Here is a 72,089-nt window from a genome sequence, read left to right on the forward strand (position 1 = left end):
TCTCTGATGCTTAAAGCAAGATCCCTTTGGGCTCCTATGGTGAAACTATTTTTAAATAATAATGTTATTAGGAAATATTTAGTCTGCCAAATAATAAAAAGAGAGGAAAGGAAAGTGGAAATGAGAACAACGTCTTCCAAGTTACAAAAAAAAAGAAAGAAAAGAAAAGATGATGAGATGAGATGAGAGATGAGATGCTTTATTTGTATGCCGCCCTTTTTCCCTGGGGGGGACTCAGGGCGGCTCACAACTCAAGGGAAGGGAGGACAAACAAGTCATAACATAACAAAAACCTGCTTATAGACAGATTTTGAAGTTTTGATGGCCACATACCAGAGGTGGGTTCCTACCAGTTCGCACCTATTCGGTAGAACCGGTTCGTCAAATCTACCAAACCGGTTAGAGGAGGTTCCACCAGTGGACCCAGAAAGCAGACCACACCTACAGAAGTAGTTCCAAAATTTTTTGAAACCCACCACTGACACACACACACACACACACACACACACACACACACACACACACACAGACTGACACAGAGAGAGAGAGAAAGAGAAAGAAAGGAAGAAATAAATAAATAAATAAATAAATAATAAAAGAAAGAAAGAAAAAGAGTAAGAAAAAGATGAAAGAAAAAAAGAAAAAAGGGACAGAGAGACAAAAGGAGGGAGAGAGAGAGAGAGAGAGAGAGAGAGAGAGAGAGAGAGAGAGAACACATGGTCGGCAAGCCACTCCCACCAGGTCACATGGCCAGCAAGCCACTCCCACAAAGGAGGCCACACCCACAGAGTAGGTTCCAAAAATTTTTGAAACCCACCACTTCCACATACACACACCAGAGGTGGGCTTCTACCTATTCGGTCTGGTTTGGCCGAATAGGTAGTAATTCTGGTAGACATGTGACCATGCCAGTTCTATCCTCGGTGGCACCAGAAGTTCAGTTCTCTGAGCTGATTGATTGATCTGATCTGATTGGGACAAGATCTTTCTAAAGAAATATGTTTTGGCACTCAACACCACCAAAGTTTAGAAAAATGAAAAGGATGTTGTATCAGAAGCTTGAAAGATCTCCCGAATGTATAAAGGGGGGGGAAGGGTACTTGACCTACAATATCCTACGCACATCTGTTCAGAAGTATTTTCCATTAAATTCAATGGCACTTATTCCCAAGTAAATCCCTGCTGGATTGCAACCTTCTTGAGAGGATTGATTGAGCGTAAGATTTCACTTTTTTTTGAAAGCCAGCCTTGAAAGATACTGCCTGGTTTTAATGGGTTCTGTTTGGATTTGCTTACAAACCTAGCTACGTAGTATGGCTTGATGCAGTTTTCCATAATCTGGCGATCTCCCAACACCTCCATTGCACCATAGAAGAGAATAGAGAATAGAGAATAGAGAATAGAGAATAGAGAATAGAGAATAGAGAATAGAGAATAGAGAATAGAGAATAGAGAATAGAGAATAGAGAATAGAATAAGAATAGAGATAGAGAATAGAGAATAGAATAAGAATAGAGAATAGAATAAGAATAGAGAATAGAATAAGAATAAGAATAGAGATAGAGAATAGAGAATAGAGAATAGAGAATAGAGAATAGAGAATAGAGAATAGAGAATAGAGAATAAGAATAAGAATAAGAATAAGAATAAGAATAAGAATAAGAATAAGAATAAGAATAGAGAATAGAATAAGAATAGAATAGAGAATAGAATAGAGAAATAAAGAATAGAATAGAGAAATAGAGAATAAAGAATAGAGAATAGTATAAGAATAAGAATAGGGAATAGAATAAGAATAGAGATAGAGAATAGAGAATAAGAATAGAATAGAGAATAGAATAGAGAAATAAAGAATAGAATAGAGAAATAGAGAATAAAGAATAGAGAATAGTATAAGAATAAGAATAGAGAATAGAATAAGAATAGAGATAGAGAATAGAGAATAAGAATAAGAATAAGAATAAGAATAGAGAATAGAATAGAGAATAGAATAGAGAATAGAAGAAGAATAGAATAGAGAATAGAACAGAGAAATAGGGAATGGAATAGAGAAATAGAGAATAGAGAATAGTATAAGAATAGAGAATAGAATAAGAATAGAGAATAGAATAAGAATAAGAATAGAGGTAGAGAATAGAGAATAGAGAATAGAGAATAGAGAATAGAGAATAGAGAATAGAGAATAGAGAATAGAGAATAGAGAATAAGAATAAGAATAAGAATAAGAATAAGAATAAGAATAAGAATAAGAATAAGAATAAGAATAAGAATAAGAATAAGAATAAGAATAGAGAAAAGAATAGAGAATAGAGAATAGAATAAGAATAGAATAGAGAATAGAATAGAGAAATAAAGAATAGAATAGAGAAATAGAGAATAAAGAATAGAGAATAGTATAAGAATAAGAATAGAGAATAGAATAAGAATAGAGAATAGAGAATAGGGAATAGAATAGAGAAATAGAGAATAGAATAGAGAAATAGAGAATAGAGAATAGAGAATAGAGAATAGAGAATAGAGAATAGAGAATAGAGAATAGAGAATAGAGAATAGAGAATAGAGAATAGAGAATAGAGAATAGAGAATAGAATAAGAATAGAGAATAGAATTAGAATAGAGAATAGAATTAGAATAGAGAATAGAATTAGAATAGAGAAAAGAATAGAGAATAGAATAGAGAATAGAATAAGAATAAGAAGAGAAGAGTTGGAAGGGATCTTGCAGGTCTTATAGTCCAACCCCCTCCTTAGGCAGGAAACCCTATACCATTTCAGACAAATGGTTGTCCAATCTCTTCTTAGAAACTTCCAGTGTTGGAGCATTCACAATTTCTAGAGGCAAGTTGTTCCACTGGTTAATTGTTCTCACTCTCAGGAAATTTCTCCTCAGTTCTAAGTTGCTTCTCTCCTTGATTAGTTTCTACTCCTTGCTTCTTGTCCTGCCCTCAGGTGCTTTGGGGAACAGCTTGACTCCCTCTTCTTTGTGGCAGCCCCTCCGATATTTCAAGGAGTTGAACTTTATTTCTTTTTGCAGAGAATGAGATTGACATGGCTGGTTTAACATGTTGTGGGAGTCCATCCAATCGTGATTGATTCAGCGAGGTTGCATTAAACAAACTATCGCTTACTGGTCCATCAACTGGGTTTATTGAACTTACAGAGGGGGGAAAAAAGGAATTAACTCCTTAAATGCATCTCTTAAGTAAAAGTACGCTAGGCTTTCTGATCCCCAGCTTCTCGAAAAAAGAGCAAACTCCTAGGAGTCTAAGCCTAGGATTCTCCCCCCTGCATCCCCTCCCCCAATCAAAACCTGAACAAATCCAATAAATGTGGAAATAAACTATCATACTGGGGTAACCGTTTCAACCCTCCTGAGAGAGGTGTTCTCAGCTTCCTCTCACTTCCCCCTGGCTCCAGCCCTCGCTTCTTCCCAGCTTCCAGTTTAACATGAATTGCAACTGTCTTGCTTAATGAATGCAATTTACCTGCTCCCTTCCTCCCCTTACTCAAGAGCAATACAGAGCTGGACTCCTGGGACCAATTTCCTTCCATTACCTTCAGCTGAGCTGAGAGCTGCTGCCAGGGCTAGATAAATACAAGCATTCCCTTTTCATACTGTTATTGGTCGAAAGGAAAGGGAAATTGAGTTCTAACCATGCCTAATGAACAGGCAGGCAATATTTGGATTATCGTAATATATAAATGTGCTTGCATTTTTCAAGGTAATGTATGAACTCGCTCCGCTGGCCTCCCCAGAACACAGGGATTTTCAAAGCTGGATCTGGGCTACAGGAGGCTCAGGCAGCCTTATCGGGCTGAAAAAGCAAACAGAAGCCATTCTTCTTTTCTTGGCTTCTCCGCATGGCCCGGCTTGTTTGGGTGAATAGGAGTTCTCGTCTAAAGCAGGACCTTCCTGCCAGCTTCACTAATTCATTACAAGAGCGAAAAAGGGAGAAAGAAAAATAATACCGAGGGAGAAATATAATACTGTGTCTAAACAGTTCTCCAGTTTATTTTTAAAAAGTGTTTTTAAAAAAGGTCTCTTTTTGAGAGAGAGAGAGAGAGAGAGGGAGGGAGGGAGGGAGGGAGGGAGGGAGGAGCAGGAAGAGGGAGAGGGAGAGATCTACAATTAATATACTACAGTGAGGAAGAACCTTTGCGACTTGGAATGTCACTCTTCAAAACATGCCCAACTTAACTCTGCTGGTATGTTACACAAACACCCACCCACACACACACAAACAAAAGAGAAACAATTCTTGTTAGAATACTCATGAGTGGGAGAGACATGGGAACAAGGTCAGCCAATGAATAGGCATAGCAACTAAGTCAGCCAATGGGAGCTTAAACAGATCTGAGCTTGGGCTGAGAATCGAAACTGAAACTACTCTGTCTGCTGTGAACTCTGAAGTGAAGCTAACTGTTCTCTCCTGCTTGTGTTCTGCTTGTAACTTCTACCACGTTGAAAGAATCTACTATTGGTATTGTACATTTATTCCAGGGGTGATATCCTCACGGTTCGGCACGGTTCGGTAGAACCAATAGGGACAATTGATCTTGGTTCTGCGAACCGTTAGTAAAAAAAAAAAAAACTTCCGAAGATTGCACAACTCAGCTGTGAGCCATGTGATCGTCAGAAGCTTTTTTTCTGCTTTTTAAAGCATTTTTTTCCTGCCGGTTTGGGTGAATAGGCAGGGAAAAAATGCTTTAAAAAGTGGTGGGAGGGTTTGCTGGGAGAGAGAGAGGGGGAGGGGGGAGGGAGGGAAAGAAAAAGAAGAGGGAGGGAGGACCACAAACCTGGCACTAGATGCATCTTCAGAGAATACCTTGAAAGAGCACAGCAATCCAGGGCTGGAAGTAACCTGGAGGTCATTTAGTCCAACCCTCTGCTCCAGCAGGGAATTGTTAAAGTGAGTGTCTATCTTTTGATACCCCCCAGTCACATGACTCAATAGCCACACCCACCCAGTAACATAATCCTCACCACTCATGCCCACAGAACTGCTAGGAAAAAATCTTTAGATTTCACCACTCATTTATTCATCTATTCTTATGTATATAAAGAAGTTAATGAATCCAGCTGAATCAGTTATCTGTGCGTGCTTTCTGGATATGATTTTTCTGCAACAAACTCTGATGATTCTCTACCCCTCTGCTTCCCATTTAAGCCAGGCTGAACAATGAGCACTATGTGGCTGTGCCCATTGTGTGACCCAGACATCAATTTCAGGTCAAAGTCTGGGTCACACAAGACCTTGGTTCTTCATAATCGCTTCAGACAATGCTCTTCTGCAGCCCCTAAAAGACATTTGAAAGGATCAGTGGTGGGATTCAAATAATTTAACAACCAATTCTCTGCCCTAATGGCCATCTGGGTAGGCGGGGCTCAATGGTCACGTGACAGGGTGGGTGTGGCTAACTCAATGTCACTCCCATTGATGGGTGCTTTGCCTTAGCTCTTAAAATGTAATCAGGGTTAACCGGAGAGACAGTTTCTGTAAGCAGGACAACAAAGATGAGGCTAGAAACAACACCAGAATGTTTCCTTCCTGCCTTCCTTCCTTACAGGATTATCCCTGTAAAGTGGGGAAAAACAAAAGGAGATTTCCTCCAACAACCGGTTCTCCGAACTGCCTGGAAAGTTACCAACCGGTTCTCCCGAATAGGTGTGAACCGGCTGAATCCCACCACTGGAAAGGATGCTCCGTTCTCTCGTGATTTTTGGAAGGCTCCGGGGACCACGCTAGAACACAGCCCGTCATGGTGCAGGAAACCAATTAGGCCACGCCCACCCAGCAACTGGGCAGAAAACCCTTTGCTGAAATTTTTGAAGCCCACCCCTGCCCTCATGCACCCCCTTAAGCCACTTCATAAGTAGAGAAGACCACTCTACTCCACTCGTGAGAATTTCTTTTGTCCTGAAAAAAAAAAGATTCAAATATTTCCCCTCCCCCCTTTAAACCAAGGAATGTTTAGTATAAATGCTCAGCATCCCACTAAATCTACCTCTATTAGCTATAAAAATAATAAAACCACTAAGAAGGCAAAACTGGGAGATGTATGAGATTTTTGTTGCTGGCATTAAATTCATCCAAGTATGTCCCTTATATTTTGAGAGTGGTTTATAGCTATTAGATGACCTTCCCTCTCCTCCTCCTCCTCTTCCCTTATTTTCAGTGGACAGGAGGCTACAGAGCTCTGCTGTTTGGAATCAGTCTCAAGCTGGAGACTGAAAGCTAAAGGCATTTTTTTCCTACTAATACAAGTTGCAGAGACTGGCTAGTATCACTCTGGGCAAAGAAAAAAAATCTTGGGTCATAGATTAACAGAGTTGGAAGGCACCTTGTAGGCCATCTATCCCACCCACCCCCCCAATTAGGAGACTATACCATCCCTGACAAATGGCAGCCTAATCAACCCTAGTCCAAGCCTCCAGTGATGAAGTTTCCACAACTTCTGAAGGCAACTTGTGTTCTCACTGTGAGAAAATTATTCTATATTTCCAGGTTGAATCTCTCCTTGTTCAGTGTCCATCCATTGTTCCTTGTCTGGCCTTTGGGTGCCTTGGAAAATAGCTTGACCCCCCCTCCTCTCTGTGGCAGCCCCTCAACTATTGGAACACTGCTATCATGTCTCCTCTGGTCCTTCTCTTCACTAGATAGCCATGCCCAGTTCCTGTAACTGTTCTTCATATGTTTTAGTCTCCAGTCCCCTAATCATCTTGGTTGATCCCCTCTGCACTCTTTCTAGAGTCTCAACATCTTTTTTATAGTGTGGTGACCAAAACTGGATGCAGTACTCTAGGTGTGAACTTACTAAGGCTTTATAGAGTGGTATTAATACCTCCCTTGATCTTGATTGTATCCCTCTGGGTATTCCACCCTTGGATTGACAGGAGCTCTGTACATATAGTCCTCAACATACAATCATTTTTAGTGACTGTTCAAAGTTCCAAAGCAAATGAAAATAAGTGACTTGTAACCGATTTTCAGACAACTATTGTAGCATCGCTACAGTCACATGATCAAAATCTAGATGCTTGGAAACTGGCATGTATTTATGACAGTTGCAGTGTCCCAGGGTCTTGTGATCACCTTTGGCAAGCTTCTGCTGAGCAAAATCAGTAAGGGAGACAGATTCATTTAACAACCACCACCATCGTCTTCTTTTAACGATCCCATAATCCCTTGCATTGAGGTGGAGTCTAAGCAACTGGAAGGAACTAGCAGAGTGTTTTAACGGCTCCCGTTACTTGTCCCAGCTTCTGCCAACCTAACAGTTCGAAAGCATGTAAAAAATGCAAGTAGAAAAATGGGAGCCACCTTTGGTGGGAAGGTAACAGCATTACAAGCGCCTTCGGTGTTTAATCATGCCGTCCACATGCTCACGGAGAAGTCTTTGGACAGCGCTGGCTCTTCGGCTTTGAAACAGAGATGAGCACCGCCCCCTAGAGTCGGGAATGACTAGGACATATGTGCAATGGGAACCTTTACCTTTACCTTTAACTAGAACAGAGGTGGGTTCCTACCAGTTCGCACCTATTCGGTAGAACCAGTTCGTCAAATCTACCGAACTGGTTAGAAGAGGTTCCACCAGTGGACCCGGAAAGCAGGCCACACCTACAGAAGAGGTTCCAAAATTTTTTGAAACCCACCCCTGGTCCTTGGATATGATTATTCTACACTATCATGCTCATATTTATAAAACTCAGTGCCTCTGTGAAAGATAAGGATGACTACTGCGTTTGTAGTGCAATCAGAACATTCTGTGTGTTGAAGTTGTTTTAACGCAAACCAAAGATGCCTTTAAAAAAAACAAGTTTACATCATATTCTTATGCATGCCAGTGCTGTGTGTGAGGTAATTTAAGGTGGTTCTGACAAGTGTCGTCGGCATCTTCATATCCGATCACATGGGCGTCAAGCCACTCCCATCTGGTCACATGGGTGGCAAGCCACTCCCACAAAGGAGGCCACACCCACAGAGTAGGTTCGAACAATTTTTGAAACCCACCACTGAACTAGAAGTTAGTCTAGAAGAACAAACAACAACAAGGGACCAGGCTAAACTTTTGGAGACCAGACCTGAAAACCCTTGCTTATAACACCATCCAGCCAGGCAATGATCAACCCAGGTGATAGCTTTCAACTATGTTTGTTCAGTTCTGGGTCAGTCCCATTTTGCCAGGAGATAAATCAATAGCCAACTGAATGGACAGGGTTGGGTTGCTCCACAGCCTGGCTCAGAAGGTCAAGGTAAGACTTCAGGCTTAGCTAGCAAAGCAATGAGATCTTTCATCAAAGCTCTGGGAAGGTGAAGAGGCCTTCGCTATAATTTGTAAGGAACGTGTGACTGGCATAACCTCCATTACCAAAAGTGCGGAATGGTAAATTTCATTCTCTGGGTTCATAGATCTTATTTTATGCTGTTTTGTTTTATTTCACTTAGATGAGGAAGGGAAGCAAGGAACTGGGTTTTTCTTCATGACACCAGAGGCCAATACAGGCAGAAGCAGAAATTTCAGCAAATTTAGGAAAACAGCCAATGTGTTCTTTTTTTTTTTTTAAGTCTCACTGTGGGGCCTAAGACATCCTGTTGAGCCATTCTGGAGTTTGTGGATGAAAAGAAATCTTATGAAATCCAAGTGATAATTCTATGATAAGAAAACTGAAAAGACTCAGTAGGGAAGAAGGATCAGAAATGCTAATTAGAGTAAGTTTAGGTTGTTCCTGATCTAAACAGGAATAGAACTTGTATGGCTGTTTCTTCGGGAAAGAGCAATTTTCATCCTTGAGACAACAAATATAGAAACCTAAGAGGCAAGCTCTAACGTAGGATGTTGCTATACACAGTTTCCAGTGTGCATTTAACAAGCTAAGCTCTAAAGCTTAGTTTCAGTTTTGGTCACCACCATGTAAAGAAGATGTGGAGACTCTAGAAAGAGTGCAGAGAAGAGCAACAAAGATGATTAGGGGATTGGAAGCTAAAACATATGAAGAACTGTTGCAGGAACTGGGTTTGGCTAGTCTGGTGAAGAGAAGGTCCAGGGGAGACACGATAGCAGTGTTCCAATATCTCAGGGGCTGCCACAAAAAAGAGGGAGTCAAGCTATTCTCCAAAGCACCTGAAGGCAGGACAAGAAGCAATGGGTGGAAACTGATCAAGGAGAGAAGCAACCTAGAACTAAGGAGAAATTTCCTGACAGTTAGAACAATTAATCAGTGGAACAACTTGCCTCCAGAAGTTGTGAATGTTCCAACACTGGAAGGTTTTAAGAAGGTGTTGAATAACCATTTGTCTGAAGTGGTATAGGGTTTCCTGCCTAAGCAAGGGGTTGGAGTAGAAGACCTCCAAGGTCCCTTCCAACTCTGTTATTCTATTCTAAAGTTATAGCTGCTGGATTTACATGGAAAACTATGCTCTAATCATAAACCATATGATAATTTAATGTCACTCTCTAGTTCACACAACATGTTCCCAACCAGTAACCTCCCCAACCATTGAGTCAGATATTCTGACCCATCTAGTCCAATATTGTCAAGACTGACTGACAATAGCTCTCCAGAATTTCAAGCAGATGGTTTTCTACTCCTGGAGATGGTAGAGATTAAAACAAGGACCATCAGTGTGTCAGTGCTTTTCCTGAACTAAGGATTAGATAGATGATAGATAGATAGATAGATAGATAGATAGATAGATAGATAGATAGATAGATAGATAGATATAGATATAGATATAGATATAGATATAGATATAGATATAGATATAGATATAGATATAGATATAGATATAGATATAGATATAGATATAGATATAGATATAGATATAGATATAGATATAGATATAGATATAGATAGGTAGGCAGGCAGGCAGACAGACAGACAGAGATAGAGATAGATAGAGATAGAGATATATAGTTATACACAAACACACAGACACACGTGTGTGTGTGTGTGTGTGTGTGTGTGTGTGTGTGTGTGTGTGTGTGTTTGTGTATGAATTAAGATTAATTAGAAAGGCTTAGAATAGCAGCTAAGAAATACAGAAAACTCTAAGTCTTTGCAGTCATCGAACCTTCAGCTGATTTTTGGCCAGATCTAGAAGCCTTAATTAAGCTAATTTGGTCTTGCAACAATATGGAGTTCGTGATGCATTCAGGATTAGATCCAGTTCAAATTTTTGTTATAGGTAGCCATGGAATTACATACCAAATACATATGTCAACCCCTTAATATCCACTAATTTTATTCTAACCAAAGCAATGAGTTCTTATGGACACCTCCCTTGAGCATGGACACACCTTAGCATATTTTGCTTAGCAGCAATACAGAATTAGAGTTGTCGTTAATTGACTTTGTCTGGTGTGTTTTGTTTTTTTTTAATTATCAGTTTAGCCTACAGCTTTGGCATTTCCTGGTGAGCTCCTATTCAGATACTAAATAGTTTAAAAGTTTCATTTTTTTCCCCTCAATATCTGCCAAAGTTGGCTAGGTGCTGTCACCATCTGAAATTGATCGTTTTGAACCTGACAATGTCACAGTAGGGAATCAATAAGGAGAATATTTGTAGTTCAGGGTTGAAATAAGGGGTCCTTGGTTCCTTTTGAGCTTGGTTTCCTTGCAGATGTTTCATGACTCAATCTAGGTACTACCACACCGATGATGTTTTGTACAATAATGGGTGACAGAATGTCTGCCAGAAAACAACCAAGCCCAGAGAACACCAAGGATCCCAGGGTGGGCTACAGTGTTGGTCAAAGAAACGTAGCCTTCTCAAACACAGTCCAATGGTCCATGAAGCATCCATTTTTTTGATAGTTGGTGCTTGGATGAGAAAATAGGAACCTTGCTAGTGGCCAAACGATAAGATATGAATACCTTTAATTTAATTAATTGTTCTGACCCCCCTCGTCCCACACCAACACACTCCAAGCCAAAGATACTTTACAGAATTTATTAACAGACAGACAGGTCCTTGGCAGCAATCCAACACAGATAAGCCTCGGCAGCAATCCAGCCTGCCAGGCTCACAGTACTGTTCTCCAACATTAGTTCATGCGTTGACTTCTGCAAAAGCATTCCTTTTATAGTCTGGAGAGTAGCCTAATTACCAGTAGCTGAGTGCAATTACCTCCTGTAACTGCGCAACTGTTCCTTACGCCTATTAGCTCCCCGGTGCCGGGCATCCAGGAACAACTTACTGCTGACGTCAGGATCGCACTCCCTTGTCTCCTCCCCACTGGTCCAAGGCTCAGGTGCCTCCTGGTGGCCAACCAGCCTCTCTGCGCCCTGCTCGGAGTCGGAACCCTGTCCAGGGTCCTCCACATCCTCCAGAGCCGACTCATAGGGCCCCTCACTGTCGGAGTCTCCAACAGCTCCTGCTGGGTCACAACAATTAATATACAATCTCTGAAGAAGAGAGGAAGGGTGATGTTCTCTTCTGCCTATATGTATCTTGTTCTACTGATGAATGATCAGATTTGCTGAGCTGGATTCTCTATGTCATCTAACCCAACACATTCTGCCAAGGATGTTTGGGTAGAGAAAAGGGAGACCAGCTAACTCGGGAAGGAAGAGAAGATATTTCCATAGATTCTCCCAAAAACTATAAAGGTGATCAGGAAGGGTTGGAAAATTGATCTCCATTCTTCCTCCTCCAAGTAAATAAACAAATGTTCAAGGATGTGGGTTGAAATCTCAGAACATTGTTATGAGAAACAAGAGAGACCAGGGGTGGGATTCAGCCAGTTCGGACCGTTTTGGGTGAACCAGATGTTAATTTTACATCTGGTTTGCCAAACTGGTAGTTGCAAGGACTAGCTGGCCCTGCCTGCCCCACCCCACACACCCTGCCCCGCCTTGCCCCTCCCAGGAGTCTCCATGTAGCCCATTCATCATGCCAGATAAGTTCAGGGTCTGCATGGAGGCTCTGGGAGAGACCCAGGAATAATAACAAGAGTCCCTAACTCAAGATATTCTGAAGGGCTAGATTTTTTTTCACTTCACACAGTTATTGAGTTTGTTTATTTTGTGCAAAATTATAATCTACCCAACAGGCTTCACAGAAGGAACAAAAAACACAAAGTAAATAGTCAAGGTGAAAACTAACCAAGCTTCCTTTGCCTTTTTTGGTATTTAACCAGTGGAGTGAGCATACCGTAACTATATTGTTGATTGGCGTGCTAGAAAGTCACTGCTCAGTTCTGCTCTCAATCAGCTCACAAAATTGCAAAGAATTTAATATTTGACACTCATGAGCCAGTGTGGGCCAGCTCCAAAACCCTATTATGTTTAGCAGACCTGAGCAAACATGTTCTGAGAACTTAATAGAAACAGCATTGAGACTTTTATATTGCCCCAAAGACCTTTACAAGTTTACAATGTCAGCATTATTTGCATATTGCCCCCCACAATCTGGGTCCTCATAAAGCCTCAGAAGGATGTAAGACTGAGTCAATGTGCAGAGAAATGTAGGCTACAACCAGCGAATCCCGTTTTCCCAGGAACCGACGAAACCCCAGAGGACCAATGGGAATTCTCCCTTCTGCAGAGTCATCGGTCTTCGGGTCTTCTTTTGAGCCTGGTCAGGATCGAACTTCAGCCTGTGGGCAGAGTTTACCTACAATACTGCACTTTAACCACTACATCACCAGAACTCTGCACTTAACCTCTAGCTGCAGAGCTCAAGGCATCTCCAGTGCTAACCAGATAGTTGAGGTCGAATCTTCTAACCCGTTTCAAATTATATTCGTGAGAACTGGAGTTTTGAATCCTTACTGACTTTTACTCATAAGAGTTGAGACACGGGTCAGAGGGGATTTGATGAAACATTAAGGGTGCATTAACCCAAGGGTGTCAAACTCGATTTCATTGAGGGCTGCATCAGGATTGTGTTTGACCTTGGAGGGATGGGTGGGAGGTGGGCATGGTGGGCATGGCCAGCTTGACATCATTCATGTCAAGGGCATTTGTGGGGGCCAAGTGCTAAGGTAGGACTTCCCTCAGACCCTCCCTCACTCCCATTTTTATCTCCTTCCTTCCTTCCTTCCTTCCTTCCTTCCTTCCTTCCTTCCTTCCTTCCTTCCTTACCTACCTACCTACCTACCTACCTACCTACCTACCTACCTACCTACTTTCTTCCTTTTCCTTCCCTCTTCATTCTCCTTTCTTCTTCATTCTCCTCTTTCCTTCTGTTTTCTTCCTTGCTCTCTTCCCATCTTTCCTTCCTTGTCTTTCCTCTTTCCCTTTCACCTTTCCTTTCCCTTCTTGCATGCTCAAATGCAAAAGGGGAAACATTCCTCCTTTTGTTCGGTTTTTAGTTTGTTTTGCTAGCCCTCTGCCAGCGAAAACCCGCAAGCTCCAATTTTAGCAATAGCAATAGCAGTTAGACTTATATATCGCTTCAAAGGGCTTTCAGCCCTCTCTAAGCGGTTTACAGAGTCAGCATATTGCCCCCAACAACAATCCGGGTCCTCATTTTACCCACCTCGGAAGGATGGAAGGCTGAGTCAACCCTGAGCCGGTGAGATTTGAACCGCTGAACTGCTGAACTAGCTGAACTAGCAGTCAGCTGGAGTGGCCTGCAGTACTGCACTCTACCCACTGCGCCACCTCGGCTCTTACTCGGCTCTTAATTTTCACTGGCAGAGGGCTGCAGGAGGCCATCGCAGGGAACACGGACCCTTGTGGGCCTCGAGTTTGACACCTCTGCAATAACTTAAGACCATAAGACTTTCCTAAGTGGAAGTTTGCATCTTCTTCTTGGACCTTCTTGGGTTGAGTTTGCCTTATCTAGCCTCAGAGTTCCCATCCCTGCTGTCCTTTTATCCTATCTGCAATTGTATCCTCAAGAAAAGTAAACTGACTTAGCCACTTGATCTGGACTTCTGGTTAGAGACAGGCAACTATCTCAAGAACTTTTCAGAGGCAACTTAGACAACAGAAAGCCAAATCTGGGTGAGATGGATGCCTTACACGGGCTCCTCCTGCCATCTAGTGGCGTCCTCTTGGTAGAACAGAATTAGCTGCCTGCCAGATGCTGATCCAACTTTTGCCAATGTTTTTTCCAGCTGAGAACCCTCCGTGTCTCTTGAGAAATGTGTGTGAAGGAATGCACTTTGAAAACTCAACTAAAACAACTGAGGCCAGGATAAAAAATAATTTGGGATTTATGTTGAAACTTTAACTAAAACTAAAAAATGCAATGCAGGGAATAATAGTGCAATGGAACTAAGATTACATATTTGTTGTATTTTTTTTTCATTAAATGTTGTACATAGTCAAGAGTGAGAGGGCCAGAGATACAAATATGATAAATATATAAATGTAAAGAAGACCAAGCTAATGCCAACAGATACAGCAAGTAGCCTTAGAACTCACAATGAATATCACTGCTTTGTTATTTTAATCTGCTTTATTAGAGTGTCACCCTGATTTATTTCTACTTCAGTGGTGGGTTTCAAAAAATTTTCAAACCTACTCTGTGGGTGTGGCCTCCTTTGTGGGAGTGGCTTGCCGGGCATGTGACCTGGTGGGAGTGGCTTGCCAGCCATGTGTTTTCTCTCTCTCTCTCTCTCTCTCTCTCTCTCTCTCTCTCTCCTTCCTTTTGTCTCTCTGTCCCCTTTTCCTTTTTTTCTTTCATCTTTCTCTCACTATTTCTTTCTTTTTTCTTTTTTCTTTATTTCTTTCTTCCTTTCTTTCTCTCTCTGTGTGAGTCTCTCTCTCTCTCTCTCTCTCTCTCTCTCTCTCTCTCTCTCTCTCTCTCTCTCTCTCTCTGGTGGGTTTCAAAAAATTTTGGAAGCTCTTCTGTAGGTGTGGCCTGCTTTCCGGGTCCACTGGTGGAACCTCTTCTAACCGGCTCGATAGATTTGACGAACCGGTTCTACCGAACTGGTGCGAACTGGTAGGAACCCACCTCTGTTCTACTTGTATGTGAGTATCTTCATACTAATTACATATTAGGTAAAATGATGTATCTATAGCAGTGGCTAAAAAATTGTCCCCAAATTTCTGACAAGGAATACATTGGATTGGTGGAAAGGATTGTCTATAAAGAAATAGCAGTCAAGAATGCTGAGAACAACACTTGGTAGAGATATTCTGATACCATGATCTCTCTGTACCAAGGGTGCGTTCCTGCCAGTTCTAACCTCTTCTATAGAAGATGTTCCACAAATCTACAGTGCCATTTAGAACTGGTTCCAGCTCCCTCCCCCCGCCCATCCGCACATCATCAAGATGAAGAGCAAGAGGAGGAATTCTGGGAGTTGAAGTCCACAAGTCTTAAAGCTGTCAAGTTTGAACACCCCTGGGGTTTTTTTTCCTAAAGGGTTAGGGGTGCAAGGGTCTTGTAACTTGACAGCTTTTAAGACTTTCGTGCTTCAATGCCAGAGTTCCTGAGCCAATATGACTGGAGAAGGAATTCTGGAAGTTGAAGTCCAAAAGTCTTAAAGCTGTCAAGTTTGAACACCCCTGGAGTTTTTTTTTTCTAAAGGGTTAGGGGTGCAAGGGTCTTGTAACTTGACAGCTTTAAGACTTGCGTGCTTCAAATGCCAGAGTTTCTGAGCCAACATTTTGGTTGCTAAGCAAGAGCATTGTTAAGTGAGTTTCACCACATTTTACAAGTTGGCCTCGCCCACCCAGTCACATGGCCAGCAAGCCGCTCTCACTCAGTCACATGGTCGGCAAGCCATTCCCAACTGGTCACATGGCTGGCAAGCCACTCCCACAAAGCAGGCCACACCTACAGAAGAGGTTCTAAACAAAATTGAAACCCACCACTGGTTTGTACCTACCATACAAAGATCAGTGTTGCAGCCAATGATTTTCCTTGTGACACTCTATGTAAATGTTTTGGATTTTGAAGAAGCAGTCTAGAAAGAATAGAGATAGAATAGAGTGCTTTGGTTTTAGGGACAAGAACTGGGAATGCAACAGAGAGACAAGAAAACAGCAAAATGTGTGACAGGCCAAGTTAACGGGGGACACTAAAATCACTTAACCAGTGGTGGGATTGATTTTTTTGAATACCAGTTCTGTGGGCGTGGCTTGGTGGGCGTGGCAGGGGAAGGATACTGTAAAATCCCCATTTCCTCCCCACTCCAGGGGAAGAATTCTGTAAAATCCCCATTTCCTCCCCACTCCAGGGGAAGGATACTGTAAAATCTCCATTCCCTACCCACTCCAGGAGAAGAATACTGTAAAATCCCCATTTCCTCCCCACTCCAGGAGAAGAATACTGTAAATCCCCATTCCTCCCCACTCCAAGGGAAGGATACTGCAAAATCCCCATTCCCTCCCCACTCCAGGGGAAGGATACTCCAAAATCCCCATTCCCTCCCCACTCCAGGGGAAGGATACTGTAAAATCTCCATTCCCTCCCCACTCCAGGGGAAGGTTACTACAAAATCATCATTTCCTCCCAATCAGCTGGGACTCAGGAGGCAGAGAATAGATGGGGGTGGGGCCAGTCAGAGGTGGTATTTACCGGTTCTCCAAACTACTCAAAGTTTCCACTGCCAGCTCTCCAGAACTGATCAGAACTCTGCACTTAATGCAAAAAAGGTTGCAAAAGATGTACACAACCATGTAAACTCCCTTAACGACCATATTGATGGAGGTTCCAGTCCAAATTGTTGTCATAAATTGAGAATTATCTCTATCTGATGAATATTTATTCCCCGTAGTTAGGCAAATGTACCTTTAGCAATTCATCGCTTCTAAGACTTAAGCTATTTCCTTTCAGGACAAATTCTACCGATGATGATACCGAAACTCATCCATTAGTTTTGGTTTTTCTCTGATTCGAGATGTTTTGGTCTTAAATGTTTCATCTTTGCCTCCGTGTACTTTCAAGAGCTTTGAGTTTTGTAAAGGATCCTCTTTTTTTCCATTTCTCCCCCTGTTTTAAAACCATATTGGGGACTTTGATGCCTTAAAGAAGATGAAACAGAAATCTTTTAACATTTCAAAGAAGGGGGGAAAAAACTCCCTCCATGGGGCTCTTTCTTGAAGTGGTACAGAATGTTCCAACCAAGCCATTGTCTGGCATATATTATAATACATCAACCTCCACTGCCTCCCATATGCCAGATCTATGGGAACATCTTCACGAGCCATTTGGATGGTGCAAAAAGAATTCTCCTCTCCCTGCTTGCAGAGGGAGGAAACATCTTAAGAAGAAGACAGATATGAAAATGCCGGAAGAAATCTCAGTGTCTCTTCGTTTGAATTTTCTGCCTAATGCAACCAGCAGGATACTTGGTATTACAGACATTGGGGTAATCTGAGTAAATAAAGGGATTGACATGAGGTCAATCTTTTAGAGGACAGAGTCATGTAGGAAATCCCTGGAACATTGCAAGCTGTGTCTGTGGTGCTTCTCTCTGCCCCACCCCCCTTTTAACTGTCACTCAGTTAAGCTACACTTTCACATAAGTAATTCCACCTGCTGACAATTAAAGAAGCCGACCAGTCCATTCCAATTTTCGCAGTACCCCCTTTTCTGGCAAGTCAATTATAATCGTGAGAGGTTCAATCTAGGTTAGGACCTGTCTAGCAGAAACTGGGCAAGTAGCGATCAGTTAAGGGCTTCAGCTGGGATGTAATTCTTTTTGATTGGTCTAGACGACCCGGAAAATTGTCAGAGAGGATGAGGGGAAAACAGTCTACAAGGCTGTGTCACTCTTCCAGGACCTGATATAGTTCGTGAATTCGATCTGACACGCTTCCGAGAAATGTTGATTTGATTGAATTGTCTTATTTGGTTCAGAAAGAAGCATGCACCAGCTTTCGGTTTGAAGAGTCACTTGAAGGCATGATGTAAACAAATAGAACTGATTACTGTATCAGTGGTTCCCAAACTTGGCAACTTTAAGACTTGTGGACTTCAACTCCCAGTATTCTCCAGCCAGCTCTGCCTGGGATGCCAACAACACTTGTCAGAACCACCTTAAATTACCTCATACACAGCCACTGGCATGCATAAGAATATGATGTAAACTTGTTTTTTAAAAGGCATTTTTGGTTTGCGTTAAAACAACTTCAACACACAGAATGTTCTGATTGCACCACAAACGCAGTAGTCATCCTTACCTTTCACAGAGGCACTGAGTTTTATAAATATGAGCATGATAGTGTAGAATAATCATATCCAAGGACCAGTGGTGGGTTTCAAAATTTTTTGCAACCTCTTCTGTAGGTGTGGCCTGCTTTCCGGGTCCACTGGTGGAACCTCTTCTAACTGGTTCGGTAAATTTGACGAACCGGTTCTACCGAATAGGTGAGAACTGGTAGGAACCCACCTCTGCAAATCAGTTCCAAACTGGTCAAATTTCACCCCTGCCCTATACCATTCTGAAAAAATGGCTGTCCAATTGTTGCTTAAAAACCTCCAGAGATGGAGCACCCACAACTTCTGAAGGCAAGCTGTTCCACTGATGAATTGTTCTAATGTAAGAAATGTGAGCATCTATGCTGCAAAAGAACAGCTTCCAAATTCTAATCCTCCCTAGAAAATACAAACGGGGAATTTGCAGCTCAGTGCTTTCTTTGCAAGTGTGTCCATATGCCCAGAACAAGAGAAAGCATCTAAAGGGGACAGGGGATTTTCAGACATCAAAGCCATTTGGTAAATTAGCAAGCTATTCCTCTCAGGCCAGCCATTTTTTAAAAATTATCCCCCACAACATGTTCTCAAAATTTCAAAGGTGTCTTCTCGTCTAACAGATGTGCTACATTATCCCAGATTTCTCCCAAATTGCTATTGTTTCTTGTTTCTGGTGCTTTCATAGTTCGTAAAACTTGTGAAAGAGGCCATGTGGTCTCAACCTGTAGATCCCAACCATGGTTAAAAATCAGGAAATGAAATAGAATTCTCATGGCCCTCGTTGTAATTAAAAAAAGAGGGTCACCACTCGGAAATCCTGGGCTGGATTAATGACAAGATAAAAACATCTCAAAGCCAGCCAAATTAGGAATAGATTAATTAAATCTTTTCACCAAAATGGCTTCATGGATAGTATGGACATACCACTAGGTGGCAATTGAACTCTTCTATATGACTTCTGGTTTTGATGATTAGGGGAACAAATTAGATAACAGAGAAAATCGAGCTTTCTTTGTAATTATAGAGTAAGAGATAACTTGTAATTCCTGCAAAGAAAAGTGGAAGCATCTTCTATATAACTTTTATTTCTGTAGTTTTGTCTTCTTCTTTCTGTCTTTGCTTTCTTTATTCTGCATTATCTCTATTTATTTTGTTTGTCAAACATGTACAAGATAGCAGGCATAAATATAAACATGGACATGAATGAAAGAAATGAGTACAAATAAATGGGGACAGTAGGACAGGGACGGTAGGCACGCTGGTGCGCTTATGCACACCCCCTTTACGGACCTCCTAGGAATGGGGCAGGGGTGGGTTTCAACCAGTTCGCGGCGGTCCCTGCGAACCGGTTGGTCAGCGAACCCGGAAGTAAGTAACTTCCGGGAACGGCGAAGGGCCCACCCGTCCGCCCGCGCTCCTTACCCGGTTTTGACGAGTTCTGTGCTTCCACGCATGCGCAGGACGCATACAGCACCTGCGCGATCCTCCAGGAACAGCTGGAGCATCGCACAGACGCTAGTACGCATGCGTGCACCGCGCGCATGCACGAGGACGCCACCAGCCCCGTTCCAACCGAACCGGTTGGAACGGGGCAAGAAACCCACCCCTGGAATGGGGTGAGGTCCACGGTAGACAGTTTAAGTTTGAAGTTGTGGGGGTTTGAGGATGTAACAACAGAGTCAGGTAAAGCATTCCAGGCATTGACCACTCTGTTGCTGAAGTTGTATTTTCTGCAATCTAGTTTGGAGCGATTTACCTTGAGTTTGTATCTATTGTTTGGCCAAATATTATTGAGGTTGAAGCTGAAGAAGTCGTTGACCGGTAGGATGTTGTAGCAGACAATTTTGTGTACTGTGCTTAGATCATACCGCAGACGGCACAGTTCCAGATTGTTCAAGGCAAGAATTTCGAGCCTGGTAGAGTAAGGGATTCTATTGCGAGCAGAGGAGTGGAGAACTCTTCTCGTGAAATACCTCTGGATCCGCTCAATTGTATTGATGTCCGATATACAGTGTGGATTCCAGGCAGACGAGCTGTATTCGAGAATTGGTCTGGCAAAGGTTTTATATGCCCTAGTTAGCAGTACAATGTTACCAGAGAAGAAGTTTTGCAAGATTAGGTCAACAAGTCTTAATGCCTTTTTGGCAATGCTGTTACAGTGAGCATTTTTATCTTTTGAAATGAGGACTCCTAGGTCCTTGACAGAGTGTTCCAGGTTGTTCCACTGGGATTTTTTTTTTAAAAAAAAAGAATAATGGAGCAGCCACTGTACAGGAACAAAGGGTCTCCTTCCATCCATCAGGACATAGAGAAATATGGACAAAACAGCAGACTGCAGAAAATTGATCCTTTTCATTTATTTTTATTTAGTTAGTTTGTCAAACATGTACAAGATAAAAGAACACGGACGGTAGTCATGCTGGTGCACTTATTCATGCCCCCTTTACCAGGAGCCAAGGTGGCGCAGTGGTTAAATGCAGCACTGCAGGCTACTTCAGCTGACTGCAGTTCTGCAGTTCAGCTGTTCAAATCTCACCGGCTCAGGGTTGACTCAGCCTTCCATCCTTCCGAGGTGGGTAAAATGAGGACCCAGATTGTTGTTGGGGGCGATATGCTGACTCTGTAAACCGCTTAGAGAGGGCTGAAAGCCCTATGAAGCAGTATATAAGTCTAACTGCTATTGCTATTGCTATTTATGGACCACTTAGGAATGGGATGAGTTCCACAGTAGACAGTTTAAAGTTGAAGCAATGGGGGTTTGAGGATGTAACAATGGAGTCAGGTAGAGCATTCCAGGCATTGACCACTATGTTGCTGAAGTCATATTTTCTGAAATCAAGTTTGGAATGGTTTACCTTGAGTTTGTATCTATTGTTTGCCCAAGTATTATTGAAGTTGAAGCTGAAGAAGCCATTGACAGGTAAGACATTGTAGCAGACAATTTTGTGTACTATGCTTAGAGTGAACTGCAGGTAGCACAATTCCAGATTGTCCAAACCCAAAATTTGAGCCTGTTGGCATAGGGAATCCTATTGTGAGTAGAGGAGTGGAGGACTCTTCCCGTGAAGTACCTCTGGACCTGCTTAATCATATTAATTAGTTTTTGTTCCTTTTTATTTTCCCTTTAAAAAAAACTTCTAATAAAATGTATATAAATTCTATATCAATCCTGTCGTTTGCTTTTTTTTCGGGATGTGCAAACATTCAACACTTCTGTTTCAAGCTGCAGTTGTAGGTCAACTAAATATTTTAGATCTGTGGCTGATCATGAAAAAGCGAAACAGGGTCAGTGGTTTGATGAGAGACCTACAGTGCAGGCTAAGTAAGAAAATTAAAAATGGTCAGATGTATGGAGTCAGCAGGAGTCCAGCTCAACTGTCTGGGGAATTGCCCTTATTGATCAAATGAACTTGTAAGATTTTATAGCTGACTTTCTGTCCATTGGAAGGGAGAGAAAGTAATAACACTAACTTTCCAATGTGTTGCACAAACATTTGTTCCCTGTTACACCAGTGGAAATATGTATGTCAAAAAGCAGTCCTTCTGATGGCATCCAGATGTTTTAAGCAATATTTCTCTTAATGCCTATTGCATGGTGGCTGATTGGGGAATCTGGTCCCAGATGGTCATCTCTCTCTCTCTCTCTCTCTCTCTCTCTCTCTCTCTCTCTCTCTCTCTCTCTCTCTCTCTCTCTCTCTCTCTCTCTCTCTCTCTCTCTCTCACACACACACACACACACACACACACACACACACACACACACAATTACCCTGACACATTCACACACACACCTTTTTTCAGAGTTAAGAGCCTATCAGATCCAATAAATTGCAATGCAATGTGCATTTCAACAAGGGCATTTATAGAAAATTCACACTTAGATTTAGATTTACAATAACTTTATTGTCACTTTAAATGTACACTAATCAGCATACATTAAAATGAAATTTTGGTGCATGCAACTCTCAAGGGGTCACTACCTACAATATACACTACGCAAACATGACAAACAAACAAAAAACAAACAAATAAATATGACTATAAAAACATACTGGCATACAATATATGACAGAGAGAAACAACACGTCTAGTTCCGATGTATACATGTACATGGCGAGAAAAATGAATTTTGCTATAGGGAACAAAGCTGTTACAGAAACAGGTAGTCCTGCTAGAAATACTTTGAAACCTCCTCCCAGAGGAGAGCAACTGAAACAGACCATGAAGTGGATGTGTGGAGTCTCTAACAATGCTTTGAGCTCTAAGCAAATAGTGCTTATAAGCAGTTTCCTGAATAACAGGATGCAAGCTCTCTATAATCTTCTCCGCTGTCCTTACCACTCTCTGTATGGACTTTCTATCTGAGGCATTGCTGCCACCAAACCAAACAGTGGAGAAGTTTGTTAAAAGGCTGTCAATCGTGCCTCTGTAAAATGTGGCCAGGACAAAAGGAGAAAGATATGCTCTCCTCATCCAACACAGGAAATGCAGATGCTAGTTTGCACAGATACAGAAGAACAATCACCTCTGTTACTGTTGCTCCCAGCAACTGTTATTTAATCTATTACTTGAAATTCCAAAGGTAATATGGAGCCATCAAGACTAATAACCATCAATACTCCAAATCTCTATGAATAGAAATAAACGCTAGGGGAGACATGTTAGCAGTGTTCCAATATCTCAGGGGTTGCCACAAAGAAGAGGGAGTCAAACTATTTTCCAAGGCACCTGAGGGTAGAACAAGAAGCAATGGGTGGAAACTAATCAAGGAGAGAAGCAACTTAGAGTTAAGGAGAAATTTCCTGACAGTTAGAACAATTAATCAGTGGAACAGCTTGCCTCCAGAAGTTGTGAATGCCCCAACACTGGAAGTCTTTAAGAAGATGTTGGATAGCCATTTGTCTGAAATGGTATAGGGTTTCCTGCCTAGGCAGGGGGTTGGTCTAGAAGACCTCCAAGGTGCCTTCCAACTCTGCTATTGTATTGTATTGAATTAGTCTAGTCTGCTCTTACCAACCTCTGATGTTTTGGCCAGCACATCTGATAGCAATGGATTCTATAGTTCAATCATGTATAGGACTGTGAGTGCCATCAGAGAAGAGAACAAGGGGAGGCAGAATGATGAAAACAGCCTCAGACTATTACAGCAAAAGTCCTGTCCCGTTTTCTAGGTCTATTGTGATGCTCTATCATCTGCATCTCCATAACTGTCTGGCTTGGCTCTGCAACCAAACAAGACAAGCATAGACTTCAACAGATAATTAGAACTGCAGAAAAAACAATTGCTACCAACCTGCCTTCCATTGAGGACTTGTATACTGCACGAGTCAAAAAGAGGTCTATGAAAATATCTAAAGACCCTTTATATCCTGGACATAAATTGTTTCAACTCCTACCCACAAAATGATGCTATTGAGCACTGCACACCAGAACAACTAGACACAAAGACAGTTTTTTCTCAAATGCCATCACTCTGCTTAACAACTAATTCCAACAACACTGTCAAATAATTTACTAAGACTGTATTTTTTCTATTACTCTTCCCATCTTTCCTAGTATCTATCTCATCCCACTGATGACTAAAACCATGTTACTTGTATCTTTCAATTTATATTCTTTTATTTGTTTACTAGTATGATTTGATAGCTTATTAGTAACCTTGAGTATCACTAAGTGTTGCATCTTTTTATTCTTGATGAATGTATTTTATTCTCCTTATGTACACTGATAGCCTATGCACCAAAGACAAATTCCTTGGGTGTCCAATCACATTTGGCCAATAAAGAATTCTATGCTATTCTATTCTTCACACATGTACCAAGGAGGTGGAGCTTGCAACATGATGCTGCAAGTTCCTGCAGGTGGCAATAATTGATGGAATTTACTTTGAAGGGTTACGTGCAAGTACAGCCAAGTACAGCCAAGATCGATGTGAGAGACGCATAGCTCACAGGCTTAAGGCCTGGGTTTGATGTTCAAAATTACTTCTGAATAAAGTACCACACCTGGTTTTGACTCTCCCCAACTTCTCCCTTCTCTCACACATTTCTCTGATTCTTCTAAGTCTCATCTGCAGCCTCTTTCTCTGCCCGCTCTGTTTTCCAGATGCATTCATCACGGATATATCAGACTGTGGAAGAGCAGATGGAAACTTGGGTGACATTTCACAGCATTGCCCACCACTCCCAAACAGCTGGAACCAGTTTGCTTGGAAACCAGCTTTCCCAGAAACCACTTAATATCCAACAGATTGCCTCCAATATAAGTTGATGGGATGGTCCAATGCAAGAAATTCCCACTGACCAAACCTCTGTTGGGGGCAGGGGACACACCATAGGAATCTTAAAAATACAACTCAAGCAGAAATAATTTGTATCAGGATTGACTCTATCCTTACGTAAGATGCTTTAATGAAAAAGAATGAAAGATTTAAAAGAATGAAAATCCTGTCTTTTGTCACAGGTACACAGAAGCTAAATATCTGCTCTGATAGAGTAGAGTAGAGTAGAGTAGAGTAGAGTAGAGTAGAGTAGAGTAGAGTAGAGTAGAGTAGAGTAGAGTAGAGTAGAGTAGAGTAGAACAGAACAGAACTGAACAGAATAGCAGAGTTGGAAGAGACCTTGGAGGTCTTCTAGTCCAACCCCCTGCTTAGGCAAGAAACCACTTCAGAGAAATCGATATCCAATCTCTTTTTTGAAAACTTCCAGTGTTGGAGCATTCACAACTTTGGGAGGCAAGTTGTTCCACTGATTAATTGTTCTAACTGTCAGGAAATTTCTCCTTAGTTCTAACTTGCTTCTCTCCTTGATTAGTTTCCACCCATTGCTTCTTGTCCTGCCTTCTAGTGCTTTGGAGAATAGCTTGACCCCCTCTTCTTTGTGGCAACCCCTGAGATATTGGAACACCCCTATCATGTCACCCCAGTCCTTCTTTCCATCAGAGTAGACATAGCCAGATCCAGCAATTGTTCTTTATATGTTTTAGCCTCCGGTCACCTAATCATCTTTGTTGTTCTTTTCTAGAATCTCAACATCTTTTTCACATCATGGCGACCAAAACTGGATGCAGCATTCCAAGTGTAGCCTTACCAAGGCCTTATAAAGTGGTATTAACACTTCGTCTGATCTCAATTCTATCCCTCTCTTTATGCAGCCTAGAACTGTGTTGGCTTTTTGGCAGCTGCAGCACACTGATATGGCAGCAATTTCAACATAACTGCCTCTTTCATAACTAGAACTTTCCACGTTTGCTCTATATAAGAAGATAATTTTGGAGGAATGTTTGCTTTATGCACTATTTTTTCCCTGTCAAAGCAGACTGCAGAACAAAGTTCTTCTTCTTCTTCTTCTTCTTCTTCTTCTTCTTCTTCTTCTTCTTCTTCTTCTTCTTCTTCTTCTTCTTCTTCTTCTTCTTCATCATCATCATCATCATCACCATCATCACCATCATCACCATCATCACAATGTTATTATCAACATCCTCCCTGTGACTGCATTTGTTTTAATCATGGTTTGAAGAGTAGACCACATTGACTTAGTTCACATAGTGTGCTAAATGAAAACCAAGCAAATCATATCATGGCATCATACAATGTAGACATGAAGAGCTATGAAATTGTTCTTTTTTTTCCTGTGCCTTATCAGCAGATCTGTGCAGTTATTTCCATATAAGGTGTTTCAAAACCTTCCTTAGTGAAGGAAGAGGAGAGACCAAGGAGATGCAAAAGAACCACTAAATTAGCCTAAGGGTAATATGCAAGATGGTACCTGTCAAATTATGCCTTCCAAATGGACCAGACTTCATCAGTGGTGACATGGACAAAAAGAGATCTCCTTTGATCTTCCACCAAAATGCATAGAATGAACCCATCCGCTTAGCCAATATCTCTGCAAGGGGAAAAGCTCTTTTTATTAAACAGTTGATGATGTCAGATAAGATCTGAACAAGCTTGTTCTACTGGGAAACTTCCAGATGTCCCTGTCCAATTCAGCTGGTTGGAGAGAGTTATAGTCCAAAGCATCTGGAAAACAGCAGGTTGTGGAAGACCAGATTTAATTCTGGATTTAAGGCAACCACACTGAGGGATTAATTAATCTCTATTGTGCTCAGTTTCTCACCTCCAGAAATGCTAAGATCATTTGGCTCTGGGTGGTCCCCTTTCTTCTCCTTCTCTTCTTCCTCCTCCTCCTCCTCCTCCTCCTCCTCCTCCTCCTCCTCCTCCTCCTCCTCCTCCTCCTTTTATTCATGATATTTAGAAAACGTTGACAGATCAGAACATGACCTTTTTTTGTGCAAAATGCATCCACTTTAGGGATGATTCTTTGGGGATACAAGCTGACTAACCTGAATGGAGCATAAACAGAGGCAAACATTTGAATCAATAAATTAACTTATCTCCAAACCTCTTTTTTCAAAGTATTTCACTGTATTTCACTTTTGTCCAATCACCAGAAAATTCTGGCCAATAAAACCGCAGCACTTTAGTGAAGTTCTGAAGCTCACCAAACAACTTCAGAACTGTAGGAAATGCATTGTGATTTGTCCAATAATGTTGGTATTATCTGCTGGGTGAATTTCATCAGCTACCTATTAACAACCCTGGCTGCTCTTTAGAAGGCCAGACTCTGAAGATGAAACTCAAATAGTTTGGCCACCTAATGAGAAGGAAGGACTCACTGGAGAAGAGCCCAATGCTGGGAACAATTGAAAGGCAAAAGAAGAAGGGGACGACAGAGAAGGAGGTGGCTGGATGGAGTCACTGAAGCAGTAGGCGTGAGCTTAAATGGACTCCAGAGGATGGTAGAGGACAGGAAGGCCTGGAGGAATGTTGTCCAAGGGGTTGCGATGGGTCTGACACAACTTCGCAACTAACAAAAACAACCTATTAACAGCTCTGATACACAATACCAGAATACAAAGCAAAAAAAAAAGGGAAAGGGACTTCTGCTGTCTATTTTTTTCCATACATACACTCACAAACTCACATACATAATAAACACGCTAAAGCATGCCCATTGTTGTTTTCTTCCGCATGTTATTCATTGTCACCAACCGGCTCCCATCATAGTCAGTCTGAGCATCGGTTTACAACAGGTCAGCTTTTATTGGGTTCACAATTTTGCAACCCTGGGAAATTTTCAGCAGTAGATTGTTGACAAACAACCTGTGTCACAGGGGAAGCGCGAAAAGGTCAATTTGTAACACTTCTTTTATTATGCAGAGCTTGCCAAGGTTGCTTAGCAAATCAACAAGGAACGATGTAAAGTATTTGTTTGCGTACAGCAATGTTCACTTTCACAAAATAGGCAGCCACGAGAATGTAATAAGGCGCAGTGTTTGCCACGCACTCTTTTCACAGCCATCAAGATTTGGGGGAAGGGGAACAGAAAAGAGGCACGAAGGGGCACGACAGTGGGAGAGAGAGGACACATGTCAAAGCGTAGAAGGTCAAAGGAGGTCAGAAGCCAGGTCCTGGTTAAATGTTTCAATGTGTTTGCACAAGAGAGTGACTGCCCATTTCAGGGTGTAAAAGACGGATCACGTTTCACCCAGGCAGGGGGAAAGTGCCCAAGAAGGAAACTTGACTCAATAGCCATGAGAAAAATGTGTTGTAATATAAGTAGCATGCTGATGTATTTCTGTCCCTCTGGGGTTTGAAAAAATATATATCCAGGATTTGCTATCCTTCTTCCCTCCTCCATTCTATCACTTTTCTGTTCTCGGGGAACAAGTTCCTCTAAGATCTGTATTTATTTTTTAACCTTTGGTGTGGAAAAATTAGCTACTTCTGAGTGATGGCTTCATTCCAAACACTGGGAGTAGACATGGCCCAGTCAGGTAGTAAATAGCTGAAAAAACACATTCTGATAGTGATTGTAGCTCATAAAAATGTGAGGAAGTTAGAGAAGATGCCATGTTTCCGAGTCAGATTAGTTCCTGGTCTAGCGCAGCATCATATTTTATTTGTACTGATTATTGTCCAGTGATATGCAACAAAAAGGAACAGAATAGAACAGAACTGGAAGGGACCTTGGAGGTCTTCTAGTCCAGCCCCCTGTTCAAGCAGGAGAACATATACTATTTCAGATAAGTGACTGTCTAGATTCTTCTTAAAAACCTCTCATGATGGAGTCCCCATGGTTTATGAAGGCAAGCTATTCCACTGATTAATTGTCCTGATTAATTTGATCCCCTAATTCTTCTCTTCTTTAGATTAGCCAAATCCAAATCCTGCAGTCATTCTTTGTATGTTTTAGTCTCCACGCCTTTCCTCATCTTCTCTGAACTTTTTTTCCAAAGTCTCAACATCCTTTTTGCAGTATGGTGACCAAAATTGGTTGCAGTATTCCAGATTTCACTTAGGCTCTTAGTCTTAAACAGCCAAAGCTTTTGCAAGATTCCTTTTCTCTTGGAATAGCCATATTTCTCCAAACGTAATGGGAAATCGAATTCCTAGCGCCACATAATGGAGTGAGCTCCTGTTACTTGTCCCATCTTCTGCCAACCTAGCAGTTTGAAAGCACGCAGAAAATGCAAGTAGAAAAATAGGAACCACCTTTGGTGGGAAAGTAACAGCGTTTCGTGTACCTTTGACATTTAGTCACTGTCAGCCTCTGCTTTGCTGCCGCTTCAGCTGCCATTGAAATGGGGAGGGGGGCATGGTATTTGGGAGGGGACTATTAATTGTGCTGGAGGAAGATTCTGGAGTTTCTGCTGCCTGTCTTACTGCGCATGCGGAGGAGGTTTCCCGCCAAGTCCAACGACATTCCATCTTGGTGATGCCTTTCGAAGTTATCTCGCACCTGACATTTGGGAGAATTATGATTGGACTGTGACTGGGATGCCAAGGGGTGGGGAATGGGTTATTCTATATATCATTTGCTTTCGCGCCTAAATAATCAGTCTTCGCTTTGCTACGCTTCTGTTCATTTATCATTAGTAAAAGTACACTTGATTTCTATCAATGGAGTCTTGTGGTTTTCTTTCCTGATTATCCAATGAAGGAGTGCTGACAGTCACACTGGCCAAATGGCCATGGAGACGTCTTCAGAAGGCACTGGCTCTTCAGCTTTGAAACAGAGATGAACACCGCCTCCTAGAGTTGGGAACGACTAGCACATATGTGTGAGGGGAACTTTTACCTTTAATGGGAGGGGGGGAGTCAACTGTCCATACAGAGGTGTTGAACTAAATACATCTCTCCTAAAAGTCCTATATCTGGTCTGTGGCTTGTTAGAAACTGGGCTGTGCAAGCAGTGGACAGGTGAACAATGCTTCATCTATGCATATGAAGGATCTAGGTTCCTCGGAAGCCATCCCCCTCCTCCCTGGTCTATGGAAGATTATTTTTCTTCTGAAACTGGTCCCTGGTGCCAGAAAGGTTAGGGGCCGCTGATTTCGCCAACAATCAGCCAATCTCCAATTGTTTCTTCTTTTAAGAACTAAAAGGGATTTCATTCAACACTGAATCATACAGAAAGTTTTGAAGGAAGGCAAGCAATGATGCAAACTCTGCTCCTTTTACACCTGTGTTAGGGTGCTGTATATATCAAAGGGGTAGAACTAGTGTGATAAAGGGCCACACTCTTTTTGTCATTTTGACAAAATCACTGGATCCCATCAATGCAATCATAGTCCTTGCTTTAAATACTTGTCTATCGTTATTCCAGTTGTGTGCCTTCAATCACTTCTCATTTTATGGTTATAAGGGAAAGTCAGGGTTTAAGAAAAGGACTGTGATGCTAAATAAACTCAAAGAAAACTAGAGAATATTGACAATCCTTCATGAAATTAAAAGCAATCAAAGAGTTATATTTTCAAAGCTCACCATTGAAGTGTAAAAAAGAACATGAGTATAAAAACTTCTCTTTCTTTTTCTTCTTTCCTTTTTCTTTCCTTCCTCCCTCCCTCCCTCCTTCCCTCCCTCCCTCCCTCCTTTCTTTCTTTCTTTCTTTCTGTCTTTCTTTCTTTCTTCTTTCTTTCTTTCTTTCTTTCTTTCTTTCTTTCTTTCTTTCTCACTTAGACAAAGCTTAACTAAAGAGGAAAAATATTGAGGTGATGGTAGCATTAAAGTGATGTTTTTAAAGTGATGTGTAGGTTGGGAATATAATTTATCGGCATTGAATGGCATTTACCCTGATGATGTGCTTCTTTTACTTACACACACACCAGTTGACATCTTTGAAAAGTTAGTCTGCTGACAGCTATCAAGCTCAGATCATGCTCTGGGGAATATTATATGTTGGCTGTACAACAGAATTACTGCTAAGGATGAACAGGCAAAAAGTGGAAACAGTTTTGTATAAGCATAGTAGATATTTTATTTCTTTTATGTATCTGTCCTTTTTTTCCCCGTATTTCACAACCATACCCATAAATATTTAAAATTCCTTAACATTCCTTCCCTTTGCATTTGTATACTTGGAAATTTCCTCTCTCTCTTTCTTTTTCTCTCTCTTTCTCTCCATCCCTCCCCCTCCCTTCCTCTCTCCCTCTCCCTCTCCCCCCTCTCTCCCCTGCCCCTTTCCTCTCCCACCATATATGCCTTTGGAAGTTTTCTCACAAAATCATCGACATATTTCTCTGTCTGAACTGATTTTTATTTCCGCAGGGGGCAAATGTCTAATGGTGTGGCAAAGAATGTAAGCAGGCAATGATGTGGAGCCGAATTACAGTTATATAAGAGCCTATTGAGGTGAGTTGAATTGTACAAGGAAAAGCAAGATCTGGTGATTATTGGTTGTCGTTGTTGGGTTTTTTTTTTTTTTTTTTTTTTTGGGAGAAGAGACCACAAGATGATCCCAACATTGAAGGCTAGGCTGGAAGGTTGAAAACATCCTGGAAAAAAGCAGCAATGAATCGCTTCTATTTTGCTGTCCAGAAAATTATTTATATATATTCCATATGGCTAGTAGAAACTGAGCTTAATGTTAAGCAAATAGCAATAGCACTTAGATTTATATACCACTCTACAGTAATTTACAGCCCTCTCTAAGCAGTTTACAGAGTCAGCCTCTTGCCCCCAACAATCTGGGCCCTCATTTTACCCACCTCGGGAGGATGGAAGGCTGAGTCAACCTTGAGCCTGGTGGGATTCAAACTGCCAAATTGCAGGCAGCCAGCAGCCAGCAGAATTAGCCTGCAGTGATACACTCTAACCACTGCGCCACCATGGCTTATCCTTCCCCTTATCCATAATTCTTAAGAGGTTAACGGGGAGTGGAGGGGCACAGGCATCATAGTGTGTATTTGTGATAAAAGATACAAATGATGTAGTTTGGAAATCATTGTTCATTCATTAGAGCCCCCCAAATAGCAGAAATTTCCACTTGTCACCCCGTTTTCCCTGTTTTCTTTTTAATTCACTGTCAAGATCGGGGAGAACAGGGCAAACATGAATTGAAGTGCCACATTGCAAGGAAGGTGTGATTAACATTGTATTTCGAAAATGGCATTAACAATCATGATGGAAACTGTAATCTCTTCATCATGTACTGACATATTTATCAGCCCTATTGTACTGGAAATGAACACACTTCTGTCATGATCCCGGGGAATATAAATGTGCACATCATTCAGATACAGGTTGTCCTTGACTTACAATCATTCCTTTAGCAATCATTTGAACTTGCCACAGCATTAAAAAAAAGAGTGATTTACAACCAGTCCTTGCCGTTACAATTGTCACAGCAGTCCCTTGCGTATGTGACCAAAATTTGGATTCTTGGCAATTTGGCATGTAGTTAAAAGAATTGCAGCATCCCAGGATTATGTCATTCTTGGCACATTGCGTACCTTCCCTGCCAGCTTCCTTCAAGAGAAATTTGTGGGGGAAGCTGGATTGACTGAACAGCTGCATGATTCACTTAATCAATGCAGTGATTTGCTTTAGAACTATGGCAAAAATGGTTCTAAATCAGAATACGGCTGGAAGGGACCTTGGAGGTCTTCTAGTCCAACCCCCTGCTCAAGCAGGAGACCCTATACCATTTCACACAAGGGGCTGCCCAGTCTCTTCTTAAAGACCTCCGGCGATGAAGCACCCACAACCTCCGAAGGCAAGCCGATCCACTGGTTGATTGTTCTCACTGTTAGGAAATTTCTTCTTAATTGCAGGTTGCTTCACTCTTGATTAAGTCCCATCTATTGTTTCTTGTTCTGCCTTCAGGTGTTTTGGAAAAATAAGTTGACCCCCTCTTCTTTATGGCAGCCCCTCAAATACTGGAACACTGGTTGTAAGATAGCATGCAGATCACTTAATAATCAACTTGTTTAGCAACAGAAATTATGGTCCAAATCCTGGACATAAGTTGAGAACTACAGGTGCTTTAAGGAAACAATTTATAGCAATAGCAGTTAGCAATAGCAGTTAGATTTATATACCGCCTCATAGGGCTTTCAGCCCTCTCTAAGCGGTTTACAGAGTCAGCATATCGCCCCCACAGTCTGGGTCCTCATTTCACCCACCTCGGAGGGATGGAAGGCTGAGTCAACCTTGAGCCGGTGAGATTAGAACCGCTGAACTGCAGATAACAGTCAGCTGTAGTGGCCTTCAGTACTGCACCCTAACCACTGCGCCACCTCGGCTCAGATTATAAACCCCACTAAGACATCATAAAATTTTGGCCCAATGCTACTCTTGGTATGGGGACATAAAGTACCCTGGAAATAAGACCTCCCCAGATAATAAGCCCAATCGGGCTTTTGAACGCATGCGCTCAAATAAGCCCTCCCTTGAAAATATTACAACATGGCAACAGCCATGAAGTGACCACGCTCACTATCTCCTGCACCTCAAAAATAATAAAACCTCCCTGAAAATAAGACCAAGCATTTATTTCGGGAGTCAAAAGAAAATAAGACCTGTCTTATATTTAATTTACTTGGACGATAGTAAAGCATTCGATAAAGTAGACCATAACCTACTACTAGATAAAGTAGAAGAATGTGGGTTAGACAGCATCACCACCAGATGGATTCGTAACTGGCTGACCAACCCCACTCAATGTGTAGTCCTCAATGGAACTGCATCTACATGGAGGGAAGTATGCAGTGGAGTACCCCAAGGCTCTGTTTTAGGCCCAGTACTCGTCAACGTCTTCATTAATGATTTGGATGAGGGGGTAAATGAGGAACTCATCAAATTGGCAGATGACACCAAGATGGCAGGAATACCCAACACTCCAGAAGAAAGGCCGAGATCCAGAAGGATCTTGACAAACTTGAACATTGGGCACTATCTAACAAAATGAAAATCGATGGTGAAAAAAGTAAGGTTCTACATTTAGGCAAGAAAAACAAAATGCACAGATACAGTATATGTGGTACCTTGCTCAATAGTAGTAACTGTGAGAGGGATCTTGGAGTCCTAGTGCACAGCCATTTAAATAGGAGCCAGCCGTGTGCAGCAGCTGCCAAAAAAGCCAACACCGTTCTAGGCTGCATAAACAGAGGGATAGAATCAAGATCATGTGAAGTGTTAATATCACATTATAATGCCTTGGTAAAGCCACACTTGGAATACAGCATCCAGTTTTGGTCACCCCAATGTAAAACATATGTAGAGACTCTAGAAAGAGTGCAGAGAAGAGCAATAAAATGATTAGGGGACTGGAGACTAAAACATATGAAGAACGGTTGCAAGAACTGGGTATGTTTAGTTTAATGAAAAGAAGGACTAGTGGGGACATGATAGCAGTGTTCCAATCTCTCAGGGGCTGCCACAAAGGAGAGGGAGTCAAACTATTCTCCAAGGCACCTGAGGGTAGAACAAGAAGCAATGGGTGGAAACTAATCAAGGAGAGAAGCAACTTAGAACTGAGGAGAAATTTCCTGACAGTTAGAACAATTCATCAGTGGAACAACTTGCCTCCAGAAGTTGTGAATGCCCCAACACTGGAAGTCTTTAAGAAGATGTTGGATAGCCATTTGTCTGAAACCATATAAGGTTTCCTGCCTAAGCAGGGGGTTGGACTAGAAGGTTCCACCACAAAAGCGCGTAGGACAAAATCGCGCTCGACAAAAGCGCGCTGTGACGTCATCACAGTGCGACGAAAAAGATCGAAAAAATGTAAAAATAAAGCTAAAACCTTCCCCTAACCCCCCCAAACCTAACCCTAAACCTAACCCTAACCCTAACTCTTAACCTAACCCTAAACCTAACCCTAAACCTAACCGTTAAAGTAACGAAAAACGTAACGCTAACCCTTATCCTAACCCTAACGCTAACGCTAACGCTCTAAAGCTAACCCTAACCCTTAACCTAACCCTAACCCTAACCCTAACCCTAACCCTTACCTTTATGTGAATCAGCTTGCTTTAATTTAATTTTTATTAATTTTTATTTGAATTTTTCGATCTTTTTCGTCGCGCTGTGATGACGTCAAAGGCGCGATTTTGTCGATCGCGCTTTTGCCGTCCGCGCTTTTGACGGGTCACGGGACTAGAAGACCTCCAAGGTCCCTTCCAACTCTGTTATTCTATTCTATTCTTATTTTCGGGAAAACATGGTAGCTACCAGCTTTCTGTGAAGCTTTATTTTAGAGGAGACATATATAAAACAGCCAAGTTGAATAGGAAAAGAAGAAACTTCTTCCAGGATGTTTCAGTGAGGGAATAAAGGCCAGCCTTAGACCCCGTATGCCATCTTTTTGTTATTTATTAATTCCTGTTATTTTTTTGCCCCCTTCTTAGCAAGAGTTGAGATCGTGATCTTGTCTTGCCACAAATCTCTTTGAAGAACAATAAAGCAAAATCGGCTATTTTTTAGAGGGGGGGAGAGAAAGCAAATGTAATCTTATCTGAAGCCACCAGCACAACAGGAAAAGGCAGGGAGGCCTGGAATCTCAGGGTGGAAGAGGAAGAGAGAACGAAGAAGGGTTAAGGGGAGAGCTTTGCAATGGTCCCAGAGAGACATCTTCAATCAGAGGTTCACTGCTGAGTTGGCACATTGCCGTTGGGTTTGAAAGTTAACTTTGAAGAGGAAGGAGCTGGGGTGGGGGGGGGGGAGCCAACAGCTATAAAGGCAGATTGGGGATGGCAGAGAGAAAAGTTGAGGCAAAGGTCAGGTGGTCAAAACCTGAAGTGAGTCACCCTTTCCTTTCCCCCAAAAAATAAAAAAAATGAGCTGAGTAAAGTTCACATCAGCATGAAAACCTTAGAAGAACTTTGCAATGCCTCAGTGAATGAAAAAAAATTGGAGAGGAGCACAGGTGGGTTCCTACCAGCTTGGCCCGGTTCAGCCGTGTAGGTAGTAACTCGACCAGGCACGCACCTGAACCGTTTCTATCAGCTGCGCAGAAGCAATTTTTTTTACTTCTGCACTAGTGGTGGGTTTCAAAAATTGTTCGAACCTACTCTGTGGGTGTGGTCTCTTTTGTGGGAGTGGCTTGCCGTCCATGTGACCAAATGGGAGTGGCTTGCTACCCATGTGACCGGATATGAAGATGCCGACGACACTTGTCAGAACCACCTTAAATTACCTCACACACAGCACTGGCATGCATAAGAATATGATGTAAACTTGTTTTTTAAAAGGCATCTTTGGTTTGCGTGAAAACAACTTCAACACACGCAATCTTCTGATTGCACCACAAACGCAGTAGTCATCCTTACCTTTCACAGAGGCACTGAGTTTTATAAATATGAGCATGATAGTGTAGAATAATCATATCCAAGGATGAGTGGTGGGTTTCAAAAATTTTTGGAAGCTCTTCTGTAGGTGTGGCCTGCTTTCCGGGTCCACTGGTGGAACCTCTTCTAACCGGTTCGGTAGATTTGACGAACTGGTTCTACCAAATAGGTGTGAACTGGTAGGAACCCACCTCTGTTCTGCACATGCATGTGTAGAGCACATCAAGCATGTATACATGCAAAGCACACGAGCACCCAAAGTGCCTTCCTGAGCGAAGCAGCAGTAACAGAAGCCAGAAGCCACCCCTGGGCAGGAGTGTCCAGATTATGTACAGATACGATTCAATCTAATCTAATTTCATTTTCTTTTGGCCTTCAGCCAGCAAGTAAAATAAATCAACAGGGGGGAAGACAAATAGAGAAACCACAAATAACATATACAGCATGGACCTCCTACTGAAGCTTTGATGCGAAATAACAGAGCTTTGCTTTGCAATAATGTATGCTGTGTTGAAGACCTTGTCAGTAAGCAGCAAAATCAACCCAGAAGATATATATTTGACCAGGGATAGATGCTTAAAGGGGAAGGATAAGATTTGGGTGCAATATCATGTAAAATCTTCGCAGTGGTACCTTGGTACTCATCATTAATTTGTTACGGGAGGCACGATGAGTATCCAAAAGATGAGTATCAACCATTTTTTTCCAATAAGGAATATTGTAGTGAGTCACAAGGTAGCCAACATCATCAAGTTCTAACTTGTGTGTGTTGAGTACCGAACAAATGATGAGTACTGGGACAAAATGTTTGCATCAAAATGCCTTGAGTACCAAATTTGATCAGTTTCAAAGCAGTTGAGTACCAAGGTACCACTGTAGTTTAAAAGAACACATGTAACTGATTCTATCTCTTGTGTTCCACGTGGGTTGAGTGATTGCACCAGAGGAAGCCTGTGATATTGGCCTGTGACCATGTTACAGGAGGGAAGGTCCAATCTAAAAATACTGGAATGCATCTTATATATCTATTTCACATTTAATAGAAAAATGCTTTAGGAGAAGATTAAACTCTACTTCAGTAGCTATATGTAGGCTGTATATCTTCATTCTCCTTTGGTCAGCCGAGCTGAACTTTAAAGTGATTTGAATTGTCCCTTTAATATAAATATACAAAAGACATATTGTGAAGAGTCACTGTGTCTTCCAAATTCAGAGTCATATGAATGTTCACACTTTCTTATAGAAACAAATGACAGAATCTTACCAGGTATGCTGTGCTGAATCTTCTAAAATATCACACATTTTAGACAGACCAAAGAGGTATGGAAAGTAGTCCTTTAAAGGCCTGTAAACTTGACCCATGGTGGCACAGTGGTTAGAAGGCAGTATTGCAGGCTAATTCTGCCGACCGCCAGAAGTTTGATTCTCACCAGCTCAAGGTTGACTCAGCCTTCCATCCTTCCGAGGTTGGTAAAATGAGTTTGTTGGAGGCAATAGGCTGACTCTGTAAAAACTGCTTAGAGAGGGTTGTAAAAGCACAACGAAGTGATATATAAGTCTATTTTTATTGCTAAGTGCTAAAGAAATAAGGGAGAAAGAGGAAGGAAGGAAGGAAGGAAGGAAGGAAGGAAGGAAGGAAGGAAGGAAGGAAGGAAGGAAGGAAGGAAGGAAGGAAGGAAGGACGGACTATAGTTGGACAGTGGTTCAAATGCAATATTGCAGCTTAACTCTGCCGACTGCCAGGAGTTTGATCCTCACCAGCTTAAGGTTGTCTCAACCTTCTATCCTTTCGAGGTCAATAAAACAAGGACCCAGATTGTTGGGGGCAATATGCTGACCCTTTAAACCACTTAGAAAGCACTGTAAAGTATATAAGTCTAAGTGCTATTGGTATTATTGTTGTTAGTCAAATGTTTTTGGAGTATACAAGATAGGGGGAGAAATTGTGCTGCATCTCAGCTGTAGCCCAACATTTTCTCAGCCCTCTCGGCAATTTAGCTGTGGAGAAGGAAACCTTCCCTGCTAGTATTAGTCTGGCTTTGGAGACAATGACCCTACAAGGTGACGATTCCACAACCCTTTAGAGCCACGATGTCTGTTGTGCCCTGATCCAAGCGAGAAAGTCTTGTTAATCCAAGCTGGATCTGTGACATTCTGCAGGTGTTTGTTTGCACAGATGAAGCCAGATAACCAATAAAGCCATGGTTTCTCCTTCCGGCTGTGAGAAATGTGATGTGATTCAAACCTTCCAGCGTAGAGTACATGTAAAGTACGATGTCAGCTCATCTGGAAACTTCCTAACTAAGCCAAGATGTTTGGCTTCGTATGCTTGCTGCTGTGGATTATTGTCTGGCATACTTTTTATAGGTAACCAGAGTAAAGCAAAGAGGTGGGGAGAGATGGAGAAGGGGGAATTTAAGCATCATTAAAAAAAAAACCATCAGGATGTGAACTTTCAGCAAAGATGATACAATATGGATATTAAAAGTAAAGGTTATCTCTGTGACCCCCCAGAGCTTGGATGTGATCTTTTGGCCTTGAAGTTGGGAACACAAGCAGGAAATAGAAAATACATTTTATATATAGCAGGTCGATGTTAATACTAGGATGAAATCCACCTTGCAGTTTCTGTAAATTATTTTTCCCCTAATGAAGTCACTCCATGCCAGTGCTTGGTTTGTTTTTTTTCCTCCTTGCTTTGTTTTCATTTAACATGGATCCATTTGTCTGGATACAAAGTATTAATGAGCTGCTAATGAGAATAATATTAATACTAACAACCATAATTAAAATACTAGGAATTGCTTATTTATAATGAAACATGGAGGTGTTTCGAAGTTGATTCTTATTAGGAGAGGTGGAGGAGTTGCTGCATTATTCTTTTCTTTTTAATTGTTTATTTATATTTTTCTTCTCCTTTAAAATACATAAATGCTTAATGGACAACGTATTGCCTGGATCCATTTGTCTGGATACAAAGTATTAATAAGCTGCTAATGAGAATAATATTAATACTAACAACCCTAATTAAAATACTAGTAATTCCTTATTTATAATGAAATTCTTACATCATATAATTTCAATAATAATAATAATCCACTGGTCATTATGTAAAAAAATACGATTTACCTGTATCCAGGAAGACATGGGAACATAAAGTGGAAAATGTTATCAAAAATGAGAAGGTGAAGATCTTGTGGGATTTTCGAATACAAACGGATTGTCAATCCAGAATGCAGCCGCGCAAGCGATTGTGGGTGCACCTCGCTTCACCCACGTAACACCTATCCTCCGCGAGCTGCACTGGCTACCTGTCGACCTCCGGATACGCTTCAAGGTGCTACTTACCACCCATAAAGCCCTCCATGGTAGTGGATCTAGGTACTTGAGAGACCGCCTACTGCTGATCACCTCCACACGACCTATTAGATCTCATCGATTAGGCCTCCTCCGAGTTCCATCCGCTGGTCAATGCCGACTGGCAACCACGCGGAGGAGAGCCTTCTCGGTGGTAGCTCCGACCCAATGGAATGATCTCCCCATGGAGATTCGTACCCTCACCACCCTCCAGACCTTCCGCACAGCCCTCAGAATCTGGCTATCCCGTCAGGCCTGGGGCTAAAGATTGTAACCCGCCCGAATGGTATGAATGTTGTGTTTTAACCATGTATTGTCTTATATGTAAAAGTCTGTTTTCCCCCCTTCCTTTGGATTGTGAGCCGCTCTGAGTCCCCCCAGGGAAAAGGGCGGCATATAAATAAACCTCTAATCTAATCTAATCTAAATAAATAAACCTCTAATGGAGCACAACACAGCAGCTATCACAGTTGTAGAGGGCCAAAGTGTACAGTTTATTGATATCGCTGTTCCTGGAGATGGCAGAGTCAAAGAAAAAGAACTAGAAAAAATAATGAAATATTGCGACCTGGCCATCGAAACTACACAGCTATGGATGAAGCATGTAACAGTGATACCCATTGTCGTTGGGCCACGGCACTATGTCCAAGAATTTTACAAGATACATCAACAAATTGCAGCTTCCTGCAATAACATCAGCAGAACTGCAAAAAAAAAAAAAAAAACCTGCGCTACTCACAATATCTTATATTTTAAGAAGGTACTTGGTGGATACCTAGGACTCTGGCAGCAAACTGTATCAACCATTAGCACCAGTCACTGGTATTTGTAATGCATTTTTGAATGTTCGGTTGACCGAGTTTCATGTTTAATGAATAGAGTATATAATTATAGTAGTAGTAGTAGTAGTAGTAGTAGTAGTAGTAGTAGTAGTAGTGCTATATTATCCATGAAGTAAGGAAAAATGGGGAAAAAATAGAAGGAATAGAACTGGGAAAAGGAAATATAGTGAAAACATTAGCAAAGGATGATGGTTACAAGTACCTAGGCATATTGGAAGCAGATAGCATCTTGAATGGAAAAGTCAAAGAGTCAACGCAAAAGCAATACATCAGGAGGGTCCGCAAAATATTAAAATCAAAGCTGAATGCTGGAAACATAATTAAAGCCATTAATACATGGACAGCTCCAGTGATACGCTACTCAGTTGGAATCATCAACTGGACTCTGGCTGAACTGGAAAACCTGGACCAGAAAACACGCAAACTTTTGAATATGTACCACGCTTTACATCCACAAAGTGACATCGACAGGTTGTACCTGCCAAGAAAAATAGGGGGCTATTGCAAATCCATCAACCTGTAGAAGAAGAAAAATGAAGTTTGAATGATTATGTGAACCAAAGTACAGAAAAATAAGGTTGAGAAGGTTCTAGAGAATGAAAAAGTCAAGATCTTGTGGGATTTCAGAATTCAGACTGACAGGCACTTGGCCTACAACACACCTGACATAACAATAGTTGAAAAGAAAAAAAAAGTTTAGTTCATTGACATTGCAATACCTGTTGAGGCGCGAATTGAAGATAAGCAGCAAGAAATTGAAGTTGAGCAACTGTGGAAAAAGGAATTGTGTGTTGTCCCGATTGTAATAGCAATAGCAATAGCAGTTAGACTTATATACCGCTTCATAGGGCTTTCAGCCCACTCTAAGCGGTTTACAGAGTCAGCATATTGCCCCCAACAACAATCCGGGTCCTCATTTTACCCACCTCGGAAGAATGGAAGGCTGAGTCAACCCTGAGCCGGTGAGGTTTGAACAGCCGAACTGCTGAACTGCAGTCAGCTGAAGTAGCCTGCAGTGCTGCATTTAACCACTGCGCCACCTTGGATTGGAGCCCTTGGAACAACTCTGATATGTTTGCTTATGTATAATACAATTTCTTGCTTTCTTTTCTTATATATGTTATTAATATTTCCCCTTCTAGTTTCCATCTGTTTTATCCAACCATTACTGCATATATCTTTTGTGGTGTATATATTCATCACTTTGAAGCATTCTTGGCTGCCCACATTTTGAAATTCGAGATAGGAGTCTCCCGGACATTCTCCTCTTGACATTCAGTGGAATCATGGACAGCCAAAGGGTTGCTAGATTAAGGCTGTATCCAAAATATGGTTAACTATGATAGCTGGTAGGATCAAAATCAGATCGAGCTTTGAGTGCACCATCGTTGTTGTCATCTGGATTTTGCTTTTTTTATCACACCCTACGGACATGGACTTATTAGAGAAAATGTGATTGGAACGTCACATGGTAGCAGAGTGAAGCAAAACTGAGATAAAATGGGCTTATGGGCAAATAAATATATGCATGGGATTACAAAAACACATTTCCAGAGCTGCTTGGATGGCATGAATCTCTAATTTCAGAGTTAAGAACAAGCTGCCAGACAAATTTAGGAGAAGGAGAAGAAGTCTGTAGGCAGCAATAAGCGTTATTTATTCAGATGAAAGCCCTACTATGATCAGTGTTTAATGGACTTTGCTTCCCCTGGGTGTTGTTTAAATGGAACTTCAGCCCAATGTTGAGAGCAATGTTAAATTCTTAAGTGCTTTTGGCTGATTTTTTTTTTTACAGTCTTTAGGACTGTGTCCTAAAACTCGAGGCAATTTAATTTCTATTTAATAATGCAAGATGATGCATAGAGTGGTATGGTGGCCTGAAGGTGGAGCTCTTATCTCCCAATCAGGAGGCTGTGAGTTCAATCCTAGGTAGTGGCAGATATTTCTGTCTCTGGGCGGAAAGAGAAAATATCTGCTGTGAGCTCTGCATAGGCGTCAGGAAGGGCATCTGACCAGTCAATGCTCAGCTCCATTCAATCGCCCTGACTCCATCCCAATGCAAGGGATTACAGAGTTGTTAAAAGGAACAAAAATGTAATGTTTGATCAACCCAAAATCCTATAGACTGGACTGGATCTTTTTGGGAACTTAGTTTTTAGAAGATATATCTGAGGGTTCACAAATGGAAGTGATAGACTTCCATCAATATTGCTCCCTGGAAGCTGGTATTTAACACCTGTTTGTTTTTTTTGGTTTGGAAATGGCAACCAATGAGACCAATCATCACAAATAGTCCTTTCCTTCCTTCCTTTGCCTAATTCCCATTTAAAGCTGCTTGAGAAGTCCATTAGGCTGAGAAAGGTGGAAGGAAAGAGAAGGATAACCAGCACAATACAGATAGACTTGATGACAGCAGCAATGGGTGCCCCAGTGGAATACCTGAAGGTCCAAGTTAAGGAGAGATCATCTTACAAAATGTCATTTTATGTAGTTGGTAAGAATCAATGCTGACTTGATGAAACATTGTCAGTCAAATTGGTGAGCATCATTAGCTCTGATAACATGAATATCATTGTTTAACTATTCAGATTAACAGTTTAATAGTTGGAAGGGTCCTTGTAGATCTTCTAGTCCAACTAGAGGCTAAAACATACGATGAATGGTTACAGGAACTGGGCATGGCTAGTCTAGTGAAGAGAAGGACCAGGAGAGACATGATCGCAATCTTCCAATATTTGAGGGGCTGTCACAGAGAGGAAGGGGTCAAACAATTTTCCAAGGCACCCAAAGACCAGAGAAGGAATAATGGATGGAAACTGATCAAGGAGAGATTCAACCTGGAAATAAAGAGGACTTTTCTGACAGTGAGAACAATCAACCAATGGAACATCTTTCCTTTGGAAGTTGTGGGAGCTTCATCACTGGAAGCTTTCAAGATGAGATTGGATTGCCATTTGTCAGAAATGGTGTAGGGTTTCCTACAGAAATGTAGCAATGTTTTCTGCCCAAGCAGGAAACCCTACACCATTTCTGACAAATGCCAGTCCAATCTCTTCTTAAAAGCTTCCAGTGATGAAGCTCCCACAATGTCAGAAGGCAAGCTATTCCATGGATTGATTGTTCTCACTGTCAGAAAATTCATCCTTATTTCCAGGTTGAATCTCTCCTTGGTCAATTTCCATCCATTGTTCCTTTTCTGATCTTTGGGTGCTTTGGAAAATTGTTTGACCTCTTCCTCTCTGTGACAGCCCCTCAAATATTGGAAGACTGCGATCATGTCTCCCTGGGTCCTTCTCTTCACTAGACTAGCCATGCCCAGTTCCTGCAACCATTCTTCGTATGTTTTAGCCTCCAGGCCCATAATTCATTGTTGGGTATACTGTATTTACTTTTCTGTTATGTAAAGATGTCCATCCAGCTTCCAAGAAGAAAAAAGGAACACAGAGAAGGCTAATGATTTCCCTTCCTCTGCCACCGTGTGCTCTGCAACTCTAACGAGTGAGAAAATCCAGCTTCAGGCTTTTGTCCATCCCTTGAGAAAATCGATGTAACCCTGTTTGCTAAACCTATCTTGCTTTTGTTTGATATACAGCATCTTTTTGTTTTACTTAGCTTAACTGTCTTGAGTGCCATTTGGAGGAAGGGAATGAGGCAGGGGATACCATCTAATCAAATCAACAAAATCAAAATAGAAGCACAGACAGGAGCAGTCTCCCAGGTCCTTCACTCATGTATTATCTACTCTAACCCCAAGGTCTCAGGCTGAGGACTTTCTCATTATCTTCCGCAGGTGTTTTTCACTGGAGTTGATAGAACCTGGCAGCTACTCAATAGCTATTTGACCATTTAACTGAAACTTCAGGTAGTTCTCCTCCTTCTCTTCTCCTGACAGCTACTTGGACACGTCCTGCAGTTTTTTTGGTATGGCTTTTTTGAAGTGGTTTGCTATTACCTTCCTAAGGCAGAGAGAGAACAACTGGCCCAACACCACCCAGTTGAGTTTGTGCCTAAAGTAGGGCTAGAATTCACAGGCTCCTGGTTTCTAGCCTGGCTCCTTATCCATTGATCTCTACATGGGGCAGCCCTTGAAGAGTGTTCGGAGACTTCAGCTTGTCCAGAATGCAGCCGTGCGAGCTGTGGGAGTCTGGGTCGCTGCCAATATCTTGTCTGTGATTAATTACTGTGAATAAAGTGTGGCTAACAGTAAACTTGTGTCTGCGTTATTCACCAGATGGAGGGGGGGTCAGAACACATATGTATATTTTTAAAAAGAGGATGTATGTACAATTATTAATATGAAAGGTGATTATTGGAATGTGATTAATAATACCATCAATATTACATTGAGCCTGCTCAGTTGCTGAAATGCACCATGTAAGCTAGGCAGAGAGAGGGGAAAGGAGAAGGGGAGAAGAAAGGAGAAGAGAGGGAAGCAGAAGTGAGGAAAAGAGTAGGAGAGAGAGAAGGAGTGGAAAGAGGAGAGATGAGAAGGAGAGAGGAAGGGGAAGGAGAGAAGATAGGGATGCTAGAGGGAAGGAAGGAGGTAGGGAAGAGGAGAGAGGGAGGGGAGGTAGTGTCATTGTGGAATAATATAATGTATGGAAAGCAGAATTACCTGGAGGAGAGCCTTCTCTGTGGCTGTTCCGACCCTCTGGAACGAACTCCCCATGGAGATTCGAACCCTCACCACCCTCCAGGCCTTCCGCAAAGCCCTCAAAACCTGGCTGTTCCGAAAGGCCTGGGGCTAAAGAGCTGTTGCCCCCGTCTCAAATGGTATGACTGTTGTGAGTTTTAAATTATATATTGTTATGTTTGTTTGTTTTTTAAAAAAATTTGTCTGTATCCCCCTTCCCCGGTTCGAGTTGTGAGCCGCCCTGATTCCCCCTTCGGGGGAAAAGGGCAGCATACAAATACAATAAACTGAACTGAACTGAACTGAACAGAAGAGCAAATGAGAGTTATTGTGGGTAGATGGTGAGAGGAATTGATACAATATTGGATAATATACAACAACGTTTGTTAAGATGTAATGGTATACTTGTGGGTACTTATATGAAAATAAAAAAAAAAACTTTTCAACAAATAAGAAGATATAACAATCCTCTCAAATTACAGTCTAAGATGTGAGTTCCTTTTGTTTGCAGGGGAAAAAAAAGTATGCTTTGGAGAAATGCTACCATACTTTTGTTCCAGTGGTGGGTTTCAAAAGTTATTCGAACCTACTCTGTGGGTGTGGTCTCCTTTGTGGGAGTGGCTTGCTTCCCATGTGACTGGATGTGAGTGACTTGCTGCCCATGTGACCGGATATGAAGATGCCGACGACACTTGTCAGAACCACCTTAAATTACTTCACACACAGCACTGGCATGCATAAGAAAGAATAGGATGTAAACTTGTTTTTTAAAAGGCATCTTTGGTTTGCATTGAAACAACTTCAACACACGCAATGTTCTGATTGCACTACAAACGCAGTAGCCATCCTTACCTTTCACAGAGGCACTGAGTTTTATAAATATGAGCATGATAGTGTAGAATAATCATATCCAAGGACCAGTGGTGGGTTTCAAAAAATTTTGGAACCTCTTCTGTAGGTGTGGCCTGCTTTCCGGGTCCACTGGTGGAACCTCTTCTAACCGGTTCGGTAGATTTTACAAACCGGTTCTACCAAATAGGTGTAAACTGGTAGGAACCCACCTCTGTTTTGTTCACAGACACTTTCAGGTTTGTGTCTAAACTTTCCTTCTTTAGGCATTGCTGGCACCACATCATTATGGCTTCCTGAGGGGAAAATTGTCTTATTTTTCTATCCAGTTCTCTGGAACATTGTTTATCATCCAGCAGATTATTAATAGTCATTTTGCCCGTTGGGTCAACTGAGTTTTTCTGAACAGAATGCTGAGATTATTTTAAATTCTTCAGGAGTGCTGGTTTTAGAACTGAATTCATTCACAAAGACATTCCCCATGGAGATTGGAGAGTTGACCTTTTCATATTTTACAGAATGGTTTTACACGTATGTTATGTAGGCCCCTAGGCAAAATCATTTTTCTCTTGATTTTGTCTGAAAACTATCAACACAGAAGGCTTTCATCCTGTAGAAGTATTAACTATCTCGGCTGTAAACACAGCTGCTACATCAAGTTTTAAAGTCTCAATTTTTTTATTTTTTTATTTTCAAAACAAACACAACACATAAAATCTTCCTTTTTTACATACTGTAGAAAGTGTATCAGTTGGTGACAAAAGACTTTCGTGCATCTCTTCCACAGTCATCAAGCATAATTTATATTCACTCAAGTATTTTAACTCTGATATTTATACATGTTACCATCATCATACCTCCATTTTCATTTGACTATAATTGTTTAAACATCCTTCATCATAAAATATACCAAAATTTAATACATAACCACATATTGGCATTTCATTTACTATTTCTAAAATCCTCCAATGACACTAAATCCTTATATCCTATTCCAGCTAAACATCCATAATATTTTTCTATCCATAACTTATTTCTAAGTTTCTATCCTTCTTTCTAAATCACTGTTTACAATTTACATCTCATTTTCTTATATTGTACATGTATGTATGTATGTATGTATGTATGTGTGTGTGTGTGTGTGTGTGTGTGTGTGTGTGTGTATGTCACAACCCCTGGTATGCCCCAATTATGGGAGGAAGCTAACTGCTTCCATTCTCTGTCCATTGGCTCATCACAAGAGACCATCCAGACAGAAAGCCCAATATTTTACTGTTGCCTTTGTTACATTTGTGTAGTATTAGTATTATTTGACTATATCCTGCATCATATAATTTTCCCCCTAGTAATCAAGATTTAACGGAATCTAACTTAATTCTTTTTTTATTATTATTATTAACCTTTATATATAATCCAAAAGGGTTTCTAATCTTCCTTTCATGGGTACCATTCAATATTCATATCCAGTTATTACTTATCATAACACTACACATTGTATACATTATTATCATTATCAATTGTTTATTTAACTATATTTATTATCACTAAATTTCACTAAGTTTAGCTAGTTTTAAATTATACTCTTCCAACTATCATCCTAAAGTCTCAATTTTTAAGAAGACAGAGAACATTTAACATGTTTCAATGGGAACATATGGTTTTAAATAAATGCGGAGTTAGGCACTTGTGTTTATAGTGGAACCATAAAATCTATTTACACACACAGATACATGCATGCAACTCTATGTTAGTATGTTTTCTTTATTATTACATCCGGAAAATCTCCTTTAGTAACAATAATTTCAGTTGTCCATCTGATAATATTTGACAATTTATTAATCCCGTTTAGAATGAGGACTTTTGAATAATAAAACGTACATTCCAAATGCAAAGTTTCATTACAAAATCTGTTCGCTTTGGGCAGCTTTACTTTCGTATTTCCTCTCTTATGAAACACTTATAATACTTAAACTGTTTTATTGGACATCATTGGATATAATCTATTTTTATAACCTTTCCTTTATTGGACATAATGTTGGGTAGCATCAAAGAAATACACTGCGTGTTAACGAACTATTGTGATAAAATGTTAAACATTGCTGCCTGGTTGCGGTTCGAAAATTCATTTTAGCTCACATTTCCGTGAAAGATTTCAACCATTCCTTTTATTTATTTACCTTTTGGGATTAATTATTCCATATAAACTCAGGCAAAAAAATCCTTTGTCTTGAGGTCTTAGTTCCAAGAATTAGGATGCAGCAGATTGAAGCACCAAAAGAAATAAATAGGAGGTGTTTGCAACAAGTTATATCTGAAGCCCTTTTCTCTCATTAAGAAACATCCAATAACTCTAGGGATGTGGTGGCTCAGTGGCTAAGATACTTAGCTTGTTGATTTAAAAGGTTGGCAGTTTGGCAGTTCTCTTCAGATTGGCGGGTTTTCACAAGCGGAGAACCAAAGAGAGAGTTGTAAGCTGCCTAGAGTGGTTGGATACAAGATTGTTGTTGTTAGTTGCGAAGTCACGTCCGACCCATCATGACCCCATGGACAGTGTTCTTCCAGGCCTTTCTGTCCTCTACCATCCTCTGGAATCCATTTAAACTCACGTCTACTGCTTCAGTGACTCTATCCAGCCACCTCCTTCTCTGTCGTCCCCTTCTTCTTTTGCCCCCCATCTTTCCCAGCATTAGGCTCTTCTCCAGGGAGTCCTTCTTCCTTCTCATTAGGCGGCCAAAGTATTTGAGTTTCCTCTTCAGGATCAGGCTTTCTAAAGAGCAGTCAGGGTTGATCTCCTCTAGGACTGACTGGTTTGATGGCCTTGCAGTCCAAGAGACTCGCAGGAGTCTTCTCCAGCACCAGAGTTCAAAGGCCTCCATTCTTTGGTGCTCTTATAGTCCAACTTTTACAGCCATCCATTGCAACCAGGAAAACCATATCTTTGACTAATGATCAAGGATACAAAAACATATATATATGTTTTTTCCTGTGGTCCTAACTATCCATTGAAGTCCGTGTCTGTCCTATTTGGTTGCTGTGCCAAACCAGACAGTTACAGCATTACAAATGACAGCCTCAGTAATTCCTGTGTAAAACTATATCAGCAGCTCCTTGAATAGTCTGAGCTTCTTAGTTGGAAAAGGAAGAACATTCTTTGTTGTGCTTTTTTGATGACATTTTTGATGTTAGATGTCCATTTCAACTCCTGAGAGATTATAGAACCCATAAACTTAATATCCAGTAGTAGTTCAATTCTTGTTTAGGATGTTGTTGTTGTTAGTTGTGAAGTCGTGTCCAACCCATTGTGACCCCATGGACAACATTCCTCCAGGCCTTCCTGTCCTCTACCATCCTCTGGAGTCCATTTGAGCTCATGGCTACTGCTTCAGTGACTCCATCCAGCCACCTCATTCTCTGTCGTCTCCTTCTTCTTTTGCCCTCCATCGTTCCCAGCATGAGGCTCTTCTCCAGGGAGTCCTTCCTTCTCCTTAGGTGGCCAAAGTATTTGAGTTTCATTTTCAGGATCTGGTCTTCTAAAGCAGTGTTTCTCAACCTTGGTCGAATGCTGGCTGGGGAATTCTGGGAATTGAAGTCCAGATATCTTCAAGTGGCCAAGGTTGAGAAACACTGTTCTAAAGAGCAGCCGGGGTTGATCTCCTCTAGGACTGTCTGGTTTGATTGCCTTGCAGTTGCCTCGCAGTCCCCTTTTAGGATGTATACTTCTACAACTAGTGGGTTTCGTATATGTTTCCTCATTCTTCTTATTGACAGAAGAGATGAGATTATCAATTGGTTTGTGCTTTCTGAACAAATTAGAAAAAGATTTCTAAAATCTCAGAGGCCTCTGTGTGCCCTTGGAAGAGATAGCCACCTAGAGAACTCCAGGTCAGAAGGAACAAAATTCACCGAACTCTTCTGACTAGGAAAGGAAGGTGCTGATAGATACCAATAAAAAAAAACCAAGTAAGTTAAAAGTGTGTGATGGCAAAAAGAAGTTCTTTTCCCAGTAACAAGTACATCTGGCTTATATTCCTGGTTAGATCATATATCTGACAATATCCTCCTTTAATGCTTTGCAGACTAAAGGTATATTATCGTACCCCATGCATGAACTCTGCAGGGAACACATGTCAAGGAAAACCAAGGATGTTTGCTCATAAAATGTAAAACAGAGTATCTTGAAGAGTCAGAGGAGTTCGGGATGCAAGATGCAGGTGGAAGGCCAGACCAAGAGGTGGCGACCGAGACTGTATCTTGGTTTGCTTTCAATCCGTTGGATTTTCTTCCATACGGGGAAGGGGGGGTCATATGCTATCCCTATCTGTGGAAAAGAAAATTAGCAACGTGCTTTGAGATATCTGTAGCTTTTATCTCTGGGCTCTCCAAATGGGCTGAGAATTCTCATACAGGATAAATCTCTCACTTTTGCTTTTTCTCAGCAGAGACAAGCAGCTTCCTAAAGAGATAAGAAATCGGTGCTGTTCTTGTAACAGTTGACTCTGCCTGGCAGATGAGTTTTAATTTTCTTACACCGAGCCGATCAAATGGAAAGACTTATTATATTTGTTTTCCTTGTTCATTGTCTGTTACCACCATGGCTTTATAGAGTTTTAGAGTTTTATTTCATTTGTAGGCCGCCCTTTTTCCCTGAAGGGACTCAGGGTGGCTCACAACTCAAGCAAGGGAAGGGGGATACAGACCGTTGACAACAACACAAAACAATACATAATTAAAAAGCACAACAATCATACCATTCGAGATAGGGGCAATGATTCTTTAGCCCCAGGCCTGTGGGAACAGCCAGGTTTTAAGGGCTATGCGGAAGGCCTGGAGGGTGGTGAGGGTGCGAATCTCCACGGGGAGTTCGTTCCAGAGGGTCGGAGCAGCAACAGAGAAGGCTCTCCTCCAGGTAGTCGCCAGTCGACACTGGCCGGCGGATGGAATTTGGAGGAGGCCTAGACTGTGGGATCTAATCGGTCTGGTGGAGGTAATTGGCAGCAGGCGGTCTCTCAAGTACCCAGGTCCCATACCATGAAGGGCTTTATAAGTGACGACTAGCGCCTTGAAGCGTATCCGGAGACCAATAGGCAGCCAGTGCAGCTCGCGGAGGATAGGTGTTACGTGGGTGAACCGAGGTGCACCCACAATCGCTCGCGCGGCTGCATTCTGGACAAGCTGAAGTCGCCGAATACTCTTCAAGAGCTGCCCCATGTAGAGCACGTTGCAGTAGTCCAGTCTGGAGATCACAACACTTATATTCTTAAGTGTTTTTGTTTCAACTAGATAATTGTTTCTGTAGCATTTGTGTCCCCCTAAACTAGAATATTGTAGCCTATGCTTTCATAGACTTCCCCCTTCAATTGGACTGAGAACTCCATGCTTTGTTTAAAGAGTTTATCTTTAAAGTTTATCTAGGTAAAAGATAAAAGGTTCCACTTGCACATATGTGCTAGTTGTTCCTAACTCTAGGGGGCAGTGCTCACCTCTGTTTCAAAGCCAAAGAATCATCCCTGTCCAAAGACATCTCCATGGTCATGTGGCCAGCATGACTAAATGCCGAAGGCGCATGGAACGGCTGTTACTTTCCCACCAAAAGTGATTCCTATTTTTCTACTTGAATTTTTTAGGTGCTTTCGAACTGCTATGTTGGCAGAAGCTGGGACAAGTAATGGGAGCTCACTCCATTATGTGGTGCTAGGGATTCGAATCACCGAACTGCCAAACGTTCAATCAACAAACTCAGCGTCTTAGGCACTGTAAAACCCTTGTGCTTGTTTGGTTGTTTGTAACCTTTATTTGGGTAAAAGAATTTTTGAATCAGTGTTTCTCAAATGGGTTAACTTAAAGAATGTGTCCAAAATCCTGGACCCAAGACTCTCATAGGATTAAAATTTGGCAAGGCTCTGGCCATTTCAGTATCACTGGAGTCAGCCACGGCGACATGATCATCATTTCAAATGTTCCAGCTTCTTCCAAGGAAAGTCAGTGGGGAAACCATCAGGAAGTCAAAAGTCACTCCCATCCTCCCTGCTTTTTACCACCTGTGGTCATTCTGTTTCTTTGTTTAGGTAAGGAAATATCTCTGAAATGATGATCCAACAGATGGTGGATTATATAGTTTAACTTAACTGCATTTTATATGTTCTCCACCTCCAAATGTTGAGAAATAGTTCCATAAATTTTCATTAAGAATGATCAGATAAAACTATACATAAAGGATATGAAGAGGGGGTTGGAGAACATTTTTTCCGGCACCACAGATCCCCCCCCCCCCTGAATTAGGTTATGCCTCTCTGGTCCTATCTAGTACGTTGGCACCTTCACAATGACGGAGAAGTAAACCTTAAAAGCAATCAAGCAATCAAGAGCCCTAGTGGTGCAGTGGTTAGAATACTGCCCTGCAGGCTAACTGTGTTCACTGCTAGGAATTCAATCCTGACTTGCTCAAGATTAACTCAGCCTTCTATCCTTCCGAGGTCAGTAAAATGAGGGCCCAGATTGTTCGGGTCTGTATACTGACTCTGTAAACTGCTTAGAGAGGGCTGCAAAGCACTGTGAAGTGGTTTATAAGTCTAAGTGCTATTGCTATTCCTTCCTCCCTTCCTCCCTTCCTCCCTCCCTCCCTCCCTCCCTCCCTCCCTTCCTTCCTTCCTTTCTTCCTTCCTTCCATCCATCCATTCATCCATGCATTCACCCATCCATGGTGCACAGTAGTTAGACTGCCATATTGCAGGCTAACTTTGCTGACTGCCAGGAGTTCGATCCTGACCAGCTCAAGGTTGACTCAGCCTTCCATCCTTCCAAGGTCAGTAAAATGAGGGCCCAGATTGTTGGGGTCTGTATACTGACTCTGTAAACTGCTTAGAGATGGCTGCAAAGCACTGTGAAGTGGTTTATAAGTCTAAGTGCTATTGCTATGATTCTACCACGCAATACATAATTTCTTCCTCCATCTTTTTTTTCTTGTGCTGCTCAGTTACATTTAACTGTTTATTAGTAAAGTCAAGGGGATATACTCCCGGGTAAATATATAGTCAATGGTATCAATACTCTCCTGCTCAAATACTTTGGCCAAGATCTTGTTGTTTTCTTTGTTTACATGCCTTGGTTATCTCTGTTCATTGACCACCATGCTCTCTTTTATGGATGGTTTTTAAAGTCAAGCAAGAAAACATTCCAACCATTAAATATACACAAAGAATCCAGAGTGCTGCTACATTTCCACAGTTGCTGCCATTTCAAAAAATGTATTTTTTTTAAAAAAAATGCAAATTAGAATGTGGTTCTGATGGTTATTGTTAGTTACGAGTCTGGGAGTACAGCCAAATTCCAGGCTCTTTCAAAACAATTGTTGAATTGCTACCTTGAAGCATGTCAGTTTGGAAAAAAGGCCTTCTGAAGCTATTTCAATCTTTTTTTTTAATGTATTTTAAGTCTGCTTTATTATTTGTTGTACTATCAAACCTTCAGTGTCGCTTTTGGTTATATTACATCTCATTTGAACTGAAAGAATCAACAGAGGTTAGAAATTTGAGATGAGAGAAGTTGTGGGAGTCTATTCAATCTGTGCCCAAGAAAAGAAATGTAAATATATTCTGATGTTTTTCTTTATAGCAGCAATGGATGAAGCTCAAAGGGTTAACTGGGCCCTGATCAAGTTTATGCTGATAGGGATATATGCACCCAATAATAAGCAAGATGAGTTTTATGAAGAGCCGAGGTGGCGCAGTGGTTAGGGTGCAGTACTGCAGGCCACTTCAGCTGACTGTTATCTGCAGTTCAGTGGTTCTGATCTCACCGGCTCAAGGTTGACTCAGCCTTCCATCCTTCCGAGGTGGGTGAAATGAGGACCCAGACTGTGGGGGCAATATGCTGACTCTGTAAACCGCTTAGAGAGGGCTGAAAGCCCTATGAAGCGGTATATAAGTCTAACTGCTATTGCTATTGCTATTGTTATTGCTATTATGGAAACTACATAAGAAACTAATGGAATTGGAATATGAAAATATGCACTGAAGACTTCAGTGCAATTGTGGCTATAAAACGTGACTATAAGAATAGTAAAATAGGTAAAAAAGCGAGGAAGACACTTCCAAAAAGCTTCTTTAAAATGACCAAAGAATTAGGAACACAAGATGTATGGAGAGAGATACATCCTAAGAAAAATCAATATTTGTTCTATTCAAATATGCATAAATCTTGGTCCAGAATAGATATGACGTGGATGACACCAGAACAGAAAAACTGAATGTGAACAAGAGACACAAATACTGTTGAACTCAATGTTTGGGAAAAACATAACCCGATGAAAATAGCATGGACAGGGCAAAAAAGAAAATGGACATGGACATTAAACCAAGCAATATTGCAAAAAAAAAAAAAAAAGAATTTATACAAAAGAAGAAAAAGAATTAAAATTTTTCTTCAACGAGAATAGGAAGGAAGAGACCTTCCTACAAACTGTATGGGATACCCTTAAAGCATACATATGGGGGCTTGCAATAACAGATATGGGAAAGAAAAATAATAATAAGAAACAAAATAAGATAATGTTAGAAGAAGAATATAAAAAATTGGAATGAGAACTACTGATCAAGTTTCATTATATCTGTCTTTCTTTTTTTTAAGAAGTTTTTTTCCCCTTTCAAATTCATTCTTAGATATACATTCTTATAATTGCTATTTAACATTTGTCTATTCATCATAGTCTCTATATTCATTTTTACATACACATATATAATACAGTTTGGTTCACTTTCTTGCCGCCACATACCTCCCTCTTGTTTTTCAACACCTTTCTCCTTCCATCTTCTTAACCTCCCTTCTCTACCTTCTTCCTTCCTCCTCTCCTTCCTTCTTTCTTCTTTCCGTTTCTTTCCCCTCTCCTCCTCCTCCCTTCTCTTTCCTACCCTCTCTCATATCTGCCTTTCTTTGACATTTGACTATCCATCTTGAAAGGGGTTAAGGAAAAGTCAAATTCTTATCAAATATAGCTGTGTGACCTCCAACATGGTGAGGCCTTAAACAATACCTTTTGACAGATGAGAATAGACTTCTGAGGTAGAAAAATAAAACTACTAATTATTGAAATGGACAAAGCCACGGCAAGAAACAAAAATATAGATGGTCTTCTATTCTGGCATCTTATTCACCCTTCAGAGAAAAACTTAGTTCGCGTGTCAATCATTTAATCCCTCTAGCTGAGTCCTGGATAACAGAAAGCTTACTTCCTGTACAATAAGCCAAATAGCTAGTTCATTTAATGTAGACCTGCACAGGCAATCTTGTGCCCTCATATAAACTCTCTTCTTTATTTCTATGTTCTTCTCAGTTCCAACTTGTAGGAGAAAGATCATAGATTTGAGGAGTTGCACTCAAAAGCTCTGTTATTAGGATGTTGGATTGTTGAGGATTCTCCACATTTTTTTTTACAGGTATGCTTCACATTCCTATCTGGAGATGCCATAGACCAGGGTTGTCAAACTGAAGCCCTGGGGGTCAAACCTAGCCCATGGGGACCCCCTGGAAACAGCAAAAAACGGTCTGCGGTGCAGGGGTGGCTTCCAGCTCCTGCTTTTGCCAGTTTGCTCAGAGACACGCATGCACAGAACTTTAATAAGCCGAGGTGGCGCAGTGGTTAAATGCAGCACTGCAGGCTACTTCAGCTGACTGCAGTTCTGCAGTTCGGCTGTTCAAATCTCACTGGCTCAAGGTTGACTCAGCCTTCCATCCTTCCGAGGTGGGTAAAATGAGGACCTGGATTGTTGGGGGCGATATGCTGACTCTGTAAACCGCTTAGAGAGGGCTGAAAGCCCTATGAAGGGGTATATAAGTCTAACTGCTATTGCTATTTAAAAAGATGGTGGCGCCTGCCGATAGAACCAGTTCAGGGGCGTGGCAGGCCGAGTTACTACCTACTCGGCTGAACCGGTCCAAACCAGTAGGAACCCACCTCTGCCATGGTGCCTCGGCCAGCAAAAATGGAGCTTTGGAGCCCCCCACTCCCCCACCGAACTCAATTTTCACTGGCAGAGAATAGCAAAACAAACTAAAAACAAAACATTTGAGCATGCAAAAGGGACAGGAAAGGAGAAAGAGAAAAGAAAAAGAAAAAAGAAAGAAAGATGGGAAATGAGCAAGGAAGGAAAGAGGGGAAGGAAGAAGAAAGGAGATTGATGAGGGAAGGAAACAGAAGACAAGGAAGGAAGGAAGGAAGGAAGGAAGGAAGGAAGGAAGGAAGGAAGGAAGGAAGGAAGGAAGGAAGGAAGGAAGGAGATTATTATGAGAGTGAGGGATGGGTCTGAGGGAAGTCCTGCTTTAGCAGGCCACCATAGGCCACCTTTTTCATACAAGTCATGTTTCTAAAGAGGACCCAATCCAGATTTTAAGCATGCCAAAAATGCAGACTGAGCATCATTTCATGTGGCATGGATAGCAAACTCTCAAAACAGTTTTCTATGGCCTTTAGGTACTGAATGAAGACACAACTTCTTACAAGCTTGAAGAACTAAGCCGGTAACTTCTTTCTGCCTCAGATGCTCCCTTTTCATCTCTGGTTATCATGCACCACTGTCAGGCTGAGAAAGACAACTGTCATCATATAAGCATGAAACGTCTATGCAATACACACAAATATCCACGTTTTGTTTCTTTAGTTGGTATTCTGCACATGTTGGTTGCAGAAAAGACCTGGGAATTATCAGCATCGCTTGGATAAAATTCATTAGCTGATGCATTCCATCAGTAATAGATAAGGGAGAATTCTAGATCTACGTTTTTTATACCCAGCTGGAATACATTTTTGGCTCCTGTTTCCCACCCCCAAAATGGGAGGAAAGGAAGCTGGGAGAGACACAGCGCACTCCACAAATTCATACAAGGGAGCAATTTATTGAATTTTAACTATATATGTGCCTAATAGACTTGGCAATTGAAAGGAAGAGGATTTGCCAACCGCAACCCCATAGCAGTGAGTCCCCGGTGTAAAATAAAACGGACGAGTGAGATTGTGGTTTCATAATACGATGGGAAACTGAACAAAACCAATATCCAACTCTCTCTTTAATTCTCCAAACACTGGTTCCCCCTGCACAATCTGGCAGCCAGCCCCTAAGATGCACAGAGGTGATTGAGCTGCTTGCCAGACTTCTGTTGTTGTCCAGCTCCAGATGGATCATGGTTTGTGCAGTCCTGTCAAATTTGTTCTTGGATTTTCCAGCTGTTCTTATTGAGTCAACAACTGCTTGCATCGCTTATATCATAAACAGGCTAGAGGCTGCTTTAGAAATTAAATATCCTGAAATGGCTCAGGTACTGATGAAAAAATAATAATTTTTTGGATCTACCACAAACGGGTTAGATCAGTGGTGAAATTCATTTTTTTTTAACTACAGGATCTGTGGGCATGGCTTGGTGGGCATGGCAGAGGAAGGTTACTGCAAAATCCCCATTTCCTCCCAATCAGCTGGAACTCGGGAGGCAGAGAATAGATGGGGGCGAGGCCAGCCAGAGGTGGTATTTGCCAGTTCTCTGAACTACTCAAAATTTCGGCTACCAGTTCTCTGGAACCTATCAGAACCTGCTGAATACCACCCTTGGAGTAGATCCAAACTAAACTAGATCAGTTTAAGTCAGATCGATGGAACGAGTTAGTCGTGGCTTCAGTTCCATAGAGTTCAACAGAATCCAAGTGCATCTAACTTAAGGCACTTCCAGATGATGTAGCTTTTTGTCACCAGACTTTCCAATTTCATAGCGTAGAAAAATAGGTTTCCACAGCTGCTACTTATTGGCGAAATGACTTCTGGGTGCGACAGTGAATATCTGCTGACATTTTGCTAGCCACATTTCTTCTGGTTTCTTCAGTTTCAAATCTGAAACCAAACCTGGCAACAGATTTCAGGGCTTCACAGGCTGCCTGTGCTTAGTGGTGCAGAATGCCCACAGTCAATTGCTAACCACCAAGCAGAAGATACTTGATACCCTTTCTATTTGGAAGTATATCAATTCCGATGACTTCTCTAATGATTCGGGAGGCAAATTGCATTGTGCCAGAACACTAACATTTTCCAGAAGTACTTTTATGATTTGGCCATTGTGAATGGTATTCCGCATGACAAGGTGTCCTAAGCCTTCAAGCTTGATGCTCTTTTTATCTTTAATTCTGCATTCTAAGGAATGGCCATTTTGTCCTTCTGTCTCCACACTGGCAATTCATTGTATATTCACCCCCAGCTCCTAGTTTGGGCAATTTATCCTTATTAGAGAGACGCAATTCTCCACTCTTCCAATTGTATACCATTCTTGCCCAATCTTTTCCCCATCCTGCCATGCAAACTCAAAAAGTATTGATGACTTGTGTGGTGTCCCTCTTTTATGGCCTGATATTGGCTTGTTCTTGTTATAACTTTTGCAGTGCTTCCATTATTTAAGATGGCACTATGCAGATCCTTTGGATGAGAGTTGGGTTCTTCTGTTAGTCCCATTCATTAGTGATTTGATTGGTCTTTCTTGCTGATGGCCTAGATCAGTAGTGAAATTCAAATGTTTTTACTACTGGTTCTGTGGGCGCGGCTTGGTGGTGGGCTCCTGTGACTGAGTGGGTGTGGCCAACTTGATGTCACTCATGGCCATGCCCACTCAGTCACATGCCCCCACCACCACCATCAAGCCATGCCCACAAAACCCATAGAAAAAAAATGTGTGTACGAATCCATTCACAGCAAAGCTGCTGCTCCAAAGGTGGGTTCCTACCAGTTCGCACCACGAACTGGTTAGAAGAGGTTCCACCAATGGACCCGGAAAGCAGACCACACCTACAGAAGAGGTTCCAAAAAATTTTGAAACCCACCACTGTGCTGCTCCCTTTATGGTCCCCCCTCCCTCCCGGGGTCGAAGCACCTTAAAGGGACAGGCTACAGCAGCTCTGCTGTGAAAGGAGGGAGTAACATTTGGATTGTCTCTGCTGCATTTAACGTTGAATTCTGTGGCAGAGACAATCCGAACGTTTTTCCCTCTGTTCACAGCAGAGCTGCTGCTCTCTTTATGGTCCCTCCCGGCCCCCTCCCTCCCTCATGGGGACTATCTTAAAGGGACAGGCTGCAGCAGCTCTGCTGTGAATGGAGGGAGAAACGTTCGGATTGGGTGGGCGGGTCAAGCGGCCGGAAGAGGTGAGCGGTGACACGGTGACCAGGTGGGCATGGGCGGGGATTTTTGCCACCAGTTTGGTTGATGCCAATTGTCCCTGCCGATTCGGCTGAAGGAGGTTTCCACCCCTGCATAGATGCAATGTAACATTGAGGTAACTGTGAGTTTTCTTTCTATACCCTTCATGGTTTAGATGTCTGTCATTACCTTTTCATGACAATATCGAGCTCTGGTCCAATTGCTCAAGTGATATGTGTGTGTCCAATCACACTTGGCCAATAAAAGAATTCTATATAGCAATAGCAGTAGACTTATATACCGCTTCATAGGGCTTTCAGCCCTCTCTAAGCGGTTTACAGAGAGTCAGCATATTGCCCCCAACAATCTGGGTCCTCATTTTACCCACCTCGGAAGGATGGAAGGCTGAGTCAACCCTGAGCCGGTGAGATTTGAACCGCTGAACTGCTGATCTAGCAGTAGCCTGCAGTGCTGCATTTAACCACTGCGCCACCTTGGCTCTATATAAAGAATTCTATTCTCTATATAAGGTCTCCTACTTGAGCAGAGGGTTGGACAAGGAGACCTCCAAGGTCCCTTCCAATTCTGTTATTTTGTTATTCCTTCCATATGAATTGTATCATTCATTGCAATGAATCAATTATTCAAAACGTTAACTACTGTATACAAGTTTGTGTAATAATCTGGAAAAAAAATTGGGCTGAATCACAGAGAAATGTTATTCTAATGGGAGGCATGAAATACTTGCTACAACCCTGAAAAGTAACATAGACCATAGAGGCAAACTTAGTTTAATCTAACTGCATAATAGTGCATATAGGCAGCTAAGCCTGAATGTATAGTAGTACATGTTTGTGTTAAAAAGTCAAATTGCAGGAATTCTGCATGGGGATCCACATCCAATGTGAGAACAGCCTCTCGGAAATGAGGTTTTGCTTTTGAGTTTGTGATTTCCAGGCACAGCCTGAAAAATAAATGTTCTCTCTCTCCCTCCCTCCCTCCCCCCCTGCTCTGTCTCTCTCCCCCTCTCCCTCTTCTCTCCCCCTCTCTTTCTTCCTCTCTCTCTCTCTCCACCTCTCTCTGCTCTGACTCTCTCTCCCTCTCTCTCCCTCTCACCCTCTGACTCTGTCCCTCTCTTGCTCTGTCTCCCTCTCTTCCTCCCCCCTCTCTCGGCTCTCCCTCTCTCTCCCTCTCCCCCCCTCTCTGCTCTGTCTCCTTCTTCCCCTCTCTCTCCCTCTGTGTCTCTCTCTCTCCCTCTCCGTCTCTGCTTGTCTCTCACTCCTTCTTCTTCTCCCTCTCCTTCTCCCTCTCTTTCTCCCTCTCTCTTCCTCTTCTCTCTGCTCTCTCTCTCTCGCTCCCTCTTCTTCTCTTTCTCCCTCTCTCCCACCCTCTGCTCTGTATCTCTCCCTCTGTATCTCTGTCTCTCTCTAGCTCCCTTTCTCTCTCCCACTGTTCTGTCTCTCTCCCGCTCTCCTCCTCCATCTCTCTCTCTCTTGCTCCTTCTCCTTTTCCCTCTCCCCCTCCCTCTTTCCCTCCCTCCCTTTTCCTCTTTCCATCCCTCCCTCTCTCTCTCTCTCTTCCTCCCTCTCCCTCCGTTCCTCCCTCCCTCCCTCTCTCCACTATTATTGTAACCAGTAAAAAATCAATCCCTTGTAATCGAAGCCTATTTAGAAGGAAGATCTGCTCCAGGCTCCTGTTTTGACATCCAGGCTTCTGTTTTGCAGCCTTTTAGCCTCAGCACATTGTGTTCAAAATCACTTGGGGGACATGAATGCTGATAAATTATCTGGGATTTTCTCAGGCTAATGCCTCTCTCCCATTCTGTCATGGTCTCCCTCTTCCTCCCCGAAAGATTTCTCAGTCTCGGGGATAGCACTTTAGATCAATTCCCTCTGACTCAGAGGCCATGTGGATTTTCTCAGTCGTTCTAACCAGGTTGAGAATCTTGCGCTCCAGCCTGTTTATTTATAATTTTCCCACTAGCTGTTAGTCTTGGCTGCAGCCTGTGGCTCGGAAAGAATGTAGGTTTCCAGAGACATTGTGTGTGTGACCAAAGCCACCAGCCTGGATTTCAATACCCTTTGCCTTATTTTTACGTGGGGGAAATGGCTTAAACTGTTTATCGGTTCCAAAACATCGGTCCCGATGTTGGCAACCCCACCGCGATCCTCCAACGGGCTGGATTAACATTGAAATGGCTCATTTGTGAAACTTGGAAAATGGCCAGAACTCTCTACCCGCTACTAGTATCGGGTCAAATGACAGGCATGATAGGTGAGTCCTTGGATAGTTCCTTTCCATCAAATGCTTGGAAACAACTTTCCCCAGTGGGCCCCGGCTTTCTCATAATAAAATAATAAACCCGGAAAAAGAAAAAAAGGAAAGTAAAGATTCTCGAAGCAGGCTCCATCTGTGACACTGCTAATGATTTCCAAATGTCTAGTGGCCGACTAGAACCGCTATCAATCACAGGGCCAGGGAAGCTGTGTAAAAGATACTACGTAAACACTGAATTTTTCTGGGTCACCACAATGCTAATACTACCATAAACATTGGGTTATGACTTGTCTGACTTCATCTTTATCAACACATTGGGCTTCGCTTGGAGGACAAACACAGTGGGAAGAGCATGGAACCAAAGTTGAAGGAGAACAGTTTGGAAGCCAGATGTCCACAGATTAGGGACCCGTGGAGTATCCCAGGGCACCACTCTTTGGCTCACCAATGTCTCCTGTCCACCTGATTTTTGTTCACATACATACATACATACATACATACATACATACGGTAAAGGTTTCCCTCGCACATATGTGCTAGTTGTTCCTGACTCTAGGGGACAGTAATTATCTCCATTTCAAAGGCGAAGAGCCAGCTCTGTCCGAAGATGTCTCCGTGGTCATGTGGCCTGGATGACTAAATGCTGAAGGCACGCGGGACGCTATTACCTTCCCACCAAAGGTGGTCCCTATTTTTCTACTTTCATTTTTACATGCTTTCGAACTGCTAGGTTGGCAGAAGCTGGGACAAGGAACGGGAGCTCACTCCGTTACGTGGCGCTAGGGATTCGAACCGCCAAACTATCGAACTTTCTGATCGACAAGTATCTTAGCCACTGAGCCACTGCGTCCCATTTTGTTCATATACATACATACATACATACATACATACATACATACATACATACAATCACTCTGTGTATGTGCTGAAAAAATCAAGATAGGGATTCACTAAAGCCCTACCTATTGCTATGTGTATTGACATTGAAGGCATGTACAGAGGGCTGTGGCTTTACTTGTGCTGCCATAAGCTTCATATTGAGTACTTTTTAACTATCCCACTGTCCTGACCTAGGCTTCCTGATACAGTAAAAAGCACATGCTTCATCCCCAAAACCCTCTTTTTATTTCAATGGCTGTAAATTATGTTCATTCACGGCCCTTAATGAGTCAGAAATAGTTTGTAAAGAGTCAGACAGAAGTTTGCCAAAGTCTTTCCAGATAAGGCTGATAAGCACCCACCTTTATCTCCCTTGAAACGCTGCCAAAAACCTAATTGGCAATTAGCTTGCAAGGCCATATGGAGCAAAGAGTCAAAAAGGAGCTTCAGAATTTAAACCAACCAGAACAAACAGTTATTTCCTGCAAAGGCTCACGTGCCTTTGCTCCTCCTTTATGACTTCAGGTCCATTGGTGATTGGTCCAAAATCACTCAGTCAGCTTTCATGCCTAAGTCAGGACTAGAATTCTCCATCTCCTGGTTCCTAGCCTGGTGCCTTCATCCCTAAACCAAATTGGCTGCTTGTGGAGTAACAATTTTGCAGAGATAATAATACTTCCCCTACATGCCAAAATTAAGTTTTGGAGCTTCCATCTTTTTCCCTTGAATTGTTTATCAAGAAGTGGGTAACATCCAGAGGTGGGTTCCTACCAGTTCGCACCTATTCGGTAGAACCGGTTCATCAAATCTACTGAACCGGTTAGAAGAGGTTCCAAACCAGTGGACCCGGAAAGCAGGCCACACCTACAGAAGAGGTTCCAAATTTTTTTGAAACCCACCACTGGTCCTTGGATATGATTATTCTACACTATCATGCTCATATTTATAAAACTCAGTGCCTCTGTGAAAGGTAAGGATGACTACTGTGTTTGTGGTGCAATCAGAACATTGCATGTGTTGAAGTTGTTTTAACACAAACCAAAGATGCCTTTTAAAAAACAAGTTTACATCATATTCTTATGCATGCCAGTGCTGTGTGTGAGGTAATTTAAGGTGGTTCTGACAAGTGTCATCGGCATCTTCATATCCGGTCACATGGGTGGCAAGGCACTCCCATCCGGTCACATGGGTGGCAAGCCACTCCCACAAAGGAGGCCACACCCACAGAGTAGGTTCAAACAATTTTTGAAACCGACCACTGGTAACATCTCCCCTTGGTGGGGGAAGGGGAATATTTTAGAGCCATTCCTTGATTAAATCCGATGTTCAGCAAGATTCCCATGTTGCTGCCTGCATGTGAAAATTCTTCAAATCCCTAGCAGGTCAAAGCAAACCACACAAAGAGAGATCAGTGTAAAAAGCTCTATTTCTGATGGTTCACCTGGAATTCAATACTTCAAGCTAGATGAGATGGTAATCTCTGTTTTCTTTTAGAATCACCATAAAGAGTCCATTAAAAAAAAAAGTTAACCCTTCCTGAACAAGCCTAAAAGGTACTTCAAAATTTCACAGAGGGGGGAAAAAGAAAGGAGTGCAAACTATATAGATTCAAACAGGGGGAAAATATACTCCTGATGGACATTTTACAGGAGAAGCTGATATTTAAATGTTTGCCTTACTAACATGGGCTACAATCCCAACTGCATTTCTGTTTTCTCCTAATTCTTCTAATTCTTGTTGTTGTTAGTTGCGAAGTCATGTCTGACCCATCACTACCCCATGGACAATGCTCCTCCAGGCCTTCCTGTCCTCTACCATCCTCTGGAGTCCATTGAAGCTCACAACGACTGCTTCAGTGTCTTCTTCTTCTTCTTCTTCTTCTTCTTCTTCTTCTTCTTCTTCTTCTTCTTCTTCTTCTTCTTCTTCTTCTTCTTCTTCTCCTCCTCCTCCTCCTCCTCCTCCTCCTCCTCCTCCTCCTCCTCTCCTCTTTTCTTTTCTTCTCCACTATTCCTTCTCTCTCTCTTTCTCTCTTCACATTCCTTGATTGTTGCTGTTGTTAGTTGTGAAGTTGTGCCCAACCCATCACAACCCCATGGACAACATTTCTCCAGGCCTTCCTGTCCTCTACCATCCATTTCAGCTCTCACCGACTGCTTTGGTGACTCCATCCAGCCACCTCCTTCTCTGTCATCCCCATCTTCTTTTACCCTCCATTTTTCCCAGCATTAGGCTCTTCTCCAGTGAGTCCTTCCTTCTCATTAGGTAGCCAAAGTATTTGACATTCTTCTTCAGGATCCAGCCTTCTAAAGAGCCTTCTAATTGTACTTTCTGCTAATTCTTCCAACATTTCCTCTATTTTAGCCTATTCAGAAATGTCAAATGAGTTATCAGAGCTGTCCTTGTTCAGGGTTTCCCTCTGTCTGTCTGTCTGTCTGTCTGTCTGTCTGTCTGTCTGTCTGTCTGTCTGTCTGTCTGTCTCTCTCTCTCTCTCTCTCTCTCTCTCTCTCTCTCTCTCTCTCTTTCTCTTGTGTGATTGCTCACTGGAAAAGGGATAATTACCATAATATCATCATGCTGGGCATAACTCACAGAGAGTAGCATCAGTGTTGAGGTAGCTATATGATGAAGGGCCCATATATAGCTCTTCCTACCCCATTGCCATTCCTTCTGGACCTCTCACATTTTTCCCAAGGACCTTTTTTAAATATATTGAGCAATATTGTTTCTTGGCTATCATTTTGTACTAATTTCTTCTTTTGCAATGATCCAGGGGCGTGTCCCTGCAGAACACCCTTGAGTGCAGGGATGCGGCAGAAAATCTTGATGGTTGGACAACAGTGTCAATGTGTGTGTGTGTGTGTTTTATGTGCATAAATATACACAAAAGGGACGTGGTGGCTCAGTGGCTAAGATGCTAAACTTGTTGATCAGAAAGGTCGGCCGTTTGGTAGTTCAAATCCCTAGCGCTGTGTAACGGAATGAGTTCCTGTTACTTGTCCCAGCGTCTGCCAACCTACCAGTTCGAAAGCATGTACAAATGAAAAAAGAAAAATAGGGACCACCTTTGGTGGGAAGGTAACAGCGTTCCATGTACCTTCGGCATTGAGTCATGCCGGCCATATGACCACGAAGACATCTTTGGACCGTGCTGGCTCTTCGGCTTTGAAACAGAGATGAGCACTGCTTTCTAGAGTCAGGAACAACTAGCACGTATAGGTGAGGGGAACCTTTACCTTTAGATATACTGTACACACCCACACATACAAGCACACATCCCTTATTGTGGCATTGGGCTGAGACGTCTCTTTTCATACCCTCCAGCAATTGCTGCGGTCAAATTAGTATTGATAATCTCTCGTGGGAAACTGTGGTTTTGTTTCTTTCAAACAAATCTCTCCTCAAACCCAAACAAACATAACTCATGGCTGCTTACAACTTGCAGGAATAAATTAAGCCAGCAAGGCAGATCTTGCAGACATGGATAGGAACAGAAGGTGTGGGTGGGAACGGGCACCGGTTGTTGCCTTGAAAGACAGGAAAGTCCCAAATGAACTCCTATTTTTGTCGGTAAAACATGGGTCATCCTGGAAGCACGATGTACTTTCTTTTGCCAACATTTTTTTTTGAAAAAAGCTTCCTGTATCTGTTAACCTCCTACGCAAATGGAATGAAGAGAAGGAAAGAGGGGGGGGGGGAAGAAAGAGCCCTTCTGTAATCTATCCACCACCCACCTTCACCTGAAGAAATGCCCCAGACAGAGCTATCTCTTTGCTCCCACCTCCTCCCTGCTGTGGCTGAGAAATGGACTTGATCTAGAGATGGCGGAGGATCTGTCTGGGCTGGAGGGGGGGATACAAGGGGTCTGATAACAGGACCGGAAAACCATCAGAGTCACCCCACTCTAACTCTCTGGGCCTTGTCAAAATTACCTGCCAAAGGAGGCTGTTCTCTAAGTCTGCACCTTGTCATCCCATACAGAATCGGAAACAGCTGTTAGAGGGAAGTCTCAAAACATCAGCGGAACTGTGGGAGGTGGGGTGGAATGGACGAAGGCACGGATAACTTTTGCTGCATATTACTCAGAATATTTGTCATCAATTGGATAAAAAAAACCTGGGAATGAAACTGTTTACTTATGTTGTAATATTTTTTTTTTCTGTCTTTTTTTTTCTGTTATGATATAGAGTACTACTTATATGATATATTAAAGGACAATAATGTTTTTAATGTATAAGAGTGGGATGATTTGAATACTTTGGTATAATTGTATGTAGTGACCACTTCACGTTAGAAAGATCGTTGTATATTAAACAGATCAATGATGATGTAAGGAATAATTGATATATACATGAATTGAAATACTTAACCACTGTATGGACGAATAATTAATAATGGGAAACCATTCTTGGAATTCTGGACGATTGGAGACATTATGGTCAATTGAAAATATGAATGCTTTATTATAAACCAATGGGAATTCTTTGTTCCAATCTTCGCTTTTAGTTTAAAGATTCATTATTATTTGATAGATAATTATGAATTCAAGGAAAAAAGGATTGTTACAAATGAAATGATATTAATGGTAATCTGAACGTATAATGCTCAGTGACAGCGAAATATTCAATTATGTTTAATGTAAACCAGTGATGTTAATCCTAAATTTAAGAATTGATGCACAAAAAACTTGTAACCAAACGACATGCTTGATGAAATGGAGGAAAGTTGTTCTTCTTTTCCTCTCTTGCTTTGTTTTGTATGTGTGGTTTTGTTTAAAAAGAATAAAAATTTATTTTAAAAATAAAAAGACTATTTGTCATCAGGTGGGACATTTTAAAGGGACCCCATTTGAAAGTGCAAAGGCCCCCAAGGAGAAATACCTATCTTTATTATTACAAATAGCTGCACCGACACAGCATTTTGCCCTGTGGTGAATTGGGTGGCAGATGTTCCCCCTTGCTTGACACGTTACCAATCTATCAGCACTTTCAGCCTCGCTTGTGAGCCAGGGGTCCACTCACACCCAAAGGCTCTGGCAAGCAGGATGGGATATGGAGTGGTTCCTTTGAAGTTTCTCTTTCTGATTCATTGGGTTTTGAGTCGTGGGAATTCTTTTTTTTTTTTTTTTAGTAGTCGTCAGCATTGGATTTAGGCTCATTTATTTGGGTGCTTGCTTATTTATTATCTTGTAGTTAGAGGCCGCTTCAGTCACAGATGAGACTAAGTTATAGTGTTGAATATTGAAAAATGAAAGCAATAAATGAGAAGAAAGATAAAACAAAGAGATGATAAGAAAAAAGAAAGAGAAGGAAGGGAAGAAAGAAAGAAAGAGAAGGAAGGAAAGAAAGAAAGAAAGAAAGAGAAAGAAAGAAAGAAAGAGAAGGAAGGAAGGAAGGGAGGAAAGGAAGGAAGGAAGGAAGGAAGGAAAGAAAGAAAGAAAGAGCAACAAAGGTGTTTAGAGCCCACTTCAGTCACAGATGAAACTAAGTTATAGTATTGAATATTGAAAAATTAAAGCAATAAATGAGAAGAAAGATAAAACAAAGAAATAATAAGGAAGGAAGGAAAGGTTAGGGTTAGGGTTCTGGTTAGGGTTAGGGTTAGGGTTAGGGTTAGGGTTAGGGTTAGGGTTAGGGTTAGGGTTAGGGTTAGGGTTAGGGTTAGTGGATATTTTTTGAACGGTCCTCAAAAATCCTAAGTATTACTATATATAAGTACTGATAAGTACTGATTTTAAAACTTAGATGTCAAATAGATTTTGAACCCAAGCTGCTAATTAATTTCCTCATTCAGATGTTCTAGATAAAACATACATATGTATGCATAAATTAAATGGCCATTGTCCACCTCATTCATTTCAGGATAAGAAAATAACAGGGTTGGAAGGGACCTTTTGGGTCATCTAGTCCAACCGCCCACCTAAGCAAGGAACTCTATACCATTTCCGACAGATGGCAGCCCAGTCTCTTCTTGAAAGCCTCCAGTGATGAAGCTCCCACAACTTCTGAAGGCAACTTCTGTTCCATTGGTTGATTGCTCTCACTGTTAGAAAATTTCTCCTTTTTTCTAGGTAATGATAGTTCATCCCTTTCTTATTATCTCTTTCTCTTTATAATACTCATTTCATGGCCATTACATGTTCCAAACTCATACCTTTATTCTAGGAATTTCCTTTGTCCTCTATCATCCAAACATTTCTATTTAAGTACTTCTTCCACTCCTAAGCCTTGTCACTATGCTACATTGATGCTTTATTGGCAATTTAAGCAATGACACTCACCATATGAACAATCGAATTAGAGGGAATAAGGAGCTTTAAAGTGTTAAAAGAGTTTGGGGAACTATACATGCACTTAAATATTTCTTTTACACGCCATCAATGTCCCCATTCTTCAAATATAATTATCCCTCAGGTCTAGCTTCATAGCCCATTCTTCATAAACGTTGGAAATCCTTGCCAAGCTGATCTTGGAAAAGGAGCAATCAGAGGATTAACTAACTAATCAGGTAAGGATCTTGATACACCTAATTTATCTTTATTTCAAGGCTGGTAAGGGAAAACCAACATAAGATTAACTGCTGTGATCAACAGAGGAGGCTGTGGAAAGATTTGTAGATTTTTCTCTCTGTTCTGAACTTGGTCACACAAATTCCACATTTGTTTCTTATTTTGGAATTCAAGCGGTAATTATGGCTATCATTTTTCATAATTGACCCCTTCCAGAACAAATTTGCCAGGTTTCAGAGGGTGTGTGGGGGTGGAGAATTATTAAAACATTTCCTTAAAAGAATGTTATACAGGATCACTTTTCAGCCAATGCTGTGAAATATTCCTATGCTATGGTGATTGGTTGTCACTTTGCACTCTTCAGCCTGCCAGGATTCAGTGCTGGCTCAACCTTATCCAAACCATGACAAGAAATGAATGGCATGGTTGATTGACCAAGTTAATAAAGCTTTAGGCCCTGCCCTTCTGCCTAAAAGCTCTGAGTGACATTTACATAATAAAACAACTGGCAATCTCTGCCTTTGATTTAAAATCTCTAAAAAGGTACATTGCAAAAGTAAAAAAAAAAAATGGAAGGAGAAAAGACAACAATATTACCCAAGAGCCAGATAAGCTTTTCTGTTATGGCCCGGCAGGAGCCGTTGGAGCTGCCACCAGGCTCCGACAGCGAGGGGCCCTATGAGTCAGTCCTGGAGGATGTGGAGGACCCTGGACAGGGTTCTGACTCCGAGCAGGGCACAGAGAGACTGGTTGGCCACCAGGTGACGCCTGAGCCTTGGATTAGTGGGGAGGAGACAAGAGACAGTGATCCAGAAACCAACTGTGAGTTGTTCCGAGATGCACGCCGTCGAAGGGCTACTCGGCGTCAAGAACAACTACGTAATTACAGGAGGTAATTACGCTCAGCTGATGGTCATTAGGCTCCTCTCCAGACTATAAAAGAGACTGCTTGTGCCACACCCTTCTTGCAGAAGTCAACGCTTGGACTAAAGAGAAACAAAGTTGGCAGGCTGGGTTGCTGCCAGAGTTAGTCTGAATTGCTGCCAAGGTGTTGGATTTGCTGCCAAGGTCCTTATCTGTTTGCTTACTTGCCTTTCAGCCACCGAGATTCTGGTCTTGTTATTAAAGGACATTCCATTTTACGCTTGTCTCGGCTTTCGTTAGGAGGGGGTCAGAACACTTTTCTAAGTTAAAAATAGAGACATGGTGCTTAGTGATTAAGACACTGAGTTTGTCGATCAGAAAGGTCAGCAGTTTGGCAGTTTGAATCCCTAGCGTCGCATAACGGAGTGAGCTCCTGTTACTTGTCCCAGCTTCTGCCAACCTAGCAGTTCGAAAGCATGTAAAAAATGTGAGTAGAAAAATAGGGAACACCTTTGGTGGGAAGGTAGTAGTGTGCTGTGCGCCTTCAGCATTTTGTCATGCTGGCCCCATGACCACAGAGACGTCTTCGGACAGTGCTGGCTCTTCGGCTTTGAAACAGAGATGAGCACTGCCCCCTAGAGCCAGAAATGACTAGCACATATGTGCGAGGGGAACTTTTTACCTTTACTTAAGTTAGAAATGGATTGCCTGAGAATCCATTTGTGCTGTTATTCCAACATCAGCTGTGGTGTTGTACAACAATTGCCGCTGCATTGTGAGAAGGATAGTATTATGGTCAACAGAAGACAACGCTTCTCTCAATTCAGAAAAGCTGTTAAAACCTGGTTATTCCGGCAGGCCTGGGGCTGTTGACCTCACTGTTGAGGTCCAGCCCCGATTAGAAAGAGTGCATGTCTTGTGTTTTTAAATCTGTCTTTTTTATTTTTTATTATTTCTTTTTCCTTTTCTTTCTGTAAGCCGCCCGGAGTCCTTCAGGATTGGGCGGCCTATACATTTTATTAATAAAATAAATAAATAAATAAATAAATTTTATAACAATAGAATTGTTATAGACACTTAGACTTATATACCCCTTCATAGTTCTTTACAGTACTTTACAGCCCTCTCTAAAGCAGTTTACTGGGTCAGCATATTGCCCCCACAATTTGGGTCCTCATTTTACCAACCTCGGAAGTATGGAAGACTGAGTCAACCTTGAGCAGTCAGAATTGAACTCCTGGCAGCAGGCAGAGTTAGCCTGCAATACTGCATTCTAACCACTGTGCCACCATGGCTCTCTGTTTGTCAAATTCCACTTAGAATATCAGAACTAGTTCTAGGCATCTTATTTTAGGAAGTACGGTAACAAGATGGAGAACGTCTAGAATAGAACAATCATGATGAAAACACAGACATTAATTCCAAGAAATAGGACCTCGCTATTGATTGAAGGATTCCGAACCTTTTTCCAGTTAAGGAAACTAGCTACCATTTAACTTATGAATAAGTAAAGATAAATGTTCCCTTGCACATATGTGCTAGTCGTTTCCGACTCTAGGGGGCAGTGCTCATCTTCGTTTCAAAGCTGACATCTCCGTAGTCATGTGGCCGGCAGGACTAAATGCCAAAGGCGCACGGAACACTGTTATCTTCCCCACCAAAGTGATCCCTATTTTTCTACTTGCATTTTTATGTGCTTTCAAACTGCTAGGTTGACAGAAGCTGGGGAAAGTAACGGGAGCTCACTCCATTATGGGGCCGCTAGGGATTCGAACCAATGAACTGCCAACCTTTCTGATCAACAAGCTCAGCCTCTTAGCCACTGAGCCACTGCATATGAATACAGAGATGAAAAAGACTGTTTGAAAAAGGAATATGATAGATTGAGAAGAGGCTATGTATGAAAAAATGTGGAGCTGCAGTGGAAATCACAGGATGAAACAGCAACGTAAAATTCTAAGGTCATAAAGAGGCTGCATTAAGAGCACCGTAACGATAGAAACTAGTACTTTAGATCTTTCTTCTAAGTGATCCGTTCATGGCCCTCTTTTGGGCAGATCAAGGGTGGAACCCACAAAGGCAGAAATGAAGCTGCTGTACAACTGGAGTTTACACTGATATGATGAATAACCCAGATACAATCTTACACGCTGTAAAAGATTTTTCAGCAGATAAGACTCAATAGAGCAAAGTGAAAAACAACCCTCAATCAGAGAGCTTTCGTCTTCTCTAAAACCTAGGGAGTTGGACTGAATCGAAAGTTTCTGTTTTTTTTTTTTAAGTGCAGGTTTATTTTTTTTAAATTTATTTTGGCCTCAAAGTTCAAGATTTGCCTAGATCAGAATTGAGAATGCAAAGGCTGTCCCATGTTCCAGGCTTTTTGTGATATGCTGAGATATTCACTCCAAAAGTAGGCATAATCAGGAGTCAGTGGGTTGAAAAGTATCATGGTTCTTAAGAGATATAATTGATGCCTTAAGCAAAGTTGGGTGTGGAGCACGGGTGGGTTCTGGCAGTCACTACTACCAGTTTACTCCTGGGCGTGCTGTACGTGCTTGATGCGTGATGCACGCACATTTGCAGCACAATAAAAACATCTGTGCATGCGCAGAAGCAAAAAACAAGATGCGCTGCCTATGGCACCACCTGGGCAACCGGTTTGGGGGCGTGGCAGGCCTGGGTCACTGTCGGTTCCAGCGACCCAGGCCGCCAAGCTACTACCGGTACGGCTGAAACGGTCCCAACCGTTAGGAACCCACCACTGGTGTAGATTAAGATTATGTCTTGATTAATTTACTCAGAAGTTCATCCACTTCTTCAAGTATTGGATTGCTTTGTTTCTACCTTCTGAGGTTTCACTGAAGAGGGTCTTTGATTAGGAAGTTTCCATGAAGCCGACTTCACTTCCAACCCTCCTGTTCCTGAGCCTAGTAGCTCTTCGATGGCGTGCATCCAGGAATAACTCACTACTGGCCTCCGGCTCACTCT

This window comes from Thamnophis sirtalis, unplaced genomic scaffold, assembly GCF_051295495.1.
Source record: "Thamnophis sirtalis isolate CommonGarterSnake01/CBP01778 unplaced genomic scaffold, rThaSir2_p1.2 scaffold_2, whole genome shotgun sequence".
In the NCBI taxonomy this organism is placed as follows: Eukaryota; Metazoa; Chordata; class Lepidosauria; order Squamata; family Natricidae; genus Thamnophis; species Thamnophis sirtalis.